The sequence below is a fragment of the Sander vitreus genome, chromosome 9 (assembly GCF_031162955.1).
Source record: "Sander vitreus isolate 19-12246 chromosome 9, sanVit1, whole genome shotgun sequence".
NCBI lineage: Eukaryota > Metazoa > Chordata > Actinopteri > Perciformes > Percidae > Sander > Sander vitreus.
In genome coordinates, this window is record NC_135863.1 from 2,743,180 (window position 1) to 2,804,127 (window position 60,948).

The 60,948-nt window shown below is 40.6% G+C and overlaps 3 protein-coding genes and 1 pseudogene across 4 annotated transcripts; 2 read left to right on the plus strand and 2 right to left on the minus strand.

Annotated features, from left to right (window-relative positions):
- Window positions 1–5,701: 5,701 nt before the first annotated feature.
- Window positions 5,702–29,569, plus strand: slc22a23b (solute carrier family 22 member 23b). Its single transcript, XM_078258347.1, has 10 exons — window positions 5,702–6,136; window positions 8,232–8,335; window positions 10,583–10,737; window positions 20,572–20,758; window positions 21,027–21,154; window positions 22,397–22,499; window positions 23,235–23,461; window positions 24,937–24,969; window positions 25,123–25,246; window positions 29,113–29,569. Exons 1-10 carry the CDS (start codon window positions 5,702–5,704, stop codon window positions 29,531–29,533), a joined length of 1,917 nt encoding a protein of 638 aa, XP_078114473.1. The 3' UTR covers window positions 29,534–29,569.
- A 1,470-nt stretch (window positions 29,570–31,039) lies between these two features.
- Window positions 31,040–34,819, minus strand: psmg4 (proteasome (prosome, macropain) assembly chaperone 4). Its single transcript, XM_078258350.1, has 3 exons — window positions 34,537–34,819; window positions 32,858–32,933; window positions 31,040–31,367 (listed from the first exon to the last, which is right to left on the minus strand). Exons 1-3 carry the CDS (start codon window positions 34,711–34,713, stop codon window positions 31,246–31,248), a joined length of 375 nt encoding a protein of 124 aa, XP_078114476.1. The 5' UTR covers window positions 34,714–34,819; the 3' UTR covers window positions 31,040–31,245.
- Window positions 34,820–35,488: 669 nt separating this feature from the next.
- On the minus strand, window positions 35,489–43,405 carry bphl (biphenyl hydrolase like). Its single transcript, XM_078258349.1, has 7 exons — window positions 42,929–43,405; window positions 40,452–40,555; window positions 40,134–40,300; window positions 38,310–38,463; window positions 38,089–38,220; window positions 37,153–37,276; window positions 35,489–36,060 (listed from the first exon to the last, which is right to left on the minus strand). The coding sequence occupies exons 1-7, from the start codon at window positions 43,012–43,014 to the stop codon at window positions 35,970–35,972; spliced, it is 858 nt and encodes a 285-aa protein (XP_078114475.1). The 5' UTR covers window positions 43,015–43,405; the 3' UTR covers window positions 35,489–35,969.
- LOC144523929 (dual specificity protein phosphatase 22-B-like) lies at window positions 43,371–60,396 on the plus strand (annotated as a pseudogene). Its single transcript, XR_013502551.1, has 8 exons — window positions 43,371–43,435; window positions 46,537–46,606; window positions 46,715–46,748; window positions 49,069–49,151; window positions 51,922–51,971; window positions 52,698–52,772; window positions 55,019–55,190; window positions 59,582–60,396. The product of XR_013502551.1 is annotated as a dual specificity protein phosphatase 22-B-like (transcript).
- The last annotated feature ends 552 nt before the right edge of the window (window positions 60,397–60,948 follow it).

Genomic DNA, 60,948 nt, shown 5'->3' on the forward strand with positions numbered 1-60,948 from the left:
TTTGCCTGTGTCCTTTGGATTTGTTTTGTACACACAGACACATACACTGTTTGCACATACTTTAAATTATCTACTGACTGCGGTGGACATTAGGGTGGAGCTGAGTATGTAGCAACCTGAAACCAAATCTCACTCATACACACACACACACACACACAAATGGTCATATAATGGGAAGAGTCAGGACTTTTATTCTAGAGGGTTTGACAGACGTACATTTTTAATAGAGCACACTGAATCATAGGGATCATCATTTTGCTTGCACCTGTGCAGGTGTGTGTGTGAGAGAGAGAGAGAGACGGAGAGAGAGAGACAGAGAGAATGAGCATATAAGGGAGGACAAAAGAAAGGCAAAACTCATTCATCGCCTGAGGGACTTTGCATAAAAGGTGAAAGAGGTGACTGTGCAGGGAAACGGTGGGAACTGAGAGGTGCTCTGCGCTCAGTTTCAACATGGTGGCACGCTCCCATGTTTTTATAATATTGTGCTGACATTGCACCTAAACAGTACATCTAAATACACTTTAAACCTATAGAACAGGGATCTTCAACAGGCGGTCCTCAGAGTCAATGCATGGGGGCCTCCAAATTATTGTTAATTTTTGAAAGTTTTTTTCAAAAAGTACAAAGTCTTAACATGATATCCAACATAATATTAGCAAATATAAATCCCCACTGCTTACTGGCCTGTAGGTAAGGTAGTCACTAAGGTAGCCATCCACTGATACAGTTCATCCTGAGGATTCACTGAGCCACATGTATGTTTAACATTAAAACATGATTTATAAAATCATGCCAGCAATTATTAGGCTATTTTAATAGCTTAGTATTCTATGCAAAAAAAGGTATAAAGGCTTTAGGCCACACGATATTGTAGGCCCAGTTTAATATGCAACTTCATTTTATAAAACATATGTAGTAGGGGATCTCTGCTCTGTCTCTCTTTCAGTTAAGGGGTCCTTGGCTTAAAAAACGTTGGAAGACCCCTGTTATAGAAGATATCCCACATAAGATGATATGTGTCCAGTGTGTGTGTAGTTCTGTCTGGTGTAAGGCCGTAGGACAGCAGAGCAGGCTGCTGAAACTTACTGATCCTGTGTGACAGAAGTGTACCTGTGCAGCAGGGTGACATGGATATGCCTCCTGGGGGTATGGAGACAGAGGAGGGGAGGGGGTGAATGGGCGCAAGGGGCCGTCACTTGACACCCGAACCAATGTGGGTCATTGGTCTCATGGAGACAAACAATGCACTCCACCTCTGTGTGTAGAGAGGAATTATTTCACTTCAGGAATGTCAGTACAGTACAGATCGTCTCTGATGTAACTCTATTTGGATGACTTAAAGGACCATGTTGGTGTTTTTTTGCTGAGCCCATTCACCACCATAATAATCATGTTATGTTACATATCGGTTTTCCTAAGCATGATGTAGTGGTTTAGATCTTATAGCCTGTCTTAACAATCTTCCATTTCACTGAGTTCATTAAATATGTCTGAGTGCAACTAAACTCAGAGGCTTTAAAGTCTGCAACAGGATGCTGCAGATATTCTACCAGTCTGCGGTGGCTAGAGAAATCCGAATCAGAAAGGAGTTTATTGCCACGTATGTGAAGTTTGCCTTGGTGATTAGTGCATACATACACAAACATATTAAACATTAATAAGGAATAAACAATAAATACAAAAACAGAAACAAATATGTGCATATATACATTTTGTAATGTCTTGCCCTGTTAATTAAAGGCCTTTTATCACTTTTTGTAACCAAGCTTGAGTGCCTGGACATGTTTTTTTAATGACTTTATTAGTTATAATTTTTCCTCCTTTTCTGTGTACTTTATTCCCTTCCATGACCGGTGGTTAAAAGGATACCAGAAGCGCTCCTGCCACTTTTTTCTTTTTTTTTTCATATACAAAATAGTTGTTTAGTATAAGAAAAAGGAGGCTATCGTCTATGGGTATCTTCTATGCTGCTGTGTGCTGGGGACGGAGCATGAGGGCGAGAGACGCTAACAAGCTTAAAGGAACACACCGACTTATTGGGACTTTAGCTTATTCACCGTATCCCCCAGAGTTAGATAAGTCCATACATACCTTTCTCATCTCCGTGCATGTCGTAACTCTGTCTGACGCCCCCCACCGCTAGCCTCGCTTAGCACAGATCCTGGAGGTGAAGGCGAAGCACTGCTACTTGGGCGGGGTGATTAGCGCTAACTCCAGGGGAACTTTCTGCTCCTACCACGGTGCTTCTCAGGTGCTGCCAGCAAATCACTCCGCCCAAGTAGCAGAAGTAACAGTGCTTCGCCTTCTGAGAATATAGTTCCCAGTTTGTATACGGTTAGAAGGTGGCTGTGTCTCATGTGATCTTGTTATTTGTACACGCTGTGACAATACAAATCACAACATTTAAATAGGAAAATGTTAGCATTATTTTGTCTCTTACTGAGAGCAGTAGGCTAGAGGGAGCAGGTTACCTCCAGGGTCTGGGCTAAGCTAGGCTAGCGGTGGGGAAGAAGACGAAGAAGACGAAGAAGAGGATGCTGTGTAAGTTGGTTAGCATGTAAAACGTCTCCCACCCTCTCCACGTTACGCTGGTTGACAAGAGGAGTGTCTTTAGCCAAACACTTATACCCCCAAGGTGTATGAAAGAAAGTGAAAACATTTCTCAAAACTGTGAAACTATTGCTTTAAATTTAAAAGACAATACCGCTGGTTTTGTGAAGCTGCTTTTTTTTCTTTCTTTTTTTACAATACAATTCACCTCCCTCTCAATGTGCATGATCATGTATTTTTGGGGATTTTTTAATGTTTTATACACAAAGCCACTGACTTTTATTATGTAAAGGCTTCCACACCTCTCATCTTGTATTTTTCATACCTTACATGATCTTGTACGTATTCATTATCTTTTTGAATATATTTTGTAACAATAACAATACTATATCTAAAGTACTTTGTAAATGTGTTTGCATCATGTTCTCCTTTTATTACTGTCACACTGAAATCGATTGGTGTCTAAAACATGTTTAAAAATCAAATCGTACACCTTGAAAAAGGTCAGCAGTAATGTAAATGTAAATGTAATGTAAAATATAACTTGTAATAAAGTGGCTACACAACACATGCAACACAAGTGGTACTGTCCTTTAAATTTACAGGAATAGTTCCACAGTTTGGGGAAATGTATTCACTTTCTTTCCAAGAGTTAGACGAGAGGCCTAATACAGCTCTCATGTTTGTGCGTTATGGAGCTAAATCTCCAGGAGCGATTAGCTTAGTTTAGCTTAGCATAAAGACTGGAGACAGATTGCCTTAGCTCTTAAAGCTGACACTATTTAACACGTATCATGTTTGTTTACATGAACAGAAACATAAACTAATAACTTTAGTTTTAGAAGAAATTATAAGCTGGAACTACTTCTTAATGGACAACAGTTTATCCATCTGCCTGGTGCTACAATGCTCCTCATTGGGCACAAAGAAATAGCTGAAGCATGTGATCACTTCAGACATGTTACTTCTGCAAGTGTGCTACAAAATACCATCTTACTTACAGTTAGCTGCACATACAAACACAAGGGAGGACAGGAACAGAAGTTTCAGCAGCCTCTTAACTAAAGTGACCATTTAGTCTTAGATGTCCAGCAGGAAACATACTGAAACACAACCCAACTGAACTTATTATGCTGGCCATTTCTAACAGCATGTTATTCACCGAAAACACAGAAATGGTTCTTTTCACATATCTGCTTGGATACCGATTAAACAAAAGTTGATGTGAATGAGATTTACAAAGGTGCTTTGGACAGAGGTAGGCTAATTGTTTCCCCCAGCTTCCGTTTTTTTTATGCTAAGCTAGGCCAATCGCAAGTACACAAATAGACGTGATTGATATTCATTTTCTTTAACTCTTCTAATGAAAGCGAATAAGCAAATGTCCTAAACTGTTGAACGATTAGAGCAGCAGAAACTGAACACCAATAAATCAATAGCATTTTATGATATATAACCTAGTAAAATTCCCATAAACCAATTAAGTGATTGCTAAAGGGCCCCAAGAAATTCCTGAGCCAGCTCTAGTGTGTGCTATAAGATGGGTGTGGTTGGCAGACTGTAACACACACACACACACACACACACACACACACACACACACACACACACACACACACACACACAGGAGGTGAGAGATTAGTGAGAGCTGAGCACAAGTTGTCACATCTGTTACACTGTCAGCCGTACCCTGAATACCAGCTCCATGCATTTCAGAGGCATCAGGGTAAAACTGTTTGCTATCAGGTTCACACACACACACACACACACACACACACACACACACACACACACACACACACACACACACACACAAGTCATTTGGGAGCAGCTGCAGCCAAATCAACACCCTCAACATACAGTATATCCGTTTAAAGACATTTAAGGCGCAATTCCTAGCTTCACTGCACGTTTGCCAGTCCAGCAGCGTGAGCTATAGTTTATTTCCTGTCTTGTTCTGATGATAATAATCTGATTAATAGAGACAAACAATGCAAGAGCGCGTACTGTGATCATTTGACGCCCCCTCGCGGCCGACATGCAGCACATCATCCAAAAACACTGACATCCTCCATTGTCTCCTCAAACCAGTAACTCATTCTGCCTATTTACATGACATATATCATATAACGCAAAACCTCCGTGGGACGTTGGTAAACGATCACAATGCACACTACCGCCTTAAAAAAAAACAAACTCCAGCAACATCCAGCTTGCTCATTTTTATTATAGGCTAAATCATCTTGTGTCGATGCAAAACGTGAATGATTGAATCATAACAAGCTTTATGTTTAGTGGAGAGCGCAGAGGCGGCACAAAGGGGATCATTGTTGCCTGCAGATGCCCGTCAGTGGTGCAGTCGCCCTTTGAAGGCTCTCCAATCGCAGCGCATAGCGCGACCGAGGGAGGGCGGGGCTTGGACTCCCCCCCCCTCATCCCCCCCCACATCTCTGCTTCCAGACCCGGTTTAAGCACCGTGTCCCATTGACAGGACGGCGACAAAACCGAGCAGCGTATTCCACCGCGTCTCTGAACTCCACACCGTCAAAGTGGAACGGTGATGACTTGGAGCTCGCAGATTCTGGATTTCAGAGACTAAAGTGATGCGCACCTCCAAGAGGTCACCGTTTGGACAGGTATGAGACCTGTGGCGCACATGGATGAAGGACCAGCAGATATTTAGTTGATCCCAGTGTGGATGTAGCTCCATATTCCACTTCTGCACTACCAGCAGGCCTGGCCCAGTTCAGCCCCACATGGATGGATCCCGCTGTAGGAGCTGTACTCATGGAATACAAAGCCCGTGCTGGTGAGCATGCCTGCCTGTCCGAGTCCACCCCTCTCCGGGAGCCTCTCCACAGCTCTCTCCCTCCTAACACAGCTTCTCCACTCGGACATCCCCTGGTCGCTTCAAGTCCCCTCGCCATGAGGACGACTGCTCGGTGATTCTGTGCCTCTGCACGCCTGCACGGACCGGAGACCCCTATATTTGGATCGTGCTTTTTTTGGCTACACACGCAGGATTTATCTGAGCCGTGGGCTTCCTTTGTGTCAAAGGGCTTAACGCAGAGTGCGCGGACGGCAACAGAGCGGGGGCTTTGCTTCACCCGCTGTTGCGCCCAGCTGCTCTCTTTGTGGCCGGGCCGTGATGGCAGCCGGCCGGCCGGAGGCGCAGGACCACCCGCCCGAGAACGGCTTCACCCCTCTGGAGCACCCAGTGCCCCGGCTGCTTCCACACATCGACGGCTCGGTTCTGCCGTCTCTGGGGGGCTTTGGGAAACATCAGAAGCAGCTCGTGGTCCTGACCTGGATACCGGCATTGTTCATCGGCTTTAGCCAGTTTTCGGATTATTTCCTCCTGGCTCAGCCTAATGGCACGTGCGTGCAACCCCTCACCAACGAGAGTAATTGGACCACGGCACCCCCGCCGGTCACCGTCCCCGGTGGGTCGCCCGCGCTGCAACCCAAAGGCAACGGCACCATCAGGGAGGGATACGGCGACGACAGCGGCGGTATGCTGTGCGCCTGCAAGGAGTGGAGGCTGGAGCTGCAGACGGGACTTAGCCAGAATGTTGTTACCAAGGTAACGACTGAGCACCATGATAGACCCACAGTGTATCTCTCTGACAGAGGAGATAGCTCTCTGTTCAACACCATCTTCATCATCTCATCACTGACAGTCTCAGTTTAGAGCAGAGCAGAGGTTGATACACAATTGACAAGTTACTGACCATAATATATATACTGTGTGTGTGTATAAAGTCAGTATCGCATTATTAATGAGAATATTCATCAACATTTAGACATCAAATTATTACCAAATCACATATAAAATAATCAGAGTGATGTTCAGTTCAATGCCCTGTGTTCCACTGTTGTGCATTACATCACACTAAACACTTAACTTGTGCAAGGCTGGACTACCAAATAGGCAAAGTGGGCAACTGTCTCAGAGCCATAGAACCAGGGATGCGCCCTTTTTTCCTCCCGATACTGATTCCGATATCTCACCTCGGTGAATCTGCAGATGCACATACTGAGCACCGAGTCGCCTGCCTTGACATTGAGAATGTAACTAATAGCAGAAACACTGATATTTATAATGACATTGAATAACCTGTACCAATATACCAATCTGCTGAACAGTGATCAGTGTATCTTTGCATAGTACTACAGGGACCCTGTGCTCCAGATTTTCTGTCTGTTAGCAGTTTTTTGTTTATTAATTGTTAATTTATTTGGGAATAGATATCACACTAAAGCACTGACGTAAAAAAAATTCTTCAGTCTTCATGTGCGTTATAACCAAATCTTGAATCCATGTTTTGAAGACTGTTAGGAATGCAACTTACAATTATTTTTCATAGTCGATTAATCTGTTGATTATTTTCTTGATGATATCGATTAGTTGTTTGGTCTATAAAATGTCGATCAGTGTTTCCCAGAGCCCAAGATGACGTCCTCAAATGTCTTGTTTTGTCCACAACTTAAAGATATTCAGTTTACTGTCACAGAGGAGAGAAGAAACTAGAACATATTCACATTTAAGAAGCTGGAATCAGAGAATTTTGACTATTTTTTCATTATAAAATTACTCAAACCAATGAATTGATTATCAAAATAGTTGCAGATTAATTTATTAGTTGACAACTAATGGATTAATCTTTGCTGCTCTAGTCACTGTGTCAAAATCAGTCTTAAAACCTTCATTATTTCAGTTTTGTGCTTATATTTTGCAATTTTTTTTTTAAAATAAAGTGTTTAATCACATTACCGTGGAGCCAATCCTGAGCCAAAAAACAACTTGTAGAGAGAGTGGAAGGAACTTTCATGTGTAAAATACAGAACTTTAATAACTAATTTCTGCTTTGGATCCAATTTAGACAGCAGTATTTTGTAAAATGATTAAAACTGTAGGGTGATAGCATCCCAGATTCCACTGAGAGTTGATAAACAGCAATGTTTTCCCCCCAACTCTGTTTTCTCAGATAACGCTGGTGCCAATAGCCCGTACATAATAAACCCATACTGCCTGAGTTCTCCACATCACCACCGGCCATTTCACAACCCAGACCATCGGTCATAACCAATAATCATCTCCTTCTCTGCTCCTCTGCGCAGTCGGCGGCTCAGCGGGGAGTTCTGTAAATCATTGTTAAACACCAAACACTATTTTCACACAGCTGAGTCGCTCTGCTGCGCTCTTCCTAGACACTTTCAGGGTCGTGCATAAGTATAGAGTACAAATCGTGCTTCCACATTGTGTCCTTGGCTGAGTTTCGGATGCTGAGAGCTGCAGCGGTGCAGTGTGCACTGACCCATGGGCTTCAGAGGAAAGAGTGGAAAGCTATTGATTTCTGTTATTATGGACACACGTCCACATTCACACACATGTTCCTCTCATTCCTCTCACGCGCTCTCTCTTTTTTTGCCTTCAAGATGCACAGTTGAATGTTTCAAAAGTGTTTGCAGCATGTTTGCACACTCATCAGCCTTCACAAATTATCAAAACAGTGAGTCGGGGAGTTTGAAAGACTTCTGATGAGAAAAGCCCACGTCTTTGTGGTTCTGTGCAGTTTTTCAGATGACAACAGCTGCTGATGTTTAATTCCCTTTTATCTTTTTTTGGGGTGGTTTTCTCTGAAAAGTCGACTTACATTGCTCTCTCTGTGTTTCAGTGGAACCTGGTGTGTGACTCAGCCTGGAAGGTACACATTGCCAAGTTCTCTTTGCTGGTGGGCTCCATATTTGGCTACCTAGTGATGGGTGTCATGGCTGACTGGTAAGCCGCCTTATGGTATTTATGTCTGTTTTGTGCCACTTTACAGCTTCTGTTAGTTAACCCTATACAATATATTCATCTGAGCTAGAAAAAAACACATTTTCTCACATCTACTCATATTTAGCCATGCAGATAGTTTTGGTTTTATTTGTATAGGCTTTAGGCCTCTATCACAATGAATGGAGTTTATTTGTGCCCTTTAAACTTTGAAAAATTATATTTAAAAAAGACTGAGAGTGTAGATCCATGCATGCTAGTGTCTGTGAGGCTGTACTTTGGCTGCACAGTGGTGAGTAATAATAATAATAATAATAACTTTTATTCATATAGCGCCTTTCAAGAAACCCAAGGACACTTTACAGAATTACTGTGGCTAAACTAAAGGAGGTTGTAGGCTGTGGTAAACAGGTGGTGTTTCAGGAGTTTTTAAAAAGAAAATGTCCAGGGATGTAGCATTTCAGATATCTGCAGGGAGGGTGTTCCAGAGGGATGGGGCTGCAACACTAAAGGCTCTGTCTCCGAAGGTACAGAGTCTGGTGTGGGGAATGGAGAGCAGGCCAGCGTCTGAGGACCGCAGGTTTCAGGGTGGGGTGTATTGATGGAGGAGGTCGGAGAGGTACTGTGGAGCCAGGGCCATAGAGCTAAATGCTTACATCCGCATGCTAACTTGCTCACAATAACAACGCTAACAGGTATAGTGCAGCAAGTATAGTGTTTATCATGTTCACCACCTTGTCGTCAGTTTTGCAGGTATTAGGTCATAAACCAAAGTATTGGACAAATTTAAAATTTGAAACTAGAATCTAGAATAAAAGTCAGGGAATCATTAGGTATTTCAATTGTCAAATGTCTACACCAAAGTTTATGGAAATCCACCCAACAGTTGCTGAGACATTTCACTCTAAATCAAAAGTTTTGTGCCAATTCATGTGGATATACAGTGGGGAGAACAAGTATTTGATACACTGCTGATTTTGCAGGTTTTCCTACTTACAAAGCATGTAGAGGTCTGTAATTTTTTATCATAGGTACTCTTCAACTGTGAGAGACGGAATCCAAAACAAAAATCCAGAAAATCACATTGTATGATTTTTAAATAATTAATTTGCATTTTATTGCATGACATAAGTATTTGATCACCTACCAACCAGTAAGAATTCCGGCTCTGAAGAATTCGGACCTGTTAGTTTTTCTTTAAGAAGCCCTCCTGTTCTCCACTCATTACCTGTATTAACTGCACCTGTTTGAACTTGTTACCTGTATAAAAGACACCTGTCCACACACTCAATCAAACAGACACTAACCTCTCCACAATGGCCAAGACCAGAGAGCTGTGTAAGGACATCAGGGATACAATTTTAGACCTGCACAAGGCTTGGATGGGCTACAGGACAAGGCAACAACTGTTGGCGCAATTATTAGAAAATGGAAGAAGTTCAAGATGACGGTCAATCTCCATCAGTCTGGGGCTCCATGCAAAATCTCACCTTGTGGGGCATCAATGATCATGAGGTAGGTGAGGGATCAGCCCAGAACTACGCGGCAGGACCTGGTCAATGACCTGAAGAGAGCTGGGACCACAGTCTGAAAGAAAACCATTAGTAACACACTACGCCGTCATGGATTCAAATCCTGCAGCGCACGAAAGGTCCCCCTGCTCAAGCCAGCGCATGTCCAGGCCCGTCTGAAGTTTGCCAATGACCATCTGGATGATCCAGAGGAGGAATGGAAGGTCATGTGGTCTGATGAGACAAAAATAGACAAAGAAACGGCGATTATGTGGAAAAAAAAAATGTGATTAGAAAATTATGTATTCATTGTTACAGGCCTACATGGACAATTAAAACCAAATATACTGTATCTGCATGGCTGAGATTGTCAGTCTGTAAACTGACCCTTTAAGTCACACTGCTGTCCGGTATACTCACTGTGGTCACATCTGCAGCTCGTGAACCCCCCCCCCCCACGAGCTGCCTCGTGGGAAAAAAAAAGTCCCTGTATTGTGTTTGGGATCAGTAACCATGGAAACAATGTAAAGAAAATGTGCAGGCCAAAGAGGCCTCAGCTCTGACCCGACCCATTGACCTACTGATCCCCCCTTCCTAAACCAGGAAGCCCACAGAGTCTGAAGCAAACAATGACTGGAATGATCCCTTTCACATCACAAGCTTCTTTTCTCAGTTTGTGACAGTTTTTTTAATCACTTTGCTACATCTTTCTCCTTCTTGCTTCTCTCTGTTTCTAAAGGTTTGGTCGACACCCGGTGTTGATTCTCTCGGTGCTTTTCATGCTGGTGTTTGGTCTGAGCGTTGCCTTCTCTGTAAACGTCACCATGTTCAGCACCTTGCGCTTCTTTGAGGGTTTCTGCTTGGCGGGCCTCGCTCTCTCCCTCTACGTGCTCAGTAAGTACATGCTGTCACCTCCTCCGGCATGTCTGCTTTTTAAAAAAAAAAAATATTTCTGCTTTCCTCGCTACTGTATTTCCACATTCCTGCTCCATCATTTATTGTGTTTATTTCATCTCATAATTAGCGCCTGATTAGTACAGTATGGATCCCTGGAAGGGACGTATGGGAGAAAAAAAGAAAGACCTATTTTTGGGAAATATTTGGCTTGTGTCCCACTATAGCAACAACAATCCCTGCAGCCTGACCAGAATCCGACAATTTTTATTTTCACATATTGTCATGTAACTGTTGTCTTTTAAGAAGTGATTTTTTGTTGTTGTTTTCAGTTAGTATGTTGATTATACACTAAATTACATAGTTATGCAACCATTTAACATTATCTGCTTTAATTCGTATTGTTGTTGGTGCAGAGACTCTGTCATTTTTTATTTTTTGCAAGAGCATGTAAAGGCAGGCCTGTTTTACCTCCCTGTCTAAAATATTTCCCTCTACAGTATGTCCCCTCGGTGGCTCTGCATAATAGCCAGTGGCCAAGGTGACACCAAACAGCTAATAGCATTTTCATTTCTCCCGAGAGTGCCTAAATCCCCCCGCACTGCACTCCCCGCTATCCCCTCTCCCTGCAGCCGCCCCCCTCTCTTTCTCACCCTCTGCAGGCCTCCTCTCTGTCAGGCCAGTAGGAGATTAGTCATACATTATGTGTGGAGTGAGGGCAGACTTTAAGCTCGGGCGGTGGGGCGGGTTTTTCGTACCTCTCTGCAGGGGGTTCCCGATAAAGCTCTGCTGAACTGCTTCTTAACAAAAACAAACAAAATGGACGCCTCCGAGTCGTCTGCTGAGAGACTCCTGAGAGTTGGATTTAATCTGTGATGTATACAAAGGCAAACAAACACTAATAATGCGTGGAATGGGTGGATGGGTACAATATAAAGACTCTCACTGTATGGGCTGAATGGGTGGAGGAAAATATCTAATTGTGATTTTTTTTTTCGTCCATTATTGAGATTTAATGCAAATACTAGTATCTATCATCATCATTTGAACGTCAGGCCTGTATTTATGCTTACTGTTAATCCAGTGCACACTTCCCCTTCTCCCTCTTTATCAGTCTCTACAGCTTGCTCATTCATGTCTCACACATAGACACACTCACACATGCTGTCATTTTCCTCCTGTTATTTCAGTCTGTTTGCCAAACTATGTCTGCATCTGTAATGGGATGGCAATTTTTCTGTATGTCACTTGTGTGCTCACTGTTGACAATGATGGGATAAGGAACTGTGTGTGTGTGTGTGTGTGTGTGTCTGCTGTTTGTGTGAGAGAACAGATTGTTTGCATGCACTTTGAAGAGCAACAAAAACGTGTGTGTGTGAGTTTTGCGTGAGGTGTCTGTTGGTTGTGGGAGGTGTAGATGAATACAGTAGGAGGAACAGCCGGCTCTCTGCCACAGAAAGAGTCGCTTTGAAGTAAACTCACAAATAACAGACACAACCGTCCCATTAACAGTAAAAAAGACTAATGCAGAATAACAACACACACGTTTGGATCTTCCAATAAACACATCCTCAAAGGCTGAACACATACTGTACTAACACATTAGCTGTGAGGCAACCCACACAGTGTTCTCATTATTATTCCAAACTAAAACAACATAGATGCAGAGAGGAATATGAAACGTCTCATCACTGTACCTTGTTTCTGCTTTTATTGTTTGCCGAGAGAGGAACAGCAGTCACCCTGCAGGACATCAGTATTTTGGCGGTGACACATTGTTTTGTTGTGTTGGCTCTGTAGTCCAGTGCATTGGGTTTTCACATGAAAAATAATGATTGAAGAAGTGACTTTTTCCACAATCTGGACTCTGGTCATAACATCAACTTCTTATAACTTATTCCCTGTTATATATTGTTCTTAACGTATATTATTTCTTTTCTGTCAAGCAATTCTAATTCTGTTAGGTTTACATTCTTGTCTTTTCATAGTCGTAGTTAATATTTAATAATAAGCTTTTGCACTGATCAATCCCTGCACTGTTCTCTTTTGCACTACCACCATTGCACACACTCTACCATAGCACCCTATCATGGTCATTTCATCACATGGTTAGTCAATACCAGACCTTTATAATCACTTCACAAATTGTGTAGATTTCTGTGAGTGATTTTTATGTATGTGAGATATATGTGTGTATGTGTGTATGTTGTGTTATGGTTGTCTAAGCTACTAGATGCCTAAAATTTACCTCAGGATGAATAATCTATCTATCTATCTATCTATCTATCTATCTATCTATCTATCTATCTATCTATCTTTAGGCTTTAATTTGAAGGTGATCACATCCGTACTGCGTGAACACTGGACCCGTAGCTCTTTTTAAACACAGTCTCGTGGTTTCACGACAGTATATCAGTTCAGTGATCCTAAACATACAAACAGGTAGTGGTGGAAGAAGTACTTGTATCTTTTACTTCAGTAAAAGCAGCAAAACTGCTCTGTAAAAATACTTTGCTGTAAAAGTCTTATATTCAATTTCACATTTTAATCAAGTGAAAGAACAAAAGTATTATTAGCAAAATGTACTTAAAGTATTAAAGCTAAAGTACTAGTTGGGCAGAATAAGTTAGATTATTACATTTATCATATTATAGGAATATTAGTGCTGATGCTTTAACACATAAGCAGGCTTTTTATGTTACAGCTGGTGAAGGTGGAGCATATGTTAACTACTTTATGTAGTGTTGGATAGTTTAATCTATTTATAAATGAATCACGTTTTGGTTGTAAAATCTTAATCTGTAAAGTAACTCCAGCTGTCAGATAAATGTAATGGAGTAAAAAGTACAATATTGAAATACTCAAGTAAAGTCAAAGTACCTATACAATTGCACTTAAGTATTTGTTTGTTTGCTTCTTTATTTACACATATAAATAAACTAAAAAGATACAATATATAATTTGCAAGGGAATGTAAAGGAGAATTGCTAATCCTAAAAACCCTCCAGGGGCTTGAAAAGTGGCATTGTAAATACATACAATACATATTTATTATATTATGTATTAGTTATTTCCCACCACTGCGAATGAGGCCACCACGTGTTTCATTCAGATGAAGAGTGTAGGAGGTCACTATACGTAGTCTCTCAGTTTTAAGGGCCCAAAGGTAATTGTACAAGTCGGATACACTTAAATAGAGTCGTCCCAGTCTCCCATCCAAGAAACCAGGGCCGAGTCCATCATTAGCTTCCGGCGTGCTCAGGGTTAGATCTGGGATTGCGGCGAACATCTTTAAAACAAAGTCCTACAGGGCAAGAAACGCGAGCAGTCAGACAATCACACAGGTTGTAAACAAGACAGCAGTTTAGCCAATCTTATTTGGAAGAGAAAACATCCATCACAGTTAACAAATCAACTGCACTGTTCAACTTTGACCTACTGTTCTTGCCATAGCTGTGTGCACAGTTTTCTTGTGCAATAAGGGATTTTCCAATTGCTTTCCATCTTGGCAGCCATTATGGATGTAAAATCCCTCAAATTAACACTGAAAGCCAGCACATTAACATCAGAGTCTGGTAGACTGCCGAGTGCTAAATATGCTGCAGCGGCGGGAAGCAGATCAGATCAGAGAGACACAGAAATATGCATGCAGCACACGTATACTATATTATGGATGATTGTACAGTACGTTTGCATGTGTATGTGCTGTGGTTACGCTGCTCCATCTTGTCATGTCCATCTTCCCACAGAAATACTCTTTCCGCCTGCCTCTTCTCTCCCTCCTCTCACCCTCTGTCACTGTAAACACAGCGCCAAATTTCTATATCTAATTCCAGCACCTCGACTCTCCTCTGCCTCATTCATCCTGTCCTGCTCCTCTCTCTCTCTCTCTCTCACACTACCATTTCATCACTACCAGCACGCTCACCCTCACTTTCTCATTTTCTCGAGGCTCATTTGAAATCTCTCATCGTTCGGTTATCTCCCTGCAACACACAGCGAATAATAAAGTCCACTGGAGCTGCCAGCAGGAGCTTTAGTTTGCTCTGCTAATGTAAATGTGTTGATTTCTGTGTTGTGTGCACATTTAGTAGTTGCATTCTGGGTTTATTAGTTTGTAATTTAGCACCTACCTCAGGACCGTCCTCTGGGAGCTGGAAGGAAGGAGCTTTTGTCTCCTTGTATCTTTTTCTTTGTTATTCTTCCCATTACCCAAACGCATCTGGAACATATTATAAATAATAAATACTCTGTTGGCTTTAAAGGCTGCCCCTTCGCAGCAGAGAGCAGACGTAGTCAGCTTACAGTTTACAGTTTACTGTTACGATGGATTCCAAAAGCATCAAACGTCCACAGAAACTTCTCAAACCACTGCTGCAGCATAGTCAACTTCTCTGCCATTGATCCATAAGTTCATCATGTTCCTAACAATCATTGCTCTACCAAAGGCTAACTATGCTCCTGATCATTAGGATAACAAGTGAAATACGCACTCATGTTCATGTTGGAGACTGTCCTACCGAAAAACGCCCACATGAGTCGTTTTTTCAACCAGCATATAAAAGTAAACACTGAGTTTTTTTTCTTTACGGAACAAACAGACCTACATTACGTAACAGGAAGTGAAGTATTGCTGATTTTACCCCAAACCACAATCTTGTAAATTAATCTAAACTTAACTAAATAGTTTTGGTGCCTAAAGCTAACAAAACAGCGACCATTTCACAACGTTACCAATGTGTTTAAAACCGCAAGAGTTACGTTCTCTGGTTTAGATAGCTCAATGGTGTTTTAAGCCCCCACCATCGACTTCAAGGCATCTAACCCAAACCTAACCATTGCATAATCTTAGTGCCTTCCAGGCTGTGCTGCCTGGAAGTCGACGTTGGGGGCTTAAAACACCAAACACCGTTTAGATATGAGGTTGTATTTCCTGCCACAGCAGCAGTTTGAATGATGTCAATGCACAGGGACTGGCCTCATTCAAATAAACTCAATTTGAATGTGACCTCACTAAGACTTGACTGCCATTGGACTTGACTTGTGTTGACTTGACAATTAAAAATGAATAAGACAACATAAGCCAGGCCTTGCCAAATGCTGTGTTATAAATGTCACCATTCGGAGACCTGAAAGACTTGCATAAAGACTTGTCAAGAACTTGAGAGTTGTTCAGAAACATATTTGACTTGAGAACCATTCTGGGTTGGAACAAACAATAGCAAAGAAGTAAGATTGTGCTGCAGGAGAAGACAAGTTTTGGAATGTTTTAAGAATGTTTTTCTCACAATAAATTGTGTCATCCTTTGAATTGAGTGTACATCCCATAAATCCCAACTGACTGGAGCTGCTGTAGTAAGATACAAGGATTTTCAGAGCCACTTCTCAAGGCCTACAGGGAGCGAGCATGTGGTGCTCAAAAGATTGTTTTGTTTTTATTGAGTGAGACTTGCAGGACCCAAAGGAATTATGCTGCAGTTGCTTTTACACCAATGGGACAAGGTTAATATCTTTGTCTCTTCCTCTCTGTCTCTGCTCCTCAGAGACTTGTAAGTAATGACAGAGACATACGGTATATGTAAAAGTGTGTGTGTGTGTGTGTGTGTGTGTGTGTGTGTGTGTGTGTGTGTGTGTGTGTGTTATGAGCAGGGGGGGACTACTGCTGACTCTTTCAGCAGGGGAGAAATACTGTCCTGTCATGCCATGCCTTTGTCAAACCTCCTATCTGTTTCCCATCCCTGCCGCTCTAGGAAGTCTTTCAGTTAAAGGCAGCAGCAGCAGGCCATTGTCATTATTTATTCATTTTGTTTATGTCATGTTCTATAAAAATGCCACAAAATAGGAAATAAAATGCTCATCACAAGTTTCCCGGGCCTAAAGTGACAACTTCATATTGCTTGCTTTGTTTGACCAATCTCAAAGGTATTTAATTTACAGTGATATAAAACTGAGAAAGGCAGCAAATCCTCACATTTAATAAGCTGGAATTAGCTAATGTTTGGCATTTGTGTCCATGTTAGCAGCTCTAGAGATGGTACTATAAGTCTATAGGTCAGTCGGTTGGTCTTCCATGGTATTATCTCAACAACTACAAGATGAATTGAAACCAATTTACACACACACACGCACACACAGAGGTTTTGGCTCTGGATTCATTCATTCATGTTAGAAAGCCAATCGTCTCTGCGTCTTGTTCTCATGCCCTGGGCAAGGTTATCGAGGGAGCAGCAGACAACAGAAAGTGTGTGTGGTGCTGTCAGCCATTTGTCATCAACGATGAGTTTGGCCATTAGATCAGCTGCTTTTTGTTGCCTTCTCTTTGTTTCTAGCCTCCCTTGCTTCCATTATGTTTTTTTGTTTTCCACTCCCGTCTGCCGCTGACTGTTCAGATGTAAGGACAGTGGAGAAGCTGCTCGGTGAAAGGAGGAGGAGGAGGAGGAGGGAGGGAGGGAAAGGGGGTAAGGAGGGTGGGTAAAAGTGGGGGGATGGTGGCTTTACAAAGGTTGAGGGAGCCACTTCAGCCCTGATGAGCAAGAGGAAAGGGTGGGCAGAAGGGTGGGGTGGGGGGCAATGAGATAATCAGCACAAGGAGAGCCATTCTTCACTCAGCTGGAACAAAAGGTTCTTGCCAGTGAATGTGTGTGTGTGTGTGTGTGTGTGTGTGTGTGTGTGTGTGTGTGTGTTGATATCCCAGTAGAGTCAGCGGGATCAGAAACGTCCCCAGAGAGTTGGGGAGTGGTTTTTGTTTTGCGAGGTAGGTTTAGAGATGCATTGCCTTTGCCAAGGTACAGTTTATTTCTCTGGTGCGTGTGTGTCTGTGTGTGTCTCTGTCTGTCTGATCCATTTCTATTGACTGCTGTTGAACCAGCGGTACCACAGAGACACATAGGGCTGTGTTCTTTGTCACATCAGTCACAGCAGTGGTTGAAATACAGAACATGCAAACAAACACTGTACCAGTAGGATTTTAAAGGTACCTGTACACTTTCCTTTTATGTTACATCATACTTGCCTCTGCATTTCAGGGAAATATTGAACGTTTTACTCGACTACATTATTTTGACAGCTTTAGTTATTTTGCAGAATGAGGTTGCACATACAAAACATGAATGAACTAATACTAACTAACTAACTAATATATGAAGCATTGTTATGTATGCATAACTCCCTGATTGTACACCCTGGTATAACATTTAAATGCAACAATATATAAAAAAAATACATATAATACTACTTAAAGCTGCATTTATTGTTCTTTGGCTTGGACACTTGGGGTCAGCGAAACAAGTTGAAAAAACATATTCATCTTGTAAGTTGTTTCTTTTGGGTTTATCAAGCCATCCTTTGTTTATACCAAATTATTGATTTGTGAAGCTTTGATAGATAATGTATGTATCTCTATGTATTCTATTTAATATTTTGAATATCTATTAAATATTTTGTAGCATGGAGGGGACTACAATGCATTTCATTGTGCAATCCTGTTTTGTATAATGACAAAAATAAAAAGTTGAGTCATTGAATTACTTCAAAATCATTCCTCAAACATCCATCACAGTTAACATGTCAACTATCACCATACGTGTAGTGGTGGGAATCACAGGGTACCTCACAAAACCATACAATACATGGCTCACAATACCGATTATATCATGATACAGCAATTCTGCGATAATCAATATATTGCTAGACAATTAAGGGTGTGCATCTTTACTGGCCTCACGATTCAATTCAATTATGATTATCCTGTCAACGATTCGATATCCCGATGCATCACGATGCGCCACCTTCTCAAATTTTTTATGTATTGCTACACATGGTTTTCATCAACAAATTCTAACAGTCCGATATAAACAAACTCCCATTTTTATTGCATCTGCTCTTAAAAAGACACTTCCTGAATGTTGTGGAGTCTGAACACACAAGATAACAGACAAAAGGCAAAAACTAAAAAAGCTGAACTGAAAATCAACAAGCAACGTCATAGGCAATAATCGATTATTGTCTGTCACTGCATCGATGCAGAATCATCAAGGTCCGCATCGCGATGCATCGATGCAATGATTCATTTCAACACCCATATAGACAATCCTATAACAATACATCACGATATCGGTCTGTCTATGAATACAAAATGCCCGTGAAATGGTTAAGTGCAGGTTTTCTCTCTTAAGTCATTGCAAGTCCAAACTGTTAGAAAACAGCACAATTCTGCAGCACAAGTTTTTTCAGTCTTTAAATAAAAATAAAAAAGAATACTCATACTCTGCTTCTGACTGGCTAGTAGTCCTTACCTAAGTACTGCGCATGTGTGACTCCCAACAAAGCTGTAACAGAAGTGAGATGTCTTCACTCTGTAGCTAAAACAGAGAGCTCAACACACAGGGTGAAAAGAGGAGCTGCAGCAATGCGCAGTACAACAAAAATATGGTGTTTTTGAAAATTAAACCGTGTAAACCTTTTCTGATGTAACCTCTAAATACAAGTATGAACCTGAAAATGAGCGTAATATGAGCACTTTAAATTAAATATCTATATTTGGTGCCAGCGTATAGATTATCGTATCGCACGAAGGACAACAATAAATCGCCGTATCGACATTTTGTCCCACCCATAACGTGTAGGCAATTTGTTCATTGTTGAACACGGGGGCAGTTTCGTTTCATTCACTAGCGTGTAGCGAAACGCCCCGTGAACTCCTTTGGTCTTTCTTTTATTTTGTTCAGTATTTCGAGTACAGCCCCTCTAAGTACAAATTTGAGCCTGAGCCTTGGGGTATTTTTACATTGTGGTATTACTACTTTTACTTTAGAAAAATGTCAAAATACTTTTTACACTAATGGCTGACAGACTCTGCCTTTCTTCTTTGATGCATAAAGACAGGGTGAAGAGAGAGAAGGAGGGTTAAGGATTACGGGTCAGTGTAATTTCCTTCATCTGTTTTGGTTCCTGCAGGGAGATATTAACTCTAAAAACTGTCTGTCTGGGGCTGAAGAGAACACAGATGAAGGGATTTTGCAGGAATACCTTTATTTTCTTCTAAATTAATCATTTTGCCGTCTGTCTTTCATCTGAACAGCTTTGTCATCTTTCTTTGTTTTTCTTTCCCTCCCTCTCTCCATGGGTCTCCCTATGCCTCCCTCTTTATTAGCATTCCTCCAGTGATTCCACTGATGAATGCAGGGACTTTTTCAAGTCCTTTAGAGGGGGAAAGTCATTTGTATTCTACCCCTCTCTTCCTACTTTCTCCTCTCCCTCCCGTTCCCTTTCCTCCCCCTCTTTTTCTTTTCCTCCACAATAAGAAGTGATGGAACATGAGGCCAGGTTAGTGAGTTCCCCCCTGCTTGCTCTCACTCCCTCCCACAATGGTCACCTTCAAGAAGACCTTGCCATATGGGCCAGGCCATCTGGACTGTACCATGTTACAGACAGTAGGGGAGGGGAAGAGAGCCTGGTCGGGGGGAAATTAAGGTATGGTTACAGTGAAACGCTCACAGAGCAGCTGAACCGCCTCAAAAGCTTTGACGCATAGTCCATCTGAAGTTTATAAAGAGGTCTGGTGTTAAACTAGTGTGCTCTCATGGGAAGGATTAGTAATAGGAGTTCTCAATTCAGTTCACAGAGTAAATTCAATACTGGCCCTACCATTAAACAAACACACACATCACACTCTTCCAGGTCATTAAGGCTGCTGCCTAGTTTATGATGGTAATCACATCCACAGACATGTCGCTCATACATAATTTACTCGTCTCCACCGGTGCACCAACACTTAAAGAATGTATATTTTATGTGAAACTAAATCATCCTCTTCCTCGCCTCTCTCTGTTTCAGGGATTGAGCTTTGTCTGCCAGCCTGGCGCTTCTCCATGACCATGGTGGCCAGTTTTCTGATGGTGGGCGGGCAGCTACTGATGCCAGGGGTGGCTGCTCTGTGCCGCAATTGGCCGGGCCGGGATGATTGGCAGGTCCTTCAGATTGTCATTATCAGTCCTTTCGTTTTGATGCTGCCCTACGTCTGGTGAGTCCCGCCCTCTGAGGAAATCCACAGGAGGTGGCGGGGGGGGATTCTTGTCTCGCTGAGCCAGGCGATGGCTTGTACAGTACACACTGCGCTACACAGTACTGAGCAGCCTCTGCTTCAACTAACAAACAATACTCTCTTTCTTCTATTGTTTTTCCTTCCTCCCCCATTTTTGTTCTTCTTGCTCTTTCAATGTCTTCTCATCCTTCTCTCCTCTCTCTCCACGTCCTTCCCATCCCGTCCTTCCCTTTCTCTCACTCTGCAGGCTTTTTCCCGAGTCGTTGCGCTGGTTGCTGGCCACCCAGCACTACAGGCGGTCCAAAGCCATGATGCTGCGCATCGCCAGGAAGAACCAGGTTAACACGACAACCGAGCCGAGTGGAGTGTTTACAGGTGAGGTGGCGTTAAACAGGAACGAGTTATCCAAAAATCCATTTTGCTATGAATGTATACTCTCTTTATTCACGTCACAATGCAAATTATTTTAAATTGTAGATGACACTTGTTATGTTGTAGCTGCTTCTCGGTGTGTGATGAAATGAACATGCAACTAACACAAAGACACTCACTCACATACAAAGACTTATGTAAAGATCTCCTTTTCCAATTGAATCTATGATGAAATGCAATTGCAATCAAACACATCAAACATATATATATATATATATATATATATATATATATATATATATATTTACAGTTAAGTCAGACTTCTGTCTGCCACATATATATATATATATATATATATATATATATATATATGTTTAATGTGTTTGATGTGTTTGATCTTTACATAAGTCTTTGTATGTGAGTGAGTGTCTTTGTGTTAGTTGCATGTTCATTTCATCACACACCGAGAAGCAGCTACAACATAACAAGTGTCATCTACAATTTAAAATAATCCTCTGATCTTAAGATCTAAAGTAGCATATATATATATATATATATATATATATATATGCTACTTTATATATATATATATATATATATAAAGTAGCATATATATATATATATATATATGCTCCTTTAGATCTTAAGATCAGTTAAGTCAGACTTCTGTCTGCCACTAATGACTATTTTTATTAGAGTTTAATCTGTTTTGCAATTTATCATTTCATTATAAATGTCAGTAAATAGTGGATCACAATTTCTTAAAAACCAACGACAAGTCTTCAAAATGCTTGTCTTTTCCGATCAACAGAACAAAACCCAAAGATAGATATTCAATTTACAATATTAGTGGGCAGAAAATAATCACATATGAGAAGCTCGAAATAGTGAATTTTGGGGATTTTTTCTTGATAAATGACTTTTACAATGAATGGGCGATCAAAAAAGTGGATAATTAATTGTCTTGCCACCGTGCAGTCCTTAAAGAAGTGACCTTAGACCTCTCCCCTCTCTGCCCCCCGACATCTATTCTGCCCCTGCCTTGGTGATTGATTCAGTGTTTCTGACTCTCCCAGTGGCCGAGCAGACAGACAGATGATGATAGTGGGCATAGGGACATGCTATATCTGTCTAAAGGCCCCACAGAACATTAGCTTCTCAGTGCTAAAGGTCCCTTAGCGGCAGGCCTCTCATTACCTTCTGTAAGGATAGGTCTCAAGGTGTTGGTTTCATGTTTCCTACCAGAGCTGGAGCAGGAGCTGCACAAGAAACCACAGAGGACCTGCATTGTCAAGATGATGAGCACCAGGAACCTGTGGAAAAACATTGTGGTGCTGTGTGTCAACTCGTAAGTGTGTTGTGGCCGGGCTGGTACAGTTCCTTTTCTAATCAAAGCTAACATCCGTTGTTTTGTGAAAGCATGAATTACATGAGCTCGCCCAAATCCGATCATCGCTTCCCAATTTAATATGCGCAGGTTTTGGTTTCCGAAGCGGCCAGGCGCTTGTTGTGTTGCAGCCGTGGAGCACAATAAGCGGCGCTCTAGTGTGGCTTTATTTTACATTGAAAAAGCCCTATAAAACTGCAACCCACCATTGAATCAAAATAAAACTTTCCTCTTATTTGTGAAAATAGGCATGTAACCCGTTTCAACACCACCCCTATAAGAACCGGAATTGAAAGGAAGAATCGGAATTGGAATCTGGATTGTTAAAATCCAAACGATGCCCAACCCTACTGTCAATACCACGTGTTTATGAAGTGGTTCAAATCTACACGGTTTTATTATACATCCATGAGTTACACAAGCACATTCACAGCCCTTTGCCTAGTTAAACCCGTTCCACTTTCCAGTTTTAGAATAGCCTACAAATATTGCCCCTCCTGCTATTATATAACCAAAAGGATTGATTCACACACATTTGATAGCCGCATTCCTCTCAAGAAAATCAGTTTATTATACTGTTATGTTAACATTTTTACTAATGTTATGTGTAAACCTCAGTTGCCCCTTGGCAGATGCATGTCTCAGGTACTACCTCCCTCTCCACTGTCTCATTTGTGTCTCTGTGTGTTTGTGCAGGCTGACAGGTTATGGGATCCACCACTGCTTCGCCCGCAGTATGATGGACCCGGAGGCCCAGCCCACAGCTTTGTGCCACGCGGACTATTACACTATGGCTGGCATCGCCGTGGCAACCTGCCTGGCACTTTGCCCCGCGGTGGGGTTGATGGGTCGCCGTGGAGGGCTGCTCACCTTCATGATCATAACAGCCCTGGCATCGCTACTACAGCTGGGGTTACTCAACTGTGAGTTATCACACAGTCAAGCTTTCCAGAGTTGCACCTGTGCAGTTTACAATAATAAAACTCACTAAAAATATGTTACATTGTTTTGGAACAATGTGTCTTGGATTTCAGACAGAAGTAAACAAAAGCAGCGTCTCATTTTTAGCTGGCGATCATTGATTTTGGCGTCTGAAATGACAACTGTTGATGGCATGTCTCAGTGTTTCTCAAACGTTTTACAGTCCTGTACCCTTAAAGGCAGGGTTGGTAACTACAATATATAACGGTAGCAGGACAGAGCTGCTAAAGTTACCTTAAACTAGGGATGCACCGAATCCAGATTTTTGGGGTTCGGCCGAATACCGAACCCACTGGTTAAGGTTCTGCCAAAACCCGGATCGAATCCTACTCCCATCCTCAGTCCATTACCACAGTAAATACATTAATGAAGTAAACATCGTCTGGTTAACACAAGTTTTTAGCTGTAACTGTCCTTTGCTGTCCTTCCTGAAGTTGCTGCATTTTGGCTGCTGTCTGTAGATTCCTTCATGCACAACTCGTATTCTTTCGGATGTTTCATACGCTTAACAGCGGCGATGTCGTGTGTTGTTTAGGGCCCTTGCCACCACGAGACAAATCGGCATTGCAAATTGAACATGTAGCTGGACTTGAATGGCCTTCTTTTGACTGAAAGTACTGCCAAACAACACTTTTTCTGCTCACCAGTTCCATTTCCACTTTCTCACAGCCTACTGCATTGAACGCTCCACCTACGTAAACACCTTCCCGTAATCAACGCCGGCGCCATTACGTCGACTAGCGTAGCGCGCATTGTGCAAGCGTAGAGTCAAAAGAGTATAGAAGTAACAACTTGGCCTTGGAAGTAACACTAGGTCACAAATAAATAATTTTGTTGGCCAGGCCTGCTACCATTAGCATCCTACTGTAAATCTGTACTCCTTCCCTTACACTTTTTGCTTGTGTTTTCGTTTTGTTTTGGAAAGGCAAAAAAAAACTTCAAAACTGTTCACATGCTGGATTTATATAGGAAGCATTCTGACTAGTGTCCTCATGTGCATTTCACTTCAACATGCTTGTTACGCTATGATTGGACTATTGCTGTTCGGGGAAGATTTAGCAAAAGTTCAAGTACTACAAAAATCTGTTCAGAAACTTATGAAAGTTATTTCAAAACAGAAAGTTGGAATTTGACAGTAAAGTTAGTTGTACACGCACATTTTGCATCCCAGTCATTAAAACAGTACAGGCTGCAGTTCAACTCTCAGTCTAATAGGAGCCTCCTCTCATTCTCCCTTTTTCTGACCTACATATGCAGTACACTAGTCATTATTTCAGGCTTCAGTGGTTAACTGTTCAGAGTTCTCCTGAAGGCTTTTTTTAATCTTGCTTGTTATGAGTCAGCACTGTGCTTCCCTTTGTGCTTACTAATGACATGTTCTCTCCTCTTTTCCCCAATACTCGCTAATTGAATCCAGTGATTGGGAAGTACAGCCTTCGCCATGACATAGGTACAAGTACAGTTTGTTTATTTATGATACATTGTAGTCTAATTTCAAGGTCCCTCTCCTTTCTGCCCCTGGACGATGTTAAATTAGCTGTTTGTGTGTTTCGTGTTGGGTGTTTCTGGTATTCTTAAGTTTTTCTTGTCCTCTTCTGGACAGTTCTGAGAGACACTCTGAACAGGAAATTCTCGGTGGCCTTCTCCATCATCGGCATGTTCTCCTCCCATGCAGTCAGCACACTCAGCATATTCTTTTGTGCTGAAATCACTCCTACTGTCATCAGGTAAGCCTGGGTGGTCATAAACATAAAATACAACACTTAGGGGAGCCTTCTGCAGTTGGCGAAATGACTTCTTCTGTGCAATCTGGGCAGTATATACAGTTGTGTTCAAAATAATAGCAGTCCAACATCACTAACCTCGTAAATCAAATTATATGTCATATTTCTACATGGCAAATAATTTACTAGTAAGTGTTGTAGAGTCATAGAAAACCAACAGACCCAACAGACATGCATGCTGCTCATTCTGTGTAATTGAATCTGTAATTGAAAGGGGCATGTTCAAAATAATAGCAGTGTTGTGTTCAATTAGTGAGGTGACTGATTCTGTGAAGAAACAGGTGTCAATTATGGCCCATATTTAAGGAAGGAAGGAAGCAAATGTTGTGCATGCTGGTTATAGTGCATTTCACACTGAAATACTCAGCAAAATGGAGGAACAGCAGATTTTGATGAAAAAGTTGATTGGAGAGGGGAAAACATATAAATAAGTGCAGAAAATTATAGGCTGCTCAGCCAAAATGATTTCAAATGCCTTGAAATGGCATCCAAAGCATGAACGACGTGGGAAAAAACGGTCAACTACCATTTAAATGTATCGAAGAATAGCCAAAGTGGCAAAGGCTCAAACAATGATCAGCTCCAGGAAAATCAAACAAGACTTAAAGTTACCTGTGAGTACTGTTACGATCAGAAGAAGGCTATGTGAAGCAACGCTATCAGCTAGAGGCCCTCGCAAAGTCCCATTGCTGAAAAAAAGACATGTACTGAATGGGTTGATTTGCCGAAGGACACATTGACTGGCCAAAGGAGAAATGGTGCAACATTCTGTGGACTGATGAGAGCTAAATTGTTCTTTTTGGGTCTAGGGGCCGCAGACAGTTTGTCTGACGACCCCCATGCACTGAATTCAAGCCACAGTACACTGTGAAGACAGTAAAGTATGGTGGTGCAAAAATCATGTTATAGGGATGTTTCTCATACTGTGGTGTTGGGCCTATTTATCTCATACCAGGGATCATGGATCAGTTTCAACACATCAAAATACTTGAAGAGGTCATGTTGCCTTATGCTGAAGAGGAAATGCCTTTGAAATGGGTCTTTCAACAAGACAATGATGTAATGATGTTACGGAGTGGCCAGCCCAATCCCCAGACCTCAATCCCATAGAAAACTTGTGGGGTGACATAGAGGCAAAACCCAATAATGCAGAGGAATTGTGGAATGTAGTTCAATGGTCCTGGGCTGGAATACCTGTTCACAGGTGCCAGAAGTTGGTCGACTCCGTGCAACACAGATGTGAAGCAGTTGTCAGAAATAATGGTTATGCAACTAAACATTAGTGCAGTGATTCAAAGTAAAGCAAACCCTTGAGACATTTTTCAGTTTATACAGTAAATGTTAAAAAAAAATGCAAATACTGCTATTTTTTTTAACAGCCTAATATTCCTTTTTCTTCACTTTCTGTAAAGGTATAACACAAACTTGATCAACTTTGGTCATGTTTTGATTTGGAATTGAATGTGCAGTGTTCCCAATGCATTGATATTATGGAATTAAAAGCTATTCTAAGGATTTAGAGCATTATTCACTTTTTTAAAATCACACTGCTATTATTTTGAACACAACTGTATGTGCAATATGAGAGGGAGGGGGGTGTTCAGTAGGTTCTCTTTCTTCTGTGTATGTGGGGGGAGGTTGGGGGCTTTTGTGTGAGGGTTATTGAATGTTAACTGTAGTTGATCGCATCTGTATGAGACAATTGTATGTTTATTGTGTGTTTATGTCGCAATTCTTTGTTCTTTCAACTGCCCAAGACAAATTTCTCCTATAGGAGACAATAAAGGCATATCTTATCGGCTGCCTATAGTAAACTATCTGCCATACACCATGTTATGTGTCGAGGTGTAAAATGTGTGCAGTTAAGTGTCCACAAAATTGACCACAATTGAAAAATTATGAATCTTTATTAGAAAAAGAATAGCGAATGAATAGCCCTACTTTGTGTTCCAATGCCATACTACATACTCATTTTAAGCAGGTATGAGTATGTAGTGTGCTAAACTTGCACAGCCAGAAAAGTGTGTGTGTTATCCTTTATTTTTCCTATCGCTCTATTAAATGTCTAAATTCTTTAGCTGTATATTTCTTAAATTTAATTGAGTGTGTTTCCAAACTCACAGCTTAACTGATTGCCAAGCATGAAAATAAATTTCCTGATAGTAAAAAATGGTAAAGTACGTGGTTTATTGTGTACTAACTGCAAAAACAGTACACTTTGACAATGACTATAGGGTCCTCCATACTATGTGTTATTACCACATATGTAATCTTTGGACACAGCTCTTGTTCTCACGTTGCTCATTGGCTCCATCTTGTGGTGTAGTTGTGACTGACAGTTGAGTGTGGACTTAGTGCGCAAGGGTTCAGTATGATTCAAACCAACTAGTTTGTATGAAGTGTCGTCCAAAGTTGTCTATAAGCACCAGTGTTTATACCTGCTGTGTGGCCACACTTGAAGGCGGGGCCAAAACATCTGCCATCATTGTGAAGGACGAGACAGGATGAACGGTACAGATGGGGGCAAAGGTGCAAATATTCAGACAGTCTCTCCTCAAAGGCATTCATAGGATGCTTTTCATTATGCTAACGTGTCTCTTCCCTCACTCGCGTCTCTTCCTCGCGTCTTAGCCCTTCCCGGCGAGGATGTGAGAGAGAGATGCAAAGAAGAGACATGAGGACGGAGCTGCCAAATAAGAAATCCTTTGTTTCAAAGCGTCAGTCTTAAGCAACGTCAGTTACTTATAATGTGCTGCTTCAAACTGTGTGCCACATGTGGAGGTACTAGGGGTGCACGATTCAGAAAACGTCACGATTCAAATCGACTTTCGATTAAAAAAGATTCTCGATTAAAAAAACGATTCACAGTATGTAAATGTAGTTACTTATCCCATGTGATTGCAGTAGAAAAATATGAATCGATTTTTGGAATTCTATGAATCGATTTTGAATCGGTGGAGCTTGAATCGCGATTCGAATGTGAATTGATTTTTTTGCACACCCCTTGGAGGGAGGTACATGTATTTATAAGTCATGCCACTTGATAAAAGATTTGTGCGTCGGATACCCCTGTGTTTTCCCGCTCCAAGCTCCTCCAGAAGCCTCCTCTCCTTGAGGTGCATTTAAGGGACTGGAAGACTGTCAACGATGGAGGGAGGGGAACGATTTCTTGGTCACGGGAGGAGAAAGGAAGCACAATGAAAAGCACCCAGGGTGTTGCACTCGTTTGCAAAATGTCAAATGTATGAGGAATGAAAAAAAGAGAACTTGAGAGACAAGTTCCCACCTGGCTAATCGCTGCATGAAGCGGACATGATTGTCGATTTCGAAAAGTTACAAAGAATGTTGGATACATTCCCCATATAGAGCTCAACAGTGACTGCCCCTTTGTTGAACGGCTCTGGTTCTGGCAGTGATTTTTCCCCCCTCCAATTGCTCCATTGACGTTTCATTAAATGCTTAAATAAAGAGTTTTGGGTTCAGAACCAAGCAAACCAGCTACAAGATGAATCCTGATCACAAAACATTTGATCCGGCGCAAAAGAACATTTTAGAAAGGGCGAAAAAAGGTACAACACTGTGTACAAAAACGATCATAGACTCCAATGGTAGCAGCTCACTATAGCTGTTCACGGGTGTGGTAAAAATGTCCATGGTAACAGCCAGCACCACCAAGAGAGCCTGTTTGACGATTCAACAAGCACGTAATTGGAACCGTACTGATGCCTTAAGAGCTCCTGTTGTTAGTTTTAGTCACCTCCGATTACTTTTGGTAACAGATCAGTTACACTTCCTCTCTCTCTACGCAGGGGTGGAGGGCTGGGCCTGGTCCTGGCCAGCGCCGGCTTCGGCATGCTCACCGCACCCATCATGGAGCTGCACAACCAGAAGGGCTACTTCCTGCATCACGTGATCTTCGCCTGCTGCACCCTGCTGTGCATCATCTGCCTGCTGCTGCTGCCCGAGCCGCGGGGCCAGCCACTGCCAGAGAGCCTGGCTGACGGAGAGACCTTCACCCGTCAGACGCTGCTACATCCAGGAGAGCAGCACCTCCTTCTCGCCAAGACTGACGGGGACTACTCCCGCGTCCACGACACGCCGCTACACCTCACAACCACTGGGGGCGCGACAGTGGCAGCAGCAACCGCTCTGGCAGCGGTGCCTGCCTCATACGCCCTGGCCACCGGTGGGGAGGTGATTGGAAATAATGCCATAGCCAATGGGGTGTGAACATCATAGCAATAGTCTACTAGCGTGCTAATTATTGCTCAAGAACTTTAACATGAACAGAATGGTCATTGAACCTCAAAAACTTTTAAGGGGGAAAAAAAAAAAAAGAATCTTTCGGATGAACCAGATGAACTCATTTAACGCCGAGGTTTGGGATGGTGACGATAATTCATTTGTGTAGTTTGTAGTGAATATGATTCATTCAGGAGTTTGCCAAAAATATTGTACTTGACTAAGTTTATCTGAAGTCAGTGTGTGTTAAATAATATGAAAGTCTTCAGTAGTGTAGGTGATTTTCTTGCACTGCCGTCCGCTCTGTCGAGAATGATTTACAGGTGAAAGAGGCAGGCAAGTGATGAGGGAGAGTAGAGCAGACTGGCTTTGAATAACGTGTACTCTGTGAGTTTTCTGTTTGTAGTTTTGACTCGTTGAGAGAGGATTCCACTGCATCTTATAAGTTATTTTGCACTAAATGTCAGAGACACAATCAAAGTGTTTGTGATTTTCAGCCAACACGTTGGAGTTCCAGGGATTGGCTAAACCACTACCACTCTTTTTTTTTTTTGCATGAAAGGGCACAAATACTTTTACATGTATTTTCTTCCTTTTTGTGGTCCCTCTGCTAGAAGTCCAATGTGGCACTTTATCCTCAGAGATGAGGTTAGTGTAGACACTGATTTTTTTTTTTAAGGAAAGCATTCCTGCTACTAGTGTGGGTGCATGATGGTTGTCTGATGCGACGGACAGCCGGAGACCTTGGCAGACTGCATGTGTAGCCTGCAGAGACTGTGGGTAATGCTGAACAAATCGGAGAGTTGAACGGACAGTGATGTCCTATGACGCGTCTCGGGATTTAAATGGCTTTATCGTGATGGCTCTGTTCTTTTTAACAAAACACAGAATGTAATTCAAGAAAATCAGTATTTATTTTTGTCATGCTGCCGAGGGCAATTTTTGTTGCTTGAAATACCTCCTTAATTAGCAAATATTTCCACTCCCAACTCTCATTTCCTTGTTCTCTGTACTGTGGTAATGTTGTAATCCTGCTCCTAGGATGTGTAACTCTAGCCAGAAAGCACAATATTTTACAGTTTTTTTTGTTGGAAATAAACGTTTGTGAAGATTAGAATAGAGCAGCCGTAGCCTGCGCAGACCTGGCCTAGTTGTGATTAATGTACATTTATACACTTTACTACGTACGTTTCCCTTAGGACTGCATAAAAACGTAAGGTACGTATCCATGTACCATTCATTCATAGGATGATAAGCACATTAAATAGATAATACATCCCATTTTTCATCCATATATACCTTGAACCCAAACATCCTACATTTTTAAAATCATATTTAGTACACAGCACGTATTTTGAACACCCTGTATGGTTTACTAGTTTGTATGTTTTCAACAGTTAAACACTCGGAGGAAAACAAATCCCACTAATGCTGTTTTCTAAGTGTTATTTTTTTAATATGATGCATTTGTACAAAAAGCCATAGGCCTCTACGTGTTTTGATAATAAACCACTTAATTTATTATGTCAATAAAAGAACACTTGATGTGACTGTTTGTGGTCCTTGTGTGAGAGTTTGATTACAGTATTAGAATGAGTATGTCAGTCCACAGAAAAAGAAGGAGAAGCACCTGCTACTTGATTGTTGCTCTGCTTCCTACATGTCCTCAGTTCTACACAAAACAAGAGTTCAATAAACAATCAAAAGTGTTCCGGGTGAAGGTCCAGCTCCTTTTTGATCCTGTTCTCCACCGAAAGACTGAGGTTGGAGTCTGTCATCGGGAGACTGTAACTCACAAATACTTGCTTTTTGGTCTTCTTTGCTGCAAAAACAGACAGAAACAGACACGTATTTCACTTTTAGTTTAGCAAAAGCACTAAATGATTTGCTACAGTATACAGTTACACTGAAGTTATCAGTCTTGGAAGTCGTGGAGACTCCGAATTATTTTTTGGTTAATGGACCATGTCAGTGTCTTTGTATGTTTTAGCCTGTCCACTATAATGTCTATTTTTAGTTACCATACAAGCGTACCAAAGGATGTTTGTGTGTTTTTCACACATTTCAAGAAGCCTCTGCTTCATGCTACATGTGAAGATATCTTCAACATATCATAGTGAACATTATTATCGCTTTATTTTTTGGAAAACCTATGTTATCGTTTAGTGGTGGAATGTACATTTACTTAAGTACTGCACTTAAGTACAATTTTGACATAGCCTACTTGGTTATCTAAAATTGTCTCCATATTAACAAACTACAACATTCAAATGCTCTTTCATGTAATTGTTAATGATAAACATGGAATAAAATAATATTCTATAATAACAACTAACAAAACTGTGGAAGGAGATATTCTGCATAATGAGTACTTTTACTTGTGATACCTACATTATGCTGGTAATACTTCTGCACTTTTACTTTTAAAGTGCTCATATTATGCTTTTTGGCTTTTCCCTTTCCTTTATTGTGTTATATATCTTTTTTGTGCAGGTTATAGGTTTACAAAGTGAAAAAGCCCAAAGTCCCCCCCAAAGGGACTTACCATCTCCAACAGAAAACACTGTTCACCAACTGCTCCAAACAGCTCTACTGTAGTCCAGCCTTTACTTCAGAGACAAACGTGGTCACTTTGTAACACACGTTATAATGCTCGCCTAGCGGCTAGCATGGTATGACCTCATACTCTGCTTCTGACTGGCTAGTAGTCCTTACCTAGCTACTGCGCATGTGTGACTCCCAACAAAGATGGAACAGAAGTGTGATGCCTCACTCTGTAGCTAAAACAGAGAGCTCGACACACAGGGTGAAAAGAGGAGCTGCAGCAATGTGCAGTACAACATAAATATGGTGTTTTTTGAAAATTAAACCATGTAAATCTATTCTGGTACAACCTCTAAATACAAGTATGAACCTGAAAATGAGCATAATATGAGCACTTTAAGTGACATTTTGAGTCAGGATTATTACTTGTAATTTTTGTAATTATTTTTAAACTGTGGTATTTCTACTTTTACTTTATTTCTTCCACCACTGCATAGTACATAGACTTTTCAAATCAATCCACATTTGCAACTACAGTACATTAACAAGCGCTCTGACAACACTAAAAACGATTACGGTGAAGGATGACCTAGCAACGGCAGGATTTGGTGAACTGTTTGCAGTAAAGTTGATTATAATTGGATTCTAGCAAATGAGCTAAAACATACAAAAACATTTTAATATCCACAAAATACGACACAACAGCTTTTTAATAACTTATTATAACTTTCTACATTAGCAGCAACAATAAAAGTCGTACATCATTACCTAATCTCTGTGCCAAGGAATTTGAAGCAGTATTGGATGGGTCCCCCATGACTAATGTAGATAAAGGCATCGAATCCTGCAGACAGAACAAATGATGAGCAGAACAGCGGGTTGGTCTTTCTTCCAGGACAGAAATCATTAGCTCTCTGACATCCAAAATCTTTTACTTTAATATGTGTTTGTCAGGCCAAGTGTTCCCAATTCTGTTCAGCTTTGTTGTCTGTCTTGGTTTGTGGTAAAGTCAGAAGATGTCAAGGAAGAGATGTATTCTATTTTGCCTGCTAAGGACCCATTACCCAACCAGTGGCACTGTGTGCTGGAATAATACTGAATCATAGGGACTTCAACATTAAAGTTCCAGGTCACCACTATGCAACAGAGCGACAACCATGTTTTCCCACCTTTCCCTTGTGGTATTTAACCATGAAAGCTAGAAGTGAGGAATGTATGATATAATCTAATATATATAGAATCAATTAGGTGTTAATGTATAAAATAAGCATGTCTGTTTTTAGATAATGTCAGGTTAATACACTGATGCAAAAATCATATAAAAATGCATTCTTACTTAAACATCAGTCCTACTTTTTGATTAACAATACTGCCCACAATATTTTAATACCCCCCAGACACCCACTGGCTGCACAGGAAAGGGATACATGTACTACAGTATCGGTTCCGAAAAGATCATCCCAAGCTCTGTACATGGCAACATCGTTTCGGTTTTATGGGAGCGTGCCTATGTACCCACATTTCTAAGATTTCTTTCAAAATTAGGCCCTATGTTCCCACATTTCCTTTTTTTTATTAATTTGTATCAGATTTGATCCCCCTTTCTTCCAATTTGGTAGCCAATTACACCCAACCTATTATTAGGTTTGGGCATCGAGATTCCTACTTGGAATCATTTCAAAAAGTATGATTCCAGTAGAATCGTTTCTTTATTGGAATCGTTTGGAATCTTTTGGTTTCAAATCTGACCATGGGTTCCAAATTTAATATGCGCAAGTTTTGGTTTCCGTAGCGGCCAGGCGCTTGTTGTGTTGCAGCCGTGGAGCACAGTAAGCGGCGCTCTAGTCTGGCTTTATTTTACGTTGAAAAGGCCCTCTAAAACTGTAAATCACCATTGAATCAAAATAAAACGTTCCTCTTATTTGTGAAATAAGCATGTGACCCGTTTCAACACCACCCCTCAAAGAATCGGAATCGAGTAATCGATAGGAAGAATCGGAATTGGAATCAGAATTGTTAAAATCCAAACGATGCCCAACCCTAACTATTATGCAGTAGCAATGGACTACAGATGGAATGTAACCCTAACCCTAACATAGGCCTACTTTGTAGGCTGTGGGAACATATGGCAGACCCCGGTTTTATCACTGAAACTTCTGTTATCATACGAGTGGGATAATATATCTTTTATTTATAACAGTGTGGACTGAAACTGTGACTGAACAGCCTTCCCATAAATATCAAACAAGTAACGTTAGCCTAATAACTTTAGCATTCCTTTGAGAAACCTCTCAAGACTTATCTAGCTAGTAGAATAATAGTGTGTGTGACATGAAAAGACTCAAGTAAAGTACAAGTACCTCAAATGTGTACTCAAGTACAGTACTCAAATAAAAATACTAGTGTGGTAGTAACTAGTAGTTATACACTTGGTTGTATTTACTTACATATCTGCTGCTCATTGAGACCGCCAGGTTGGACAGAAGCGGACTCGTACCGACCCACAGGAAGAACCCTCCGCTGAGCTTCATCACATGAAAGTGTATGACCTGCTCCAAAATCTTCTCCGAAAAATTGTGCACCGTAATGGCCTCAAACACCGCTCCGTTTTGTGTGTCGTTCATTTTTGTTGCTGCTGTTGTTGTTGTTTAACTCTAGCTAGCAACCATTTGAACTCGTGCTAGCTGCAAACAGAAACAGAAAGAGCTACTTCCTTGTGGAAGGAAGATGGCAGCCCAAAGCAATCGATCGTCAATGCGATGTGCAGCACCAGAGCAGCTGATCTTGACCATAAAAAACGCCACAAAAAGACGGCGGTGGAAGAAGTACTCACACATTTTTTACGTAAAAGTAACAATAATAACACAGTGTAGAAATACTCTGTTACAAGTAAAAGTCCAGCATTTTAAATGAGTACAAAAAGTATTAGCATAAAAATGTATATTATGCAGAATAGTCAATTTCAGAATCATATATGATTATAATTATCGATGCATTAATGTGTTCATCAATTTAATTGCAACTGGTAAATGTGAAGCTCATTTTAACTACATTAAATGTATGCTGGGTGGCTAAATCCATAATAATAGCCTACATCATAATTTATTAGTCGATTATATTTTGTATCAATAATCGGAATGTGCAAAGTAAAGTTGTCAAATAAATGTAGGAGTAAAAAGCACAATATTTCCCTCTGAGATGTAGTGTAGTAGAAGTAAAAAAGTAGCATGAAAATTAAAATACTCAAATAAAGTACATGTACCTCAAAATTGTAATAATGTAGCATACAGTACTTGAGTAAATGTACTTAGTTACGTTCCACCACTGCTTACTGTGTAACTTAAATATAAATCCTCATGTAAAGTAGCATAGGTAACACTTAAATAAAGGGCTTGTAAATGGTATGAAATAGCTTTATTAATGCTCAGAAATCATTTTCAATGTGAAATCATTAACATTACTCACCAAAATGAATAACTAATGTTACTGACAATTTACCAAATCTTAATCTTAGTTTTGTGATATTACAGCTATTGACACTGTTGTAAAATGTAGCTTTGTATAACTGTTTGTTTTCCAAAGTAAGCAGCTGCAGACATCTTACTTTAACCTCGTTAGGAGCTAATGCCACTGTTTTTTGTTTTGTTTTTGTTTTTTAAATAATTGCAGTGTAACATTAGCGTAAACGAGAAAAAACGAACATTGAAATTTGAAAGTTAAATATACTGGTTTTTTTTTACAATTGATGCTTCATAAAAACGGAGTACAAATTAAATAATCAATAACAAAATTTAAGTCATTAAGTGTACATATTTGCTAGTTACCCTGGCTACTTCTCCACAAGGCGATCGGTCGTCATTTCACAGTGTTAATTAATCGATCAGTCTCCCAGAAAGTCTTCCACCAGTCGGTTGAATTCATCAGCGTACCTCAGGTGGAGATTGTGTTTACCCTCTGGCATCAGGTGTAACCTAGATTTGGAATAAAAGACAGGTCATTGTTATTTTGTTGTTGTTTAAGTGTGTGTGTGTGTGTGTGTGTGTGTGTGTGTGTGTGTGTGTGGGCTTGTTTAACTATATTTGTGGGATCCAAAAACCTGGGGAGTCTAGTATTATTAGGTTCTGGTTAGGGTGAGGGTAAGGGTTAAGGTTAGGGATTTAGTTGTGATGGTTAAGGTTAGGGTAAGGGGCTAGGGAATGCATTATGTCAATGACGGGTCCCCACAAAGATAGTGCCACAAACTTGTGTGTGTGTGTGTGTGTGTGTGTGTGTGTGTGCGTGTGTGCGTGTGTGTGTGTGTGTGTGTTGTATGTTGACACATCCAAATGTAGACTAGGGCTGGGTATTGAATTCAATACTTTTTAGGCACTGACCGAATTGCCTCTAAAGTATCGATTATCGGAAAAAATGCCTCGTCATTCAATACCCAATTTCAATACCTAAGGAGTAAATCTCATCAGCGTCAGTGAGCCAATAAGCACGCAGCATGTTTCTACCAAGACCTAATAATGTCTGTGATTGGCTGTCTAACGTTACACGTCGTAGAGACACGCAGGGAAAACTCTACGTTACACTCAGAGACAGGGCTCACGTAGTAGGAGCTGAAAAATAAATAAAGATTTGTGCCGTAATGTGTAATGTTGCAATTCCTTTTTTGTTTTATAAAATTGTTATCAAAAAAAGTATCGTTTAGGAACCGGTATCAAAGTCACAGTATTGGTATCAGTACCGGTATCGAACATTTTTTAACGATACCCAGCCCTGATGTAGACATGCAGTTAAAGAAAGACAACAAAGCCAAACAACAATAAGTAGACCAAGATGGATTATATGTATCCATTGATGGATGGATATATTTGTACAGTTTTACAGTTTGCTTAGACTTACAAGTGACAATAAACATACATTGTATGCTCATAATGTACAGTATTTCTCCATTTTGTTGTGTTAACATTACGTGTCCTTGGCCTGCCAGGTGAGTGTGGACGCGGTGTGTGCATGCGCACGCATGTGTGTATGTGTGTGTGTGTGTGTGTGTGTGTGTTTGTGTGATCTCATCTCACTGTGATCCCTTGATGTGTTTGAGGAGGCACTGTGGGTGGAAGCTGGGCACCATGGGGTCTTTCTCTCCGTGGATGATGAGGGTTGGACAGCTGATTAGGGGCAGAAGTTCCAGGCAGATACTCCCTGACCAGATGACATTTAAGAAAACATTTTCAATCAACTACTTTCAGCCGACGGAGCATCTCAAATGTATCTCCTCCTCCAAGGAGGTCATGTTTTCGGCTCAGGTTGTTGGTTTATCTGTTTATCTTTCAACAGGATTATGTAAAAACTACAGGCCAAGTTATGACACTTGGTGGAAGGCTGTAGCATGGGCCAAGAAAGAAGCCAATTAATTCTGTAGAGGATCCGAATCCAAGGGTGGGTACACAAATTATTTGTCGCTTTCGTTACCATTGCGAGATAGGGCGTTATTGCTGCATTCATGTCGTGTCAGAATAATCCGCAAGATTTGTTCCCGACTGCATTAACATTGTGACATGCATTAACATTGTGACATTGTCATGCAGCGGCACGGGTTCAAATCCAACCTGCTGCCTTTTGCTGCGTGTAATCCCCCATCTCTCTCCCCCTTTCATGTCTATCCACTGTCTCTACACAATAAAGGGAAAAGCCCCAAAAAGTTTTTCTTGTGACACATCCACTATGCAAAACACTGCAAACTCCCAGTAACTATATATTATCAATACTTTACAGTCCCAGCCTGCCCCCAAAATATTTTACTGTATCAGTAGCCTAACATGTCTTGTCTCTTTACTTTTCCTTTTCTTCATTCTTTATTTTCTCTCCTCATTTAATTGTTCCTTTCTTCTGTGCCTTTTTGCATATACTGTGTTTAGCATGTTTTTATTTTCTATATGCTACCTTACGTTGAATTATTTTAGGGAACCCAACATGTCAAGCCCCTCAAATCAAATCAAACATGGATTCAGTACCTTCTGGTCTTTTTGCAAACTGTGCGATCCCATCCCCCCAGGCCTCCCAGGTTTTAGCAAAGACTTGTGCTCCATACACCTCCTCCATGGGCTGCCTCATCCTCGCACTCCACTTGGAGACATCACGCACCGCTACGTGTTGCCATGGACACACAACATACACAGTTAAGAAAGATGGCACCGTGCACAGTTCACAGTTTGGGACTACGTGGGCACATTACCATTGTAAAGCTTGAGGTCCTGCTGGGAAACAAAGGCATTGCTTCCCCATACAACCATCTTGCTGATCAGGTCGGGGTTCTTCGCTGCTGCAATCAGAGCGGTGATCCCTCCGTCACTCCACCCCAGCAGAGAGAACTTATCAAAGCCCAATGCCTGCCAATGAAATGGAAAATACTATTAATTAGCTTTCATTCTTCCTATCGCAGAAGTATGTGATCAAAACACATATTTGCTTAACCCTCTGAGGTCTAGGGGCATTGCTTTTTAACCCTTGTGTCGTCTTCCCATTGGCCATGCAACTTTTTGTTTTTCTGGGTCAAAATTTAAAATGTAAACCGTCAGAAGCTTTTGTCGGTTTTCCCGTTGTTTTTTTGACATTTGTTCTTTCTTCTTTTACCACGTTTTTGAAGCTTTTTCCGACGTTTTGTCACTTTTCCAGAGTTCTTTGTCGATTTGTTCTGCGCTTTTGATGTTTTTGTTTTCTTGTTTTTACCGACATTTTTGTCACTTTTTTCAATGTTCTTTTATCAATTCTTTTCTTCAAATTTTATAAAATTGAATAAAACACCCACATTCAATGAAAGTAGTGAACTGATCATTCATTTTACTTGTGAAGAGCGTTGTACGGAACCATCCACGTTATTATTTTTGACAATTTGGTTGAAAGAAACCCAAATTTTTGACATTGAAACTTGTTGAAAAAAAAAAATGGGTAAAATTTGACCCAAGGAGGGTTACATTCACATTTTAAGGATATATAAATCGATACCCATTTCTTTCATATCAAAATGTTCAGAACAGACTCAGCTTTCTGTAAAGTAAGGCCCAAATTTGTTCCAGAGCGATAATTTGGCCCTAAAGCTGAAAAGTTGAGGTTCGCTTTTTGAAATTTCTCAAATCTCTTGTGAAAACAAACCTAAACTCAAGTGTTTTGGTGCTTCAAATGAGTTGACAAAAGTCTTGGGTTCACGATGGTAGCGTAATATATGAATAAAATAGTATATAAATGTATAAAATGAAATTTTGAAATATTGCTTTCTGAGTAGGACTCTTTGTCAAACATCACTTGGACTGGTGAATGACATCTTTTCAGAATCAGAATCATCAATCCCCTCAGGGAAATTATTATTATGTTTTGTTATTATTTGTATTAAAATCACAGTAAACTATGGAAAATACTGATGTGGACATTTGTGTGCAAAGATAAACCGAGAACATAGATTTAGCAACCAGGACTATCATCAGTGTCAAAAAAACAGTGAGGATGCTATAACATGCTTCCTCTATGCGGCACATAATGGAGTGACAATCAGCCACTCAGAGCAGAGTGTAAATTAGACACTATTTGACTGTAAAAGCTTATTTTCTTAGATAAAGTGTAGATCAGAGGAGGCATTTTGAGGTATGATTTGTGCTTTAACATGTAAAGATTAATTGTGCAACAGCAAAATGCTTTGATTTGCTCATTTTAAATCTATTAAGTGCATCACAAAGGACATTTCAGTGTTTTCACTATTCTTCTGAAACCATGTATTCATTTAGTTGGTGTGACAACTAAATACTGCACTACTTTTTTTTATAACACAATTAGAATTTCCCACTTTCATTCTGAAATACCAGCCGTATATACCAGCATCGTGCTTCAAAGTTTTCCTTAACTGAACAACAATTTATCAATACATGCTCTCAGATTTACACAGCCATGTTCCTTCCTACCATATGACCCCCCCCTCACCCCCCCACGCCAGGGGGGCTTCTTAGTAAATATGCAATTCAGATTGGTAATAATGATCACCCCTGGCTGATCAACAGACTCATAAGACCTTCATAAGATCCACTGCGTCCTTTGCATCCCTCTCAAAGAAGTCAGGGGGGAAGTCTCTATCTGGGGGGCGGGATTGTCCGTAACCACGGGGATCCCAGCCCACTACAGTGTAGCGTTCCTTATTCAGAGACTTCAGCTGAGGTCCAAAATCAGTCCAAATGCACCCTGTGGAAGGAGAGGTTTTCACAAGCTTAGAAGACGTGTGGACAGACATGAGGCAGAGATACTGTGTGTGTGTGTGTGTGTGTGTGTGTGTGTGTGTGTGTGTGAGAGAGATTTTGTCAGAAAGACTAAGAGATGTTGTTGTTGTATTTACCCAGAGCACCAGGAATCAACAGCACGGCGTGTTTCCCTCTGCCGGTCTGCTCGTAGTACAGATCCACTCCGTTAACATGCTGCCTGCCCGAGGCCAGCGAAGAGCTGCAGGGACACAGACAGGTAGACTGTGGCGGTAATGGTCATGGTGGTGGAAAAGAATAGAATCGCTCCGAAAAACATTGGCTTTCATTTGACAGTCACAGCAAAATCAAATATGACAAAAAATTACAGCCATATTAACATGACAACAATGTACAACATTGGTTTTAAATAAAAAAGTAATATCAGCTTCCGTTTGAAACATTCACCTCTGAGCTGAACATGTCAGCAAGGATACTTGAATAAAACATGAAGCTGCACAGACGATGACTGCTCTGTTGGACTGTCATGAAATCACATAGGAAAATGCTTCAGTTGAGAAGAAGTCTTGTGGACTTGACTTGTCGTGCCAAGATTTTGGCATGACACATCAACAATGATTTCTGCTCAACAGAGTTGTTATTTGGTTGGTTCAGCCGAGTATTAACGTTGAAAATAACGTGCCCATGCCTTATTCAAGTTAATAGAAAATGTAGAGTCGGAATAACAATTATTTTCGCTAAGAAATGTTTTCAATTTTTTTTACTTTGGAGGGGAAAGCTCCTCAACATTTAAGACTATGTATGATCAATAATCACATTTGTTACTACTAGAACAAAGCAGTATTTTAAAGTATTTTTAAATATTTTTGGGCCACTTTTCTTACATATTTGGATGATTTCAGGGCGTGAGGACTATGGTTTCAGATTAAATAGTCATAGTCAGACATGACTATCTAATACTGGATTATTTGTGTGTCTCCTGGCGCTAAATTCAATACGGCGCCACGGTGCCTCTGCAAAATAGCCTCGGGAAGGAACTTGTTTTGGTGGAACATGTGTACGTTCAAAGGTTGTTTTAGTCGTGCAACAGAAAACTCAGATTGGACAGATAGTCTAGCTAGCTGTCTGGATTTACCCTGCAGAGATCTGAGGAGCAGTTAACCATAGTCCTCAGAAATCCACCACAGTTTAGAACGCCAACACAAAGGAAGCCCAAGGCAACGGATATCCGGCCTAAATGAGTGAAATCTGGCAGTATTTCGGTCGGCAACGGAGCAATCCCAGAAGTGGAACGTCGTGGATATAGACTAAAGTCCGGGTAACAAGCTGCCTAAACTTTTTCTGTTATTTTACGGATTTATTTCTTAGAGAGCAGGAATTAAGTGTTTGACGCTGAAACTTTTCTGTGTCCCGCCAATGTTGAAACCAAACCTATAGGCCCTTGCCGTCGACCATGAACTTGTTGTCCTTTTTTTTTTTTTTTTACGTTTTTTTCCCCCAACTACCACCAGTAGCCTATATTCTTGGAATTCATGGTCAACAAACCTCAATTATATGATATTACACCCCCTTTTTAAGTTAAAAAAAAGCAGAAATTATGAATTATTTTGATTAATAGTTAAGATCAGAGGATGTTAATGGATAATCACAGACTAGTTTATGTCAAAGTTTAGTCAGGATACGGTTTTGAAACCATTTAAAAAAAATTTTTTTAAATGCTATGAAATTGAAAGTTGTGAGCTGATCATTCATTTTTACCTGCAAACAACGTTGTACGGAACCATCCGTGTGTTTTTTGGGCCATTTGGTTGAAAGAAAGGGCTGCACAATTAAGTTTGTTTAAGGCATAACATGTGTCAAACACTTCTGAATTAAGTATTGTGGTGCTCCAGCCTACAACTTGTATCCTACAGACTAAAGAAAAAAATCTTTGTTTTGTACAGATCCTTGAGGAGGAAAAAAAATAAAATAAAAAATAAATAAAATAAATTCACATTATAGTCATTTAATTATTTTTTTGATTTTCATATTTTTCAAGGAAAATAACAATGATACAAAAATAAAATTCCCTCCAATATCGTGGATCATATCGCAATCGGAATATCAGTCAAAATAATGCACACATGCAGAGGAGGTTTATTCCTCGATGCAGAAGGTCCAGGATTCGAGTCCGACCCGGGACGGTTTTCCTGCATGTCTTCCCCCTTCTCTCTCACCTTTCATATCTCAGCTTTCCTAAAAGGCAGAAATGCCCAACAAAATTTAAGAAGAAAGATCTTTAAAAAAAATAATAATAATAATAATCGCAATTAGATATTTTCCTCACATCGTGCAGCCCTAAAAAAAAAAAAAACTTTTCTGAAATAAAAACTTCGAAAACGGGTGAAATTTGAGCCGAGGACAACAGAAGGGTTAAGGTGCACTGTCTGCCTGGACATGCTCCGCCATCTAGTGGCTTTAAATCAAACTAGGCTTCATGAGGAATACTGCAAAAAGACGACTAAAGAACAGGGCAAGCGTTTCCTGTTTTCTGGCTGCAGCACTCCGTGGTTAAAGTTCACATTTCAATGTGCATATAAACATGCAAATATCAAACAGAAAACAGTTAGCCTACCAGTACGACTGGAATGACTCTTTCATGACTCTCTTAATGTCAGTTGTGCATTTAAAGAAACGTCCTCCGAGTGAAAACAACGCCATTCCTGAGCCGTCCACTCCGCACAGACCGAGCACTTCTCCGCTGCCTGCGGGCTGCGGGCTGCGGCTCTGGTTCTTTAGTGCTTCAACATTCCCTACACTGAAAGGTTGGGATTTTTAACCTAGGGAATCCAGGAAGCTGCAGTCAGTTTGGCACTTTCCACGTCGTCTTTATTGACAAAAGAAATTAAAGCGAAAGTACGAAAACGAATCGAAGGGCAACTTTCACGGGGAGGTTAAATAGGCTACACCCCTTGGGCTTTACAGGAAGAATATTTCAGTAACGCCATAGATTTGATTGATTTTTCTAATAATTTCCAGATAACTTTCCTTGTTTGTCTGTAAAATACCTATTACATTTGGATGATCTGCTGGGTGTCACACATAAACTGGCATCCGACTTGAAAGTAACTCCTGAGGTTATGTGTCTCCTCTTCTTCTTCAAAAAAACACACTTTTAATCATTAACATATCACATCCTCTAATGTGTATGCAACACAGCCCCCCCCCCCTCCTCTCACTCTCACACACACACACACACACACACACACACACACACACACAAACACTCACGGACACACATACACAGTGATGGTGTTTTTTTATGTATTAATGTTTACCATATCACATCCTCTAATGTGTATGCAACACAGCCCCCCCCTCTCACACAAACACACACACAAACACTCACGGACACACACACACACACACACACGCACGTTTAATGTGAGATGTTTGTTTATGAATGGGGTTGACCCGCTGCTATCTACATGAGCTGATCAGACCTAATTTCTCTGTGGAAGGCAGCTTTTTTTGTAAACGCCTCCATTCTCCTCTGCTTGTCAGTGCGTGCCACACACTGAACCACACACAGGAACACGGCACACAAAGACGACAAAGCTGGGCTAAAAATACCTCGATCGCCGCAGAGCGATGTGTTGAAGATGTGGCAGAATTTACTGGAAATGAAGTGACTGAAGTAGATGTCCACTGAGACATGATTTCAAATAAATAGGGAGGCGGGGATCTTTAGATCTAAGATAACATTTACAAAGTATATAAGCAATTCTCATGAAATTTAAAAAAAGTCATGAAGTAGGTTATCAAGCTGACGTTTAATTTGAGGATGTGCTGCTTTCCCCTGATTTATTTTATTTAGCAGAAATGTTAGTTAGTATGCCGGCTGGTCAGTCCACCACTTTGGTCCAGACTAAAATACATCAGCAACTATTGGATGGATTTCCATGAAATCTGGTATGTAGATTCATGGTCCCCAGAGGATGAATAATCCCACTGACTTTGTTGATGCCCTTACTTTCTTTAAAGGTGCAGTAGGTAAGACTTATAAAACTAACTTTCTGTCATATTTGCTGAAACTGACCCTATGTTCAAAGAGCAGAAAAGTGCAATGTGATATTCTCTACTTGAATATCACATTGCAGTTTTCTGCTCTTTTTGCACTTTTGGTTGGACGCAAACTGCATTTTGTTGTATTTGTACTTGTACTCTGCACAATGACAATAAAGTTGAATCTAATCTAATTTAAAAAATGAATGAAGCAGGTAATTAAAAAAAAAAAAATCTGGCTCCTCTGGCTCCACCTACAGCCTGTAGTGAGATTTGCAAAAATCCACAGCTCCCTGTTCAGATGCACCAATCAGGTAACCTGACTCCGCCAGATGGATTTGCTCGGCATATCCATCTTGGAACTTTCCGTTGGAGAACTTTTGAGAAGGGGCGAAAATACTGGTTAGCTGATTGGATAAACCATTTGTCCATCACCACCTATGTTGGTGATAGACGGACCAAATCAACCAATCAGATCAACGATATATCAAACTCTTGCCGAAACCAGTCGGGAGAAGAGCAAAAACATCTTTTCCTCCAGAAAAGCCTCCAGTGCCGTTTTTTGCTCTTCTTTCAATGAAGGAATACTTTCTAATTTGGATAAAACTTGCGCGATAGCTACGCTCATCTCATCTGTGGAAGCCGCCATGTTGTTTAGACTGAACAGTCGCTTCTCGTTGCGTCACACCTAAACCCGCCTCAAAACTAACGCTGATTGGTCGGTCGTTTGGCGAACGGCTCCAAATTTTCTCTGTCTCAAGATGTGGACATCTGGAGCTCGCGAGATCAGGATGGTCTCACGAGGCTACCAATCAGGACCGGGGGGGGGTGTCTAACTGCATGTCAATCACTGCTCATGCACAAGCATTCATTCTCCCTTATGGGGGGAGGGGCTTAGGAGACTGTTTTGGGCTTTAGCGGAAAGGGGGGAGAGGGACTGAGAAGTTGTTGATGTTCAAATTCTTTGGCTAAGTCCTGGATCTTCACAATCCTACCTACAGCACCTTTAAGCACCACCAACAGGTTGACATTTTAGTTTGGGGTGAAATACAGTGACAGCTTTCAGGTTGATTGCCATAACATTTGGTACAGATTTGTATTGCCCACAGAGGACTTGACAATGACTTTGGTGATCCCCTGACCCTTTCCTCTGGAGCCACTGTGGAGGTTTGCTTATTCGCGGCCGGTTCACTCTTTAATTAAACTTATAGGGAATAATTATGAGCTGATCAAAGTTTTCACTAATTCATTTAGTGATTTTAATAAATCTACAACAAGGTTAACATTTGGTCAACTGAGAACTGGACACCATGTTAAAGCTCCTAAAATCATAGTCACAAATGTCAAATATTTCTCTATAAAATAAAATGTTCCTCAATAAATGCGCAAATATATAATTTTGGATACATAAGTTTGGATGTGATTGCCTATACAAACATCCCCTCAACATTCATTGCATTTTGATACTGAAATGTTGCTAAAACCTGATTGGCGCACAACAAAGTGTATCACCTTTTTTTTTCAACCTCTCCCCGCCCATGGATGTATAGTTTCCACCCACTTCAAACCAGCAAGAAGAGCACAGACAGAATGAAAAATATGGAACATCTTTCACAGAGAAAACAGAAACGGAACTTTTGCAGAACATTGTTTGTTCATGTAGGACACATCATCCACAAGCTGTTTTTGGAAAGTGTTTTTCAGGGCTTTTAATTTAAATGAGGGAATTCACAGTTCTAAGACAACTCATATATATAACTCAGGAATATTATCTAAATTGAGATCTATTGCAAGTGGCATGTTTTTTTTTTGAGCCTCATCAGAAGGGCTCCTTGTACGGTATTACACCTCAGTAGATAGTGGCATGCATGTCGGATCTGTTCTCATCTGTCCTCTGGCCCTCAACCATCTTTGTCTGGCTGGTATGTGCCTATGGACAGTCCCATGACCCGACTCCTGGTCTAAATATAAATGTCCAAGCAGCACTGCTAAGGTCACATTACGTCATCCCAAGCAGCACACTCTCAATCAAGTAGCACTCGGTGCATGAGCTGTGGAGGCGCCGAAGGCTTTATGATATCCTGGGTCATTAGGGGCGGGTTGAAAACGATTGGCGGCGCTAATCACTCCTGGAGCACTACATGATACACAACTTTAAAAAAAAAACCTGGTGAAAAGAAATCCCTATTGTGTCCTTTGTGTGCTTTCCTCGAGACTTTTAGCTGACATGGGTAATGGAATAAATAAGGTACAGTATGAAATCTCTACCTGAAAGGGATTCAAAAACATTCAAACATGAATCACCTCGTTGTACTTTCACAGCCTCTTCTTCCTTCCTTTGACTAATGTTCTTTAGATCCTGCCTGATCTGTATCTCGGAAACATCAAAGGTAAGATGTCCTGCCTTTTGTTGAGTAAAAAATTGATTTATTATCTGGATAATGTAGCAGAGTATGTTTCAGTTCCTCATACGGAGGGGCATGTGGTGAGATTCTACACTGAGCTCAGTTTCTATAGAGTAAAGAGGTCACAGTGTAGAGCACAATGATTGAAGTATATTTTGATGATTGAAAAAAAATGTTACACTGTGTTTTTGCCTCTGTGTGTGTGTGTGTGTGTTACTCTCTGTCAGCAGCTGGAGGAAACAAATTATTTTGAGGGCTGCTGAGTTGAGGGTTGGTGTGGGTGGGGATGCCCCGCAGCGTGGGGGTGTCCCTGGTGTAAACTGTATTCCACATCGTTCCATAAAGCAGCAAATGCAATCATTAGGTTGCTTTTCTTTTCTTTTTTTAATTAAAAAAAACCAATTGGTGCACACATGTAATGGTGAGTGCATAGGAAATGTCTTAAAATATGTATCACTTTTTGTAAACATGACATGTTCAGGGAACCACTCTTAAATAGGAAATCTGACATATTTCATGTTATCAAGGCCTTCTTTTTTATCCACTTTGCTCTTGTCTTTATACAGTAACAAGTGTGAGCAAGTACCAACGACTTTTACAGTGTAAGAATACCCCTGACCTGTCCTACAAAGGAAGAACAGTAGCTACAGAAGCAGTAAAGTCTAGAAAAAGAGTTTAGAGGAACAATGAGTAGGATTTACTAAAAATCACTGTATAGACTTACACAAAAATAATCCCTGTCAATCATCACTGACAGTCTTTATCTGTTGCCTAAGCTGTCACAAATATTTATCTCATGACCAACACACTTGTGGACTCATATGACCTTCAAGTCACTGGCAGACAGTGTAAGTTGTTTTTGTGTCTAAGTGACTGATGTGAACAACAATCTTTGACATTGGTCCAGTATTAAGCGAGATCGCTGCAGTCGGCAGCGACGAAACAAGCTACAATGTAAGTCAATGGAGCCATTGTGCAGCTTGTATTTACGTTCACAAAAGTGCTCATTTTGCAGCTGACAGGCTCAGATTGATATTCTAAGTGTCTGACAACATTATGAAAAGGATTTCTAAGGAGGTCGACCTTTCTGTTAAAGAGTAACCTCCTCCCCTCTGGCAGGCGCTACAGATCCACTTCCCCACCGCCATCACTCTCCTGAACTGCGAATAAGTAGGGTCATCCCCACTTTGGCCACTCACCCACTTCTCTGCACATTACATACTTATCACTCCAATATGCATCTTGCGCACTACTTTGCACTATTACTTTTTGCACTCTACATCCCACTTCATGTGTACTTGTCTTAATAGTATGTCTTATTTGTATTTTTGTATATTATGTTGATATGTGCCTATATGTATATTGTTGTCTCTATTGTCTATTATGTGTCTATATTTTGTCTACTGAATGTTTACTACTACATGTCTATTTGTTGAATGTATAGAGGGTTAACACCTACCGAAGTCAACTTCCTTGTGTATGTAAGTATACTTGGCCAATAAAACTGATTGTGATACTTTTCTTTTTTTTTAAACATAAAAACATCCGCGAGATTGCATTCGCTAAAGCCGCCAGACTCCATGTAAATAAACAGTAGTGGACCAAACTGACGATGCACATTTGCCCCATAGGGTTACATTGCAGCTTGGTCTGTGGCTGCCGGTTACAGCGTTCACGCTTAACACTGGACCAATTTCAAAGATTGTTGTTCCTATCAGTCACTTACACCCAAAAACATAGGAAAATAGGGTCCAGTTTGACACGAAATTACCCTTTAAGGATTTATATTGAGTATTAAGTATGTATATTTATTTTCCAATGTATATCGTATCAGTTTTTGTTTTGTCTTACAGTTTATACAAACTCATGTTGTGTGATATTTGGGTTAGTTGAGTTGATTTGGCTGGCAGGAGGGCTCAGCACACATTCATTTTGGTCTTGTATGGGTGGCGTCAGCATCCTGCAAACTTGCAAAGCATGAGAAAATCGTGCTCAAGGCACATCTGTCCAAGGTAGAAAACATTTGGCTTCCTTTTGTAGAACAAAATTTGATTAGAACAATTACTGATTCTTGCTTCTGGGACAAGCTGTTGGACTGTTTTAGAAACATTGGTTTTCCGGTTTTTCTTTCAGTTCAAAACAAGAGCAAAACTTTTAAGGCCACATTTGCTTGGGAGATATTAGGGGAGGGGGGGGTTGTTGTTGGGTAGATAACGCTTAATTTAGGTTGTACTTTACATGGGGTGATTTGTGATCGGATGGACAGGAATATTTGTTGACGATTAATTTTCTTTGCGTTCCGCAGATGCACGAGACAGGGAGCTGTTGGCGCAGCACAACATCACCCACATCCTATCCATCCATGACACAGCTGCACCCATCCTGGAGGTGAGCTGTTGTCTCTGTGTCTTATATCGGCCTGTGTGACCCCCCTGACCCCAACATCAATCCGACCACAAAGTACACAACCTCGCCTAAACTCACCAGGGCAGTTTTTCCCACCTCAGCGCCTCTGCTACCCATTCTGAAGGTTTTTAAAAGTTGGCAGCAGACATGAGATACCACTCAGTCTTTTTCTGATTAGATCTTCATTAGGGCTGCAGCTAGCAAATACTTTCTATTAATCTGTCAGTTCATTTTCCAATTGCTTAGTCTGAAAAATGTGTCAATTTCCTAAAACCTACTTGAACCTGAAGCCGAAACCCATACTTTTTTTTTTTGCGTTTTATGCTTAAAAAACTGACTTAAACATTTATCACAATGTTAATTTTCTATCTATTTCCTCTGAGGTATTGTCTTCAGCAATCTATTAATAATATGTGGCCATTGTTGTTGCATTTTGAAAGGATAAATATGAAGAAAAAAGGGTGTAAAGTAACATCATTTACACAAAAGTCTGATTTTTACCAAAGGCTGTTGAAATAGACCACTTCAATTGGTGTGACAGTCAGATGTTCTTTTTGTCCAATTTTGCACAGAAAGTCCTTATTTCAGTCACAAGAGCTGGAATTCACCAGGTTTCACAAAATAAACAGCTTTCTGATTGACTTCAATATTGTGTGGGATCCCGGTGAATTTTTGAAAATTTGTATGCCATTTTCAGTCTGTGATGCAGCTGTGATGCAGATGCAAGCCCTCAAAATGGTAGACGTTTTTCACACAAGATGCTTTTAGCTCAGCAGCTTGAAGTTTATAAAGTCTTGAAAGTGCAACTGCATTAAAAAAAAAAAATTCTTGCTTCTCACGACTGCATTTAGACCAAGCAATTGGGGTACGAAAGGGAGAGAAAGGTGTGTACGTGAGCAAGTGAGTGTGAGATAAAGAGAAAGAGGTGATTCTACTGTCAGAACCTTCAACCTGGTAGGTTGAACATTGAAAATTGCCCTCACTGATTTCCATTCGGTAACAGCATGTAAGAATCCAGTCTGTAAAATGAGCAAGATCTGTTTTTGGAGGAATAAAGTTGAATTTAGAGACGTTATCCCCTCAGAATAATAGCTAATGATCTATTTGAAATTGAATTGAATTGTCATGTTATTTGAGTGATATTTCATTCTCTCTCTGTCTGCGTTTGACTCGTTTTTGACAATCTTGATCTTCAGTGTCCGCTTTCACAACTTTCATCTTTTCTTGTTGAAAGCGAGCATGAAAAGTGCTCACGAGATTTCTGTACACTTTCTCCATCCATGCTAGTATGTTTCACAGAACTCTGAAGAGAAACAGCAACTTGTATTACAGTATCACTACCCAAACTGGTCAACCACCAAAACTTTTTTTTATAAGGTTTTGGGCTCGGAATGATGTCTGACTCTCTGAACTGTGTTGCCCCTCATTCAGCAGCTCTTGAATCCCTCCTGCTGTGCAAATCTTTGATCTTGATTGTTGGATTGTTCTCACATAAATACGAATGACGCAACTTATTGAACTCTGACATAATGATGAATCACGTCTGTTTTTACCAGTGTAGCCCAAATGGCCAGATGGGATGGTGTATTTGCATACCTAACAGTCAAACTGCTGACTGATTGATTTCTTGGAAGACAGCGTCATGGTTTCTGAGAGAGGAAGGTAGAATTTGCAACCACCAAGTCTCTGAATACCCTTTACCGTACAGTTTGTGGCTCAAATTAACATACTGCAAAATAAACTGACACGGTTTTATGGATAAAAAAAAAAAAAGGGTCTTTTTGCAAGTAAAGAAAATTAATTTCTGAACTTATCCATATCCACTTGCATGCACACTGTTTGGAAGTTTATTCGTGCTTTCTGTCTGCCAGGATTTGATTTTACAAACACTGTATCATGGTCTTGATGAGTTTTAAGGGTGATGTTGCAAAGATATAAGAAGATATCTCAGCATTTGTTTGCATAACGTGACTTTTACTGTCAATAATTACAATTTTCACGACATGAGAGTTACATTCTCTGTCCATATGTGCCGAATCAGAATCAGAAAAGGGTTTATTCACACAGTAAGTTACACCTACGTGGAATTTGCCTTGGTGATTGGTACACACACACACACACACACACACACACTAACATATTAAACATTAATAAGAAATAAACAATAAATACAGAAACAGAAACAAATATATACAAAATAGCTGTCCAGCATAAAAACGTGGCTGAATGGGTTGAATGCAGAGTGCAAAAAATATATAATATGTGCATATTTGTTAGTGTTTAGGCGTGTGTGTATGAGACTGTGTTTAAGTGCGTGCAAGCTAACCTGTCTGGAGCACTTCCAGAGCTTGGTGTGTCCCAGAGGGCTCAGGGGTTTTTGCGGCGGTGCAGTCATAACGGGACAAGGTAGTTTCTGTCCACTGTACAGTATGTTCCATCAGCTGCCAGGTGCACAGTACAAAAACACACACACACACACACACACACACACACATACACACACACGAATATCGTTATGTCGTGACCTACCATAACAGCAGGGTCAGAGGGGCAAAGTTTCAGGGGCCGCCCCATACACTGAGAAACAGGAAGTGTGTTAGACCCGGTGTTCGAACAGATGACCTGACAGAATGAAAACCCTTGTTACACTTTGTTAAATGTCGTACTTTCATTAATTTACCGGGTTTATCTGCAGAAAATACACTCTATTGTGTCGCTTTAGTCTAAACTTCTCCCCTCTATTTTCCTCCAGGACATGACGTACCTGTGTATATCTGCTGCTGACCACTCAAAGCAAAACCTGTGAGTACTTATATGATATATATATATATTCAGTATATACACAGTATGTATGTATAGCCCCACTTCTTTTGAAAGGTCATCAATATTGGATCTGATGTATCTACCATCTGTTGATCTGTGGCATTATGTAAATAACAAGAAACTAAAAGTCCAACAAATGTTTTACCAGTATATATATATATATATATATATATATATATATATATATATATATATATATATATATATGAAAGCATTTTAAATAGAAGTATTCTTATTCAGGACGTTCATTTGAAAAGAATCACATACACAGTGCCATTACTGATTGAGTACTGTAAACCAAAAGTTTACAACTATCAATAAATCATACAATCCAGTGTCTTATAATTTCTTAATACCAAATCAGTACTTTCGCAAGTTGAATTAAGTGGAATTGATTGATTGATAAATGCATTAAATAATCTGGGCCGAGTCCTCGGTTGTGTTTTAACTAAAATGATCGTGACATGATTCACAAGAAGGAGCTCATGACTTCGAGAGGGGAATATGCTTCAGTAAGTAATGATGAACTGTGCTGTATGCAATGTATTTTGTTTTGTGGATTTGATTTGCAAATAAATGAATAAAACATGAAAAAAACCGACAGATATTTCAAATGTGGTTAAATATATATTTTTTTCAAGTCTGTATTATCAGGATGTTTAAATCCATTTGAATCCAGTGTGTTTCATCTGATAATTTGACCAGGATTCAGTACTTCAGAGACAGCATCATGTTTATCCACGAGTCCCGACTGAAAGGAGAGGGTTGCCTCGTTCACTGGTGAGTGAAAATAAATCATAAATAATACTAAAAATCCTTATTTATGTACTTAATCTTAAACAAATGACATGCTAAAACAATAGTTCAATTTGATTGATCAAACAGGATTTATAGTCTTGTTTTTTTTTTTTTAAACAATATAGTCCTTGTATGTCTTGTCTGAACTGTTAATGCATAGTGTTCTCCATTCATATTTTGATTTAAAAATCATAAAATCATAATATGCTTTACATCAGAATTAATGGTACGAAACTGGTGTCATTTGCATACGAGGTGTCGAGAGGAAGACGCAGACATATTCAGATTTAGTTGGTTTTGGTTCATTATGATGAGCATTTGCCTCGAAGTAGATAGATAGACAGATAGATAGACAGATAGACAGACAGATAGATAGATAGATAGATAGATAGATAGATAGATAGACAGATAGACAGATAGACAGACAGATAGATAGATAGATAGATTGATAGAGAGATAGATAGATAGATAGATTATTCATCCCGAGGAAAATGTTAGGCATCCAGTAGCTTACACAAACATAACACAACATACATACATATATCTCACATACATAAAAATCACTCACAGAAATTTAAATAGTTAACAACTTGTGAAGTGATTACAAAGTTCTGGTATGGACTAACCATGTGATGAAATGACCATGATAGGGTGCTATGGTAGAGTGTGTGCAATGGTGGTAGGAGGGCTAATATATCCTATAAGACAGTCAGGTGTACAGCAGACAAAGTGATATAATGGTGATATAAGGTTAGAGGCTGAGAGAGACTCATGCTGAAAAGGTAATTTCTCCCCTCCGCCTTTGTGTGGTATTGAAGAGTTGGATGGCCCTGGGGACAAAGGACCTTCTCAACCTGCCTGTTGAGCATGCTTCTCTGTTTAGGTGATTACTGACTGGATGTCTTCATATTTTATTGACCCAATTCTCCTTTTTCAACCACATCACTGTGACCAAACAACAACATTTGGGTAATGCTCTCATTGTAAATAGCATCACCTTTAATCTTTTCTCATATCAAACAGGACAAAATCAAGCATTTAACCACAGCAGAGTTTCACTTCTTTGTACACTAAAGAAGGGAATCTGACAAGGGCATAGGTTTTGTTTTAGGGGGGTGTGGGGAGAACACACACACACACACACACACACACACACACACACACACACACACACACAGGAGGTGAGAGATGAGTGAGAGCTGAGCACAAGTTGTCACATCTGTTACACTGTCAGCCGTACCCTGAATACCAGCTCCATGCATTTCAGAGGCATCAGGGTAAAACTGTTTGCTATCAGGTTCACGTCATTTGGGAGCAGCTGCAGCCAAATCAACACCCTCAACATACAGTACATCCGTTTAAAGACATTTAAGGCGCAATTCCTAGCTTCACTGCACGTTTGCCAGTCCAGCAGCGTGAGCTATAGTTTATTTCCTGTCTTGTTCTGATGATAATAATCTGATTAATAGAGACAAACAATTTCTGCATCAATTTATGGTGCAAATGTCTTTATTAATGTAAAGGAAATTATTATTCTCCTGTATTGTTCAAAACTTTCTGCATATTTAAAACATCACACGTGTTTCGGGATGTTTTGTTTTTGGAATCATGTACATCTCAACAACATATCTATTAGAGAATGAAACCTTGTTAAAGCTCCAAAGTTTAAATCTGTATAAAAGACATGACAGTCAAAATCACAAGAAAACACATTCTATATTTTTCCCAGTCATGTTGTGTTCTTTAATGCCCCCAATGTAGCACAAGTACACTGTAAGAAAAAAATCTGTAGAAAAACTAATAATGTCCTGGCAGAAAATTACCAGCAGCCTACCTTTTCCGTTAAGTTTACAGACATTTCTGTTAATCCAAAAACGGAAAATTCTGTAGATTTACAGTATATCCTCTGTACCTTTAACAGACATTTCTGTTAATTCAAAAAAATCAAAATACGGAAAAACACCTGTGAAAAATGATTATAGAAAATTCCTTCATAGGGTTAGGGTTAGCATATTGGCCCTTATTTCTAGGCACCGTTATTGTTTTCCGTACATTTTGAGCCCCCTGAATGGTGATTTGTACCTCTTTTGGGGAGTGGCTTGTCTTTTATATTTTTTGAGGGGCACAAATCTACATCTGCTAAATATTGGGGGGGGACACATCTATGGAATGTGAATATGTGTTGATTACTACACCTGGCATCAAGTTGTGATGCTGTGTGCTCTCAGTGTGGCAGGAGTGTCCCGCAGTGTGACTCTGGTGGTGGCTTACATCATGACGGTGACGGGTCGCGGCTGGGTGGAGTCTCTGGCGGCGGTGAGGGCGGCGCGGCCGTGTGCGGGGCCCAACCTGGGCTTCCTCCGGCAGCTGGAGGAGTTTGAAAACACAGAACTGACAGAAGTGAGTGAAACCCCACTGATCTCAATTTAAAGTTATGATCATTAAGATTACATTTAGTTTATTTATTTTTTCAGCAGTAGTCATTCAATGTATTTCTGTAATTACCGGTATTGGTGTTTTAAGCACCCAACGTCTCGTCGCACTAGGATTAGGCAATGGTTAGGGTTAGGGTTAAGGTTAGGTGCCTTGCAGTCAACGTTGGGGGCTTAAAACACCATCAAGCGTAATTACCTAGAAGCAGAGTTGGGGATTACTCTATATCAACGACGTTTCATTTCCGGGATTGTTCAGGTGCTGCTGGAAATTCCGCCGGATGTCCCTCAATCCGGCCGGATGTCTGTCACCTTCCTCTTTCTTTGTGTTGTAATTTTAAACTGCGGTGGATTTCTGAGGACTATGGTTAACTGCTCCTCAGATCTCTGCAGGGTAAATCCAGACAGCTAGCTAGACTATCTGTCCAATCTGAGTTTTCTGTTGCGCGACTAAAACTACTTTTGAACATACACGTTCCACCAAAACAAGTTCCTTCCCGAGGCTATTTTGCAGCGGCACCATTGCTCCGTCCGGTGCTTAGCGCCGCCCAAAACTATTGTGATTGGTTTAAAGAAATGCCAATAAATCAGAGCACGTTTCTCTCCCATCCCAGAATGCTGTGTGGACTAGCCAGACCCTCCTCAGCGCTGTGAAGGAAGGTCTGGCAATGCGAGACTAGGCACAACTTCAGATACTTCCAAGGTGCATGGAGAGGGGAAAGAGGTCTAAATAGGTCAAATCTCCAACAACACTTAATACAATACATTATTGAACGACTTCAGCCTGTGGCATTCATCAGGGTTTCTGTAGTTGACTTCCTATATATTAGTTTTAGTTGTTACTGGCAGAGTCCGCCATTCGTACGTGGGATTCAAATTGTATATCCATGCACAAGGGATTAAAAGGGAAATAGACTGGATCAACGGAAGCACGTTTCCAGGATAATTGCCTGACATCTCGCGGGTGGCTCACACAGGAAACAACAACAAACTTAGATCTCGCAAGCTACACGCTGACAATGTTAAGTTTTGAAAAAAAATAGAATCGTACAACAAGGCATGCCTGCTTGGTTCTTTTAGGGAATTATTGTAAAGATTTACAAAGAATATATTAACGGCATTGACTATCTAACTGGGATGTTTGGGGACTGATTGGTGGGATTGCTGTGGATGAAGTACACACGGCGATACACTGCTAAGAGCATTTGACGTTTAACCATGTATCCAGCTAATTTAAATAGCTCACGTTACTGTATTTGTGTGAACAGTTAACTTCATTTTATATTGTATGTGGCGTTTTCTTTTGCTGGTTGCAAATGTTCCACCAAAACTAGTTCCTTCCCGAGACTATTTTGCAGAGGCACCGTTGCTGCGTCCAGAGCATAGCGCCACCCAAGACGATTAAAGAAATGCAAACAACCCAGAGCATTTTTTTCTACTATCCTTAAATGTACGTCTGCTGTAGCCAGAGCTTACTCCACAGCTTACTCCACAGCGCTGTGGGAGACTTAAAGGGAAATGATGCAAACATGCATTGGACTTTTTTTAGGGTTCAGTATGACTGTGTCGACATTGTTGACTGCTTTCTAAATTAAAACAATGTGACGTGATGAAGGCTCTTGGCCAGCGGTTTGTTCAGGTGCTCTGTATTGCTCACAGACAGAGTAGAGCTCTGCTTGAAGAGAAACTCAACACCAGGCTGAAACGCAGTGTTTGTATTACCTTCTGTGGTTGAAAGTTTCAAGCCTGTGCCACTTCTTGTTGTGTTTTTTGAAGATGATTTTTTATTGCTTTTGTATTTGAAAGTAAAGCGGTAGACAGGAAGTGGTGGGAGAGAAGGTCCACGGTTGGAATTAAACCGTGGACGTTGCGGTCACAGTATGTGGCATGCGCTGTAACCATTCAGCTAACAGGGTACTACCACCTGTTTCACATCTGACATGTACAACACCACACACTTTTGGATTAACCCAGTTTAAGTGTACGCTGTAACAGCACCTGTAACCACACCCGACAGTGATGTCACTGTGCATCGTCACCGAGGAGTACACGTCTACGTCACAGCAGCAAGGTAAGAAGCTAAGGCTACATTTACATTGCTACATTTTGGTTTTTAAGAGCAGTTTTTGTGCCAAAAAGTGTTTTTAGGTCCAGTAGAAAAATTCATATCCATTTAAACTAATACACCCAAACCAAAATATCGCATCAACATTCTCGTATACTGGGGATGCTCATGCCGGGGTAAACTGGAGGCAGCAGGTATGATCATAGACAGTAAAAGAAATGGACACAGCGACGCCATAGACTTCGACGGAGACCAGTGAAGTCAATTAGAAGTACTTTTCCGGTGATGGCTGAGCGTACTGCGCAACTGCTGCTCAGCTTCAAACTGAGCTTGACGACGTAGATATGAGCAACCTGTCTGAAAGTTGTAAGTCTTCTGGTAGCTGTGCCCTCCCTTGACTGTATGCCTCACGTCGCCCCGATTGCCTGCGAGCTTCTCCTGACTATACGGTAATTTCTCTACTGTGCAACAGAAAGTCTCGCCCGTTATGACACAATCGTTTTTTTACAAAAACGTCTGCTATGGGGCCATAACGTGTGATACAAGGTAATGGAGCCTTTTATACATTGTCGTGTTTCTTTAGAAATAAACAATGGACAAATAGAGTCTTTAAACACTTCAGATGTTAAGTTATTTGCTGTGAAAGTGATGTCAAAATGAATGGGAGTCAATGGAATGCTAGCAGAAGGTGATGGCTTGTTAGCCTCAGAATCTCCCCATAGGAGGTACGCTTTCCGGATGCTCGCTTACCCCCCTGGGTATACTCTACCCATTGCTGGTAGTTGCCATGGTAACGTTAGTAGCTTAGTCTCAGAGAACGAGACGTCATGACCCAATCAGGTGGCGAAACATTGGCGTCAGTGTCGGTGTTGCCAAAGGTCTACGTTTGCGGCCGTCGAGACTGCAACACAATCCTACAGATTCCAAACCAAAACGGGGTCAGAAGTTTTTAACAAATTTCTCCAGTTTAGGGGCTCTGAAACGCCAGAGCAGTGCAAACATTTCTACTGCCACCAGTGTATCATAAACGTGTCACATTTTGAACGGAACATTGGCACCCATATAACTAAAAGCCCGGATATGTTTGAAATGAATTTCAGACCTGCTCTGAAGGGCCACACTCGAAGAGAGACAAGATGTGATGGCCATTCAAATGGGGATATGGGAACACACACTTTCAGACAGTATCTCCTTAAAGTTAACAACTGTTGCACTCCTTTACACACAACAGTCACTGTGTAAATTGAGCATGATTATCTCACTGGCATCTCTTTATCTATAAGGCTCTTGTTGGAAAACTACCATACTACTCTACATAGGGTTGGGCATCGAGAACCGATTCCTACTTGGAATCGTTTAAAAAATTACGATTCCAGTGGAATTGTTTCTTTATTGGAATCGTTTGGAATCTTTTGGAGGATTTGGTTATTAAATCTGCTCATGGTTCCAAATTTAACATGCGCAAGTTTTGGTTTCCGTAGTGCCCATGCGCTTGTTGTGTTGCAGCCTTGGAGCACAGTAAGTGGCGCTTTAGTGTGGCTTTAGTTTACGTTGAAAAAGCCCTGTAAAACTGCACCCCACCATTGAATCAAAATAAAACTTCCCTCTTATGTGCGAAATAAGCATGTGACCCTTTTCAAATCTACCAATCAAAGAATCGGAATCGAGAATCGATAAGAACCAGAATCGAAAAGAAGAATCGCAATTGGAATCACAATTGTTAAAATCCAAACGATGCCCAACCCTAGCCCTACAGAACTTCTCTGTTTCTCAGAGGGGCATTATCAGACTCGCTCTGCTGACTGGCTTTCGCGTCATGTTCCACGAGCTCAGTCTGAATTTGGAAAAACACCGGACTTAGTGCTCCTGACTCCTGGAACAAATTACAGCACTTCTTTAAAAATCAACGCACTTGTGCCTATTGGACAATTTAGAAATCTTGTTTTGGTGGAAGATGTGTACGTTCAAAAGTTGTTTTAGTCGTGCAACGGAGAATCTGCAGAGAGCTAAGGAGCAGTTAACCATAGTCCTCATAAATCCACCGGAGATTAGAATTCCAACACAAAGCAATGCCGGAAGTAGAACGTCGTGGATATAGACTGGAAGCCTACTGACCCATAAAACACACTTGGCCTTGCCACCAGTACCAAATGGTGTTGCCTAAAACAACTAGGAATGAAATCCAACTTTAACTATCCTCCTCTTTGTCTTTATTTCCTGTCACACCCTCCATCGCTTTGATTCTGTCTCAGCTGTCATCTATTCATCTCACTCACTTTTACACCCCCCCGCAGTATCAGGCCTGGTGGAAGGAACGATACGGGAAGAACTCATTCAATGATGACGAGGAGATGGAAAACCTTTTAACTCGGAAATCCAACAGCAACAGCAGCAGCAGCAATAGCATACAACCAGCATCACACCTGAGCTTGGCACAAGTGGCACCTGAAAGAAATGTCTTCTAAGAGTCTCGTCTTTCCTGAAATCAAGCAGCTGAAGGACTGATATTATTATCATTATTATAATTATTATCAGCTGCTTTTCTTCATCATCAACCCTGCAGAGTAAAGCTACAGCAGGAACCTGTTCTGTATCCATATTACGATGAATCTCATGTTTGCAGAAAGGCTGAGGAGTTATGTGAGTGGGGGGGGAATTTTTTTTTATGCCATTATCTCAGCCCCTCTCTCGTCATGTCATGTCCTCGCCTCTAACTGTCAAAAACACATGCAAGGGCAGTCAAGCATGACACCAAGGAAATATGTACATACAGTCCACAATGTGAACACACATTTCGCAGCGTTCCCTCCCCCGCCTAGTTATGTTATGTTGTGTTGACTTGAAATATGAGTATTACTTTCTGTAGACAGTGTGGAAGCTGAAGAATACTGTATCAGTATCCAGTAAAACAGTATCAGAAACAGTATTTATTCATAAATCAGTTTTATTCCTTAATGTTTATTTTTGTTTGTGTTGTAAAAGTGTGTTCAATTAGACTCTCAATTATAACATCTTGTGGAGTTACTGATTGCCACCTACATTTCTGCTCCAGATTATATAGGCATTTTACACATGTATTTGCATTTATTTAATAAAATCCATTAATTGAGTTTGAATTTTATTTCATAGGGATGATGCAATTCAACATAGTTCCATCACAGCGCATGCAAACTGCTGCACAGAGAGATTATAGCTAACTTTCAACTTATCAAGTGAATATTTCTTTATATATTTAAAAGCAGTGGTTACTAACCTGGAGGCTGCAACCCCAATAAGGATCGGGAAGGCATAAAACATGTTAAAACCTATTTCTGCTACACAAATTAAAGCATCATTTGAGACATTTCAGGCCTTTTACAAAATATTCAAATAAAACAAGAGTCTTTGGTGGAACTGGCCAGTGGTGGAAGACATATTTAGATCCTTTACTTAAGTAAAAGGTGCAACGTAGAATATAAAAATACTCCATTACAAGTAAACATCCTGATGCATTAATGTGTGAGCAGAATTTTTTTTTTGTTTGTTTCAGGTGGTATTTTTAACTACTTGATATTCTGCGGGGTAGTTTAATCTAAACAACATTCATTATATATTATAAATTGATCATTAACTTTTTTTGTTTGTTCTTAATGTTAGGGTTATTGTTATAACACATTTTTAT

Excerpts from the sequence above, each read along its gene's own strand:
- slc22a23b (XM_078258347.1), top strand. The coding sequence starts at position 5,702 with ATGGCAGCCGGCCGGCCGGAGGCGCAGGACCACCCGCCCGAGAACGGC. Across the intron at positions 20,759-21,026 it reads TTGATGCTGCCCTACGTCTG|GCTTTTTCCCGAGTCGTTGC; the intron begins GTGAGTCCCGCC and ends CTCACTCTGCAG. Across the intron at positions 23,462-24,936 it reads ACAGCTGGGGTTACTCAACT|TGATTGGGAAGTACAGCCTT; the intron begins GTGAGTTATCAC and ends AATTGAATCCAG.
- psmg4 (XM_078258350.1), bottom strand. The coding sequence starts at position 34,713 with ATGAACGACACACAAAACGGAGCGGTGTTTGAGGCCATTACGGTGCAC. Across the intron at positions 32,934-34,536 it reads TCTCAATGAGCAGCAGATAT|GATTCGATGCCTTTATCTAC; the intron begins GTAAGTAAATAC and ends TTCTGTCTGCAG. Across the intron at positions 31,368-32,857 it reads TTCCTTGGCACAGAGATTAG|CAAAGAAGACCAAAAAGCAA; the intron begins GTAATGATGTAC and ends CTGTTTTTGCAG.
- bphl (XM_078258349.1), bottom strand. The coding sequence starts at position 43,014 with ATGGCGTTGTTTTCACTCGGAGGACGTTTCTTTAAATGCACAACTGAC. Across the intron at positions 40,301-40,451 it reads GTTGATTCCTGGTGCTCTGG|GGTGCATTTGGACTGATTTT; the intron begins GTAAATACAACA and ends CTCCTTCCACAG. Across the intron at positions 38,221-38,309 it reads GGACCTCAAGCTTTACAATG|CGGTGCGTGATGTCTCCAAG; the intron begins GTAATGTGCCCA and ends GGCAACACGTAG.